The sequence below is a fragment of the Dipodomys merriami genome, unplaced genomic scaffold (genome assembly GCF_024711535.1).
Source record: "Dipodomys merriami isolate MVZ:Mamm:240054 unplaced genomic scaffold, mDipMer1.0.p SCAF_38, whole genome shotgun sequence".
Taxonomy (NCBI): Eukaryota; Metazoa; Chordata; class Mammalia; order Rodentia; family Heteromyidae; genus Dipodomys; species Dipodomys merriami.
The window spans coordinates 13,049,479-13,115,692 of NW_027205381.1; positions in this window are offsets into that span (position 1 = coordinate 13,049,479).

Genomic DNA, 66,214 nt, shown 5'->3' on the forward strand with positions numbered 1-66,214 from the left:
GAGAGGATTAGGGTTAGGGTGAGGGTTATGGTTAGGGTGATGTGTAGAATGAGGCTGAGGGTTAGGGTGAGAGTGAGTGTGAGGGTTAGGGTCTGGGTGAGGGTTAAGGTGAGGGTGAGGGTTACAGTAACAGTGGGGGTTAGGGTGAGGGTGAGGTTAAGTGTTAGGATTAGGGTGAAGGTTAGGGTTACGGTTATGGTGAGGGTTTGGGTTAGGGTTATGTTTAGGGTGAGGGTGAGTGTTAGAGTTAGGATGAGGGTTTTGGAAAGTATGAGGGTTAGGTTTTCCGTGAGGGTTAGGGTTAGGGTGAGTGTTAGGGTTAGGGTGAGGATAAGGTAAGGGTGAGGGTGAGGGTTAGGGTTACTCTTAGTGTGAGGTTTAGGGTTACGGTTATGGTGAGGGTTAGGGTTAGAGTTATGTTTAGGGTGAGGGTGAGTGTTAGAGTGAGGATGAGGTTTTTGGAGAGTGTGAGGGTTAGGGTTGCGGTGAGGGTTAGGGTTAGGGTGAGTGTTAGGGTGACGGTGAGGGTGAGGTTTAGGGTTGATGTTAGGGTTAGAGTGAGGGGTAGGGTGAGGGGTAGGGTTATGGTTAGGGTGAGGGTTAGGGTTACTGTGGGGGTTATGGTTAGGGTGAGCTTTAGGGTTACTGTGAGGGTTCAAGTTAGGGTTAGCCTTAGTGTTAGGGTGAGGGTAAGGGTTAGGTTGAGGGTTAGGGTTAGGTTGAGGGTTAGGGTTAATGTCAGGATTAAGGTTAGAGTTAATGTTAGGGTGAGGGTGAGGGTTAAGATTAGGTTTAGGGTTAGGGTTATTGTTAGGGTTAGAGTGAGGGTTACAGTTCAGTTTAGGGTGAGGGTGCAGGTGAGGGATATGGTTACGGTTAGGGTGAGGTTTAGGGTTAAGGTTAGGGTTAGTGTTAGGAGGAAGTTTAGGGTGAGGGGTAGGGTTAGGGATAGGGTAGGGGTAGGGTTTTGGTTAGGGTTAAGGTGAGGGTTCGGCTTAGGGTGAGGTTTAGGGTTAGGGTTAGTGTTAGAGTTATGGTTAGGTTTAGGGTGAGGCTTTCGGATTAGGGTTAGGGTTAGGGTTAGGTAGAAGGTTAAGGTGAGGGTGACGGTTAGGGTTAGTTTTAGGTTTATCGTGTGGGTAAGTGATAGTGTGAGAATTAGGGTGAGTGTTAGAGTTAGCATTAGGGTTAGAGTGAAGTTTAGGGTGAGGGATATGGGTAGGGTTAAGGTGAGCTTGAGGGTGAGGGTTAGGGTTAGGGTTAGGGTGGGTTTTAGGGTTAGGGTGAGGATTAGTGTTAGTGTTAGCGTGAGGGTAAGGGTAAGGGTGAGGGTGACGGTTAGGGTTAGAGTTAGGCTGAGGGTTAGGTTTAGTGTGAGGTTTAGGGTGAGGATGAGGTTAAGGCTTATTGTGAGGTAAGGGTGAGGGTTAGGGTTAGTGTTAGGGTGAGGGTTAGGGATAAGGTTAGGGTTAGGGATAGGGATAGGGTTAGGGTGAGGGTTAGGGTAATGGGTATGGTTATGTTAGGGTGAGGGTTAGGTTTAGTGTAAGTATTAGGGTTAGGGTTAGGTTTAGGATTAGTGTGAAGGTAAGAATTAGGGTGACGGTTAGGGTGAGGGTGAGGTTTAGGGTTAGGATTAGGGTTATGGTTAGTGTTATGCTGAGGGTGATGGTGAGGGTGAGGGTGAGTTTGAGTTTTAGGGTTAGGGTTAGGTTGAGGGTTATGGTTAGGGTTAATTTGAGGGTGGTATGAGGGTGAGGTTTAGGGTGAGGGAAAGGGTTATGGTGAGGGCCTGGGTGAGTGTGAGGTTTAGGGTTAGGGTGAGGGTTTGAGTTAGGTTTAGTGTGAGGGTTATGGTGAGTGGTAGGGTTAGGTTTAGGGTGAGGTTAGGTTTAGTGTGAGGGTTACGGTTAGGGTTAGGGTGAGGGTGAGGTAAGGGTTATGGTGAGGGTTAGGGTGAGGGCAAGGATTAGGGATAGGAATAGGGATAGTGTTAGGGTTAGGCTGAGGGTGAGGATGAGGGTGCGGGTGAATTTTAGGGTTAGGGTTACGGTTAGGGTGAGGGCTAGGGTGAGGGTGAGGGTTAGGGTGAAGGTGAGTGTAAGGGTGAGGGTCTTGGTTAAGTAATGTTAGGGTTAGGGTGAGGATTAGGTGAGGGTTAGGGTGAGGGTGCAGGTTCAGGTGATGGTGAGGGTTAGGATGAGGTTGAGGTTTAGTAACCCTAACCGGGTTAGGTGAGGGTTAGGGTTCAGATTAGGGTTAGGGTTAGGTGAGGGTTAGGGTTAGGCTTAAAGTTAGGGTAAGAGTTAGGGTTAGGGGTAGGGTTATGGTTAGGGTGAGTATTAGGTTTAATGTGAGGGTTAGGGTTAGGGTGAGGATAAAGTAAGGGTGAAAGTTAGGGTGAGGGTGAGGTTTAGGGTTACTATTAGAGTGAGGGTTAGGCTTAGGTTTAGTGTTAAGGGGAGGGTTAGGATGATGGTTAGGGTTAGGCTTAGGGTTAAGGAGAGGGTGAGTGTGAGCGTGAGGCTTAGGGTGAACGTTAGGGTTAGGGTGGAGGTTAGTATTAGGGTTAGGGTGAGGGTTTGGGTTAGGCTTAGGGTTACGGAGAGGGTGAGGGTGACCGTGAGGGTTAGGGGTAGGGTTAGGGTTAGGGTGAACGTTAGGGTTAGGGTGGAGGTTGGTATTAGGGTTAGTGTGAGGTTTAGGGTGAGGGTTAGGCTGAGGGTGAGGGTTAGGGTTAGGGTTAGCATTAGGGTTAGGGTCAGGTTTAGGGTGACTGTGAGGTTTAGGGTGAGGTATAGGGTTAGGGTTAAGGTGACAGTTAGGTTAAGGGGTAGGGTTACAGTTAGGGTGAGGGTTAGGTTTAGTGTGAGAATTAGGGTTAGGGATAGGGTTAGGTTTAGCGTGAGGGTTAGGGTAAGGGGTAGGGTTATGATTAGGGTGAGGGTTAGGTTTAGTGTGAGTGTTAGGGTTAGGGTTAGGGTTAGGATTAGTGTGAAGGTAAGAATTAGGGTGACGGTTAGTGTGAGGGTGAGCTTTAGGGTTAGGATTAGGGTTATGGTTAGTGTTATGCTGAGGGTGATGGTGAGGGTGAGGGTGAGTGTGAGTTTTAGGGTTAGGGTTAGGGTGAGGGTTAGGGTGAGGGTTAGGTTAAGGGTGAGGGAGAGGGTGAGGTTGAGGGTGAGTGTTAGGGTTAGGAGAAGGTTTAGGGTTAGGGTTAAGCTTAGGGTTAGGGTGAGGTTTTGGGTTAGGTTTAGGTGTAGGATGAGGGTTAGGCTGAGGGGTAGGTGTAGGGTTAGGTGAGGGTTAGGGTTAGTGTGAGGGTTAGGTTTAGGGTTAGGTTGAGGGTAAGGATTAGTGTGAGGGTTAGGGTGAGGGTGAGTGTTAGGGTTAGGCAGAGGGTAGGGGTTAGGGTGAGGGTTAGATTGATGGTGAGGTTTATGGTTAGCATTAGTGTTAGTGTTAGGGTGAGGGTTAGGGTTAGGGTTAGGGATAGGGTGAGTATTAGGGTTAGGATTAGTGTTAGTGTGAGCATTAGGCTGAGGGGTAGGGTTAGGGTTAGGCTTAGTCTTAGGGTTAGGCTTAGGGTGATTGTGGGGTTGAGGATTAGGGTTAGGGTGATGGTTAGGGTTAGGGTTAGGGTGAGGGTTCAGATGAGGGTTAGGGTGAGGGTAAGGGTTAAGGTGAGGGTTAGGGTGAGGGTGAGGGTTATGTTTACCATTAGGGTTAGGGTTAGAGTTAGCGTGAGGGTTAGGTTTAGTTTTAGGATCAGGGTGAGTGTGAGGGTGAGGGTTAGGTTTAGGGTTCGGGTGAGGTTTAGGTTTAGCGTTAGGGTTAGGCTGTGGGTTAGGGTTAGGGTTAGTGTGAGGGTGAGGGTGAGGGTTAGGGTGTGGGTGAGGTTGAGATGTAGGGTTAGGAATAGGGTGGGGTGAGTGTGAGTGTGAAGTTTAGTGTGAGGAATAGGGATAGGGTGAGGGTGAGTGTTAGGGTGAGGTTTAGTGGTAGGTTAGGGTGAGTGTTAGAGTTAGGGTGATTGTTAGTATGAGGGTTAGTTTAAGGTTAAGTGTGAGGGTTAGGGTGAGGGTTAGGGTTAGGATTAAGTTAGGGTGAGGGTGAGGGTGAGCGTTTGGGTTAGCGTTAGGGTTAGGGATAGGTTTAGGGTTAGGGTGAGTTTTAGGATGAGGGTTAGGATTAGGGTTAGGGTTAGGGTTTACGTGAGGGTTAGGGTAAGGGTGAGGGTAAGGGTTATGGTTAGATTTACGGTGAGAGTAATGGTTAGCATGAGGTTTACGGTGAGTGTGAGGGTTAACGTTAGCATTAGGGTTAGGGTGAAGTTTAGGGTGAGGGTTAGGGTTAGGTTTATGGTTAGGGTGAGGTGAGGGTGAGGGTGATTGTGAGGTTTATGGTTAGGGTTAGAGATAGGTTTAGGGTGAGGGTTAGGCTTTGGGTTAGGGTGCAGATGTGCGTGAGGGTGACAGTGAGGCTTAGGGTGAGGGTGAGTGTGAGTGTGGGGGTTATGCTTAGAGTTATGTTTAGGGTTAGGGTTAGTGTGAGGGTGAAGGTGAGGGTTAGGGTTAAGAGTAGGGTTAGGTTTAAATTTAGGCTGAGGGTGAGCGTGATGGAGAGGGTAACGGTTAGGCTTAGGGTAAGGGTTGGTGTGAGGGTTAGAGTGAGGGTAAGGTTAAAGGTTAGGGTGAGGGTGAGGGTTAGGGTTAGGGTTAGGTTGAGGATTAGGGTTAGGGTGAGGTTAGAGTTAGGGTGAGGTTTATTGTTAGTGTGAGGGTTAGTGTTAGTGTTAGTTTGAGGGTAAAGGTTAGGTTGAGGGTTAGGGATAGGGTTAGGTTTAGGGTGAGGTTTCGGGTTAGGGTGAAGGTTAGGGTCAGCGTGAGTGTTAGGGTTAGCATTATGGTTAGGGTGAGGGTTAGTGTGAGGGTTAGCGTAAGGTTAGTGTGAGGGTTAGGTTTAGGGTGAGGTTTAGGTTGAGGGTGAGAGTAATGTTAAGTGTGAGGGTTAGGGTTATGGTGAGGATGATGGTAAGCTTGTGGGTTAGGGTGAGGGTTAGGTTTAGGTTTACAGTAAGGGTGAGGGTTAGGGTGAGTGTTAGGTTTGGGGTTAGGGTTAGGTTGAGGGTGAGATTGAAGGTTGGGAATAGGGTGAGGGTTAGGTTTAGGGTGAGGGTTAGGATTAGGATTAAGTTTAGGGTGAGGCCTAGGGTGAGGGTGAGGGTGAGGGTTAGGGATAGGGTTAGGTTGAGGGTTAGGGTTAGGCTGAGGATTAGGGATAGTGTAATGGCTAGTTTTAGGGTTAGGGTTAGTGTTAGGGTGAGCGTAAGTTTTAGGGTTAGGTTTAGGGTTACGGTGAGGTTGAGGGTTAGGTTAAGGGTGAGGGTTAAGGTTAGGGTGAGGGTGATGGTGAGGGTTAGGATAAGGGTTAGGGTTAGGGTTATTTTTAGGTTTAGGGTTAGGTTTATGGTTATGTTGAGTGTGAGGGTGAGGGTGAGGGTTAGGGTTAGTGTGAGGTTTAGGGTTAGGGTTACGTTTAGGGTTAGGGTTAGGATGAGGTTTAGGGTGAGGGGTAGGGTTAAGGTTAGGGTGAGGGTTAGGGTTAGTGTGAAGGTTAGGGTTTGGGTTAGGATTAGGTTACGTTGAGGGTTAGGTTTTAGATTAGGGTTAGGGTGAGAGTGAGGGTTAGGGTGAGGTTAAGGGTTAGATTAGGTTTAGGGTTAGGGTGAGGGTAAGGGTTAGGATGAGGGTTAGGCTTAGGGTCAGGTTTAGGTTGAGGTTGAGGTTTAGGGTTAGTGTTAGGTTGAGGTGAAGTTTTAGGGTGAGGTTTAGGGTGAGGGTGAGTGTTAGGGTTAGCATTAGGGTTAGGGTGTGGTTTAGTGTGAGTGTTTTGGTTAGTTTAGGGTGAGGTTTTGGGTTAGTGTGAGGGTTAGGGTGAGAGTAAGGTAAGGGTATGGGTGAGGTGTTTGGTGAGGGTGAGGGTTACGGAAAGTGAAAGGGTTAGCGTTAGGGTGAGGGTTAGAGTTAGGGTTAGGAAAAGGGTTAGTGTGAGGGATAAGGTGAGGGTGAGGATTAGGGTTAGGGTTAGGTTTAGGTTGAGGGTTAGGTTTAGGCTGAAGGTTAGGGTTAGTTTGAGTGTTGGTGTTAGGTTTAGGCTTAGTATTAGGGTGAGGGTAAGGTTTAGGGTGAGGGTTAGGTTTAGGGTGAGGGTTAGGGTTAGGGTGAGGGTGAGGGTTAGGTTTAGGGTGAGGGTAAGTTTTAAGGTAAGGTCTAGGTTTAGGGTTATTGAAGGTTTTGTTGAGGTTTAGTATTAAGGTTAGTGTAAGGGTTAGGGTTAGGGTTAGTGTGAGGATTAGGTTGAGGGTTAGCTTGATGTTTAGGGTTAGTGTGAGGATTAGGGTTAGGCTGAGGGTGAGGGTGAAGGTGAGAGTTAGGGTTAGGATTAGCGTTAGGGAGAGGTTTTGGGTTTGGTTTAGGGTTAGGATGATGGTTAGGGTGAGGGGTAAGTTTAGGTTTAGGGTGAGGTTAGATTTATTGTGAGGGTTAGCATTAGGTTTAGGGTTAGGGTGAGGGTGAGGATATGGTTTAGGGTGCGGGTTAGGGTGAGGGTTAGGGTTAGGGATAGGGTTAGGTTTAGGGTGACTGTTAGCTTGAGGGTTTGGTTTAGGTTTAGGGTTGAGGTTTCGGATGAGGGTTCGGGCTCAGTTTAGGGTTAGGTTAAGGGTTTCGTGTTTGGGTTACTGTTAGGGTTAGGGTGAGGTTTATGGTGAGGGTGAGGGTTATGGTTATGTTTAGGTTTATGGTGTGTTTAAGTGATAGCGTGAGGGTTAGAGTGAGTGTTAGAGTTATTAGTAGGGTTTGGGTGAGGGTGAGGGAGAGGGTTAGGGTTTGGGTTAGCGTGAGGGTGAGGGTGAGGGTGACGGTTAGGGTTAGAGTTAGGGTGAGGGTTAGGTTTAGTGTGAGGTTTAGAGTGAGGATGAGGTTAAGGGTTAGGGTGAGGGTTAAGGTAAAGGTGAGGGTTAGGGTTAGGTTTAGTGTTAGGGTGAGGGTTAGGGTGAGGGTTAGGGTTAGGTTTAGGGTTAGGGTGACTGGGAGGTTTAGGGTTAGGTTTAGGGTGAGTGATAGGGTGCGGGTTAGGGTTAGGGTGAGGGTTAGGGTTAGGGTGAGGGTTAGGGTTAGGGTTAGTTTGTGGGTGGTGTAAGGGTGAGGTTTAGGATGATGGTTAGGATTAGGATGAGGGCTAGGGTGAGGGTTAGGGTTAGCGTTAGGGTGAGGGTTAGGGTTAGGTTTAGGTTGATGTTTGGGGTGAGGGGTAGGGTTAGATTTAGGGTGAGGGTTAGGTTTAGTGAGAGCGTTATGGTTAGGCTTAGGGTGAGGGTGGCGGTAAGGTTTATGGTGAGGGTTATGATGGGGTTGATGGTTAGGTTTAGGATTAGGGGTAGGGTTAGGGTAAGGCTGAGCATGAAGGTGAGAGTGCGGGTGAGGTTTACGGGTAGGGTTACGTTTAGGGTGAGGGCTGGGGTGAGGGTGAGGGTTAGGGTGAATGATAGGGTGAGGGTGAGGGTGAGGGCCTTTGTTAGATAATGGTTAGGGTTAGCGTGAGGATTAGGTGAGGGTGAGGGTGAGGGTGAGCTTTAGGGATAGGGTGTGGGTGCGTGTTAGGTTTAGGGTGGGGGTTCAGGTGATGTTGAGTGTTAGGGTAAGGTTGAGATTTAGGGTTAGGTGAGGGTTAGGTTTAAGGTTAGGGTTAGAGTTAGGATGAGGGTTTGGGTGAGGGATACTGTTAAGGTTAGGGTGAGCATTAGGGTTAATGTGAGGGTTAGGGTTAGGGTGAGGTTAATGTTAGAGTGACGGTTCGGGTGAGAGTTAGGGTTAGGTTTACTGTTAGTGTGAGGGTTAGGGTTAGCTTTAGTGTTAAGTTGAGGGTGAGGGTGAGGGTTAGGGTTAGGCTTAGGGTTAAGGTGAGGTTGAGGGTGAGGATGAGGGTTAGCTTGAGTGTTAGGGTTAAGGTGAGGGTTAGGTTTACGATTAGGGTTATTGTTAGGATTAGGTTTAGGGTGAGGGTGAGGATGAGGGTGAGGGTGAGGGTGTGGGATAGGGTTAGGGTTAGGTTTAGGGTGAGCATGAGGGTTAGGGTTAGGGTGAGGGGTAGGGTTAAGTTTAGGGTGAGGGTTAGGGTTAGTGTGAAGGTTAAGGTTATGGTTAGGGTGAGGTTTAGGCTGAGGGTTAGGGTTTGGATTAGGGTTAGGATGAGGGTGAGGGTTAGGGTGAGGTTTATGGTTAGTTTAGGGTTGGGTTTATGGTGAGGGTTAGGGTGAGGGTAAGGATTAGGTTGAGGGTTAGGGTTAGCGTGAGGTTTAGGGTGAGATTGTGGGTTAGGGTTAGGGTTAGAGTGAGGTTCAGGTTTAGGGTGAGGGTTAGGGTGAGGGTGAGTGTTAGGGTTAGCATTAGGGTTAGGGTGAAGTTTAGTGTGAGTGTTTTGGTTAGGTTAAGTTGAGGTTTTGGCTTAGTGTGAGGGTTAGTGTGAGGGTAAGGTAAGGGTAAGGGTGAGATTTTTGGTGACGGTGAGGGTTACGGAAAGGGTGAGGGTTAGGGTTAGGGTTAGGGTTAGGGATAGGAAAAGGGTTAGTGTGAGGGATAAGATGAGGGTGAGGATTTGGGTTAGGGTTAGGTTTAGGTTGAGGGTTAGGTTTAGGCTGAGGTTTAGGGTTAGTGTGAGTGTTTGTGTTAGGGTTAGGCTTAGTGTTAGGGTGAAGGTTAGGGTTAGGGTGAGGGTGAGGGTTAGGGTGAGTTTTAGTGTTAGCTTAGGGTTAGGTTTAGGGAGAGGGTTAGGGTGAGGGTAAGGATTAGGGTGAGGGTTAGGGTTAGGGTGAGGTTTAGGGTGAGGTTGTGGGTTAGGGTTAGGGTTAGAGTGAGGTTCACGTTTAGGGTGAGGGTTAGGGTGAGGGTGAGTGTTAGGGTTAGCATTAGGTTTAAGGTGAGGTTTAGTGTGAGTGTTTTGAATAGGTTAGGTTGAGGTTTTGGGTTAGTGTGAGGGTTAGGGTGAGGGTAAGGTAAGGGTAAGGGAGAGGTTTTTGGTGAGGATTAGGGTTACTTAAAGGGTGAGGGTTAGGGGTAGTGTTAGGAAAAGGGTTAGTGTGAGGGATAAGTTGAGGGTGAGGATTTGGGTTAGGGTTAGGTTTAGGTTGAGGGTTAGGTTTAGGCTGAGGGTTAGGTTTAGTGTGAGGGTTTGTGTTAGGGTTAGGCTTAGTATTAGGGTGAGTGTTAGGGTTAGGGTGAGGGTAAGGGTTAGGGTTAGGACTAGATTTAGGGTTATTGAGGATTTTGGTGATGTTTAGGGTTAGGGTTAGTGTAAGGGTTATGGTTAGGTTTAGTGTTAAGGATTAGGTTGAGGGTTAGCGTGATGGTTAGGGTTAGTGTGAGGGTAAGGGTTAGGCTGAGGGTGAGGGTGAGGTTGAGAGTGTTAGGGTTAGGGTGAGTTATGATGAGGGTGAGGGTTAGGGTTAGGATTAGTGTTAGGGATAGGTTTTGAGCTAGATTTAGGGAGGATGAGGGTTAGGGTGAGGGGTAAGGTTAGGTTTAGGGTGAGGGTTAGAGTTATTGTAAGCGTCAGCGTTAGGGTTAGGGTTAGGGTGAGGGTGAGTATAAGGTTTAGGGTGAGGGTTAGGGTGAGGGTTAGGGTTTAGGATAGGGTTAGGGATAGGGTGACACTTAGCTTGAGGGTTAGGTTTAGGGTTAGGGTTAAGGTTTCGGGTGAGGGTTAGGGTTCAGGTTAGGGTTAGGGTTTCGTGTTTGGGTTAGGGTTAAGTTTAGGGTGAGATTTAGGGTGAGTGTGAGGGTGAGGGTTAGGTTTAGGTTTATGGTGTGGGTAAGTGATAGCATGAGGGTTAGGGTGAGTGTTAGAGTTACCAGCAGGGTTAGAGTGAAGGTTAGGGTAAGGGTTAGGGTTAGGGATAAGGTGAGCTTGAGGGTGATTGTTAGGGTTAGGGTTAGGGTGAGTTTTAGGGTTAGGGTGAGGGTTAGGGTTAGGGTTAGCATGAGGGTGAGGGTGAGGGTGACGGTTAGGGTTAGAGTTTGGGTGAGGTTTAGGTTTAGTGTGAGGTTTAGGGTGAGGATGAGGTTAAGGGTTAGGGTGAGGGTTAAGGTAAGGGTGAGGGTTAGGGTTAAGGTTAGTGTTAGGGTGAGGGTTAGGGTGAGGGTTAGGGTTAGGGTTAAGGTTAGGATTTGGGTGAGGGGGAGGGTTAGGGTTCGGTTTAAGGTGAGGGCTAGTGTGGGGGTTAGGGTTAGGGTTAGGGTGAGTGTTAGGGTTACGGTTAGTTTGAGGGTGGTGTGAGGGTGAAGTTTAAGATGAGGGTTAGGATTAGGGTGAGGGCTAGGGTGAGGCTGAGGGTTAGCGTTAGGGTGAGGGTTAGGTTTAGGTTAGGTTGAGGTTTGGGGTGAGGGGTAGGGTTAGGTTTAGGGTGAGGGTAAGGTTTAGTGTGAGGGTTAAGGTTAGGGATATTGTGAGGGTGAGGGTAAGGGTTATGGTGAGTGTTATGATCAGGTTGAGGGTTAGGGTTAGGATTAGGGGTAGGGTAAGGTAAGGCTGAGCATGAGGGTGAGGGTGCGGGTGAGGATTAGATTAAGGGTTAGGTTTAGGGTGAGGGCTAGTGTGAGGGTGAGGGTTAGGGTGAAGTTTAGGGTGAGGGTGAGGGTGAGGGTCTTTGTTAGATAATGGTTAAGGTTAGTGTGAGGATTAGGTGAGGGTTAGGGTTAGGGTGAGCTTGAGGATTAGGGTGTGGGTGAGTGTTAGGGTTAGTGTGAGGGTTCGGGTGATGGTAAAGGTTAGGGTAACGTTGAAAATTAGGGTTAGGTTTAGATGAGGGTTAGGTTTAGGGTTAGGATTAGAGTTAGGGTGAGGGTTCGGGTGAGGTGTACTGTTAAGGTTAGGGTAAACATTAGGGTTAATTTGAGGGGTAGGGATAGGGTGAGGATAAAGTTCGGGTGACGGTTAGGGTGAGGGTGAGGGTTAGGGTTACTGTTAGGGTGAGGGTTAGAGTTAGCTTTAGTGTTAAGGTGAGGGTGAGGGTTTGGGTTAGTGTTAGGCTTAGGGTTAAGGTGAGGGTGATGGTGAGGATGAGGGTTAGAGTGAGGGTTAGCATTAGGGTGAGTGTTAGGTTTAGGTTTAGGGTTAGGGTTATTGTTAGGGTTAGATTTAGGGTGAGGGTGAGGATGAGGGTGAGGGTGAGGGTGTGGGTTAGGGTTAGGGTTAGGTTTAGGGTGAGGGTGAGGGTTAGGGTTAGGGTTAATGTTAGGCTTAGGGTGATTGTTACGGTTAGTGTGAGGCTTAGTGTTAGGGTTAGGGTTGGTGTTAGGGTGAGGGAAAGTGTTAGGGTGAGGATTAGGGTTAAGGTGAGGGTTAGGAATAGGTTGAGGGTTAGGATTAGGGTTCTGGTTAAGGTGAGGGTGAGGGTGATGCTTAGGGTTAGGGTTAGGTTGAGGGATAGGGTGAGGTTTAGGTTTAGGGTGAGGGTTAGGGTTAGGGTGAGAGTTAGCCTTAGTGTTAATTTGAGGGTGGGGTGAGGGTTAGGTTTAGGGTGAGGGATACGGTGAGGTTTAGGTTTAGGATTAGAGTGAGGGTTAGGTTTAGTGTGAGGGTTACTGTTAGGGTTAGGGTGAGGGTGAGGGTTAGGGTTAAGGGTGAGGGTTAGGGTAATGCTGAGGGTTATGTTTAGGATTAGCTTTAGAGTTAGGTTTAGGCTGAGGATGAGAGTGAGGGTGAGTGTGAGGTTTAGGATTAGGGTTAGGTTTAGGGTGAGGGGTAGTGTGAGGGTGAGTGTTAGGGTAAAGATGAGGGCGAGGTTGAGGGTGAGGGTCTCGGTTAGGTAGAGGTTAGGGTTAGGGTGAGGATTAGGTGAGAGTTAGGGTGAGGGTGAGGGTTAGGGTTAGGGTTAGAGAGAGGGTTATGTTAGGGGTTAAGGTTAGAATTAGGATTAGGGTTAGGGTGAGGGTGAGTGTTAGGATTAGGGTTAGAGAGAGGGTTAGGTTAGGGGATAAGTTTAGAATTAGGGTGAGGGTTAGGGTAAAGGGTAGGGTTAGAGTTAGGGTGAGCATAAAGGTTAATGTGAGGGTTAGGGTTAGGGTGAGGATAAAGTAAGGGTGAGGGTTAGGGTTACTGTTAGGGTGAGGGTTAGGGTTAGAATTAGTGTTAAGGTGAGTGTAAGGGTGAGGGTTAGGGTTAGGCTTAGGGTTAAAATGAGGGTGAGGGTGAGGGCGAGGGTTAGTGTGAGGTTTAGGGTTAGGGTGATTGTTAGGTTTAGGGTTAGGGTTTGGGTTATTTTTAGGGTTAAGGTTAGGGTGAGGGTGAGGATAAGGTTTATTGTGATGTTTAGGGTGAGTGTGATGGTTAGGGTGAGGGTGAGGGTGAGGTTTTGGTTGAGTGTTTGGGTTAGGTTTAGGGTGAGAGTGAGTGTGAGGGTTAGGGTCAGGGTTAATATTAGGCTTAGGATTAGGCTGAGGGTGAGGGTGAGTGTGAGAGTTAGGGTTAGGGTTAGTGTGAGGCTTAGGCTTAGGGTGAAGGTGAGGGTTAGGGATAGGGTCATGGTTAGGGTGGGGGTGAGGGTGAGGCTTAGGGTGAGTGTTAGGGTGCGGGTAAGTTTTAGGGTTAGATTTAGGGTTAGGGTGAGGGTTAGGATGATGGTTAGGATGAGGGGCAGGGTTAGGGTTATGGTGAGGTTCAGGGTTAGTTTTAGGGTGTCCGTTACAGTTGGGTTTAGGGAGAAGGTTAAGGTGAGGGTTAGGGATAGGTTTAGGTTTAGGCTGAGGGTAAGTTTTAGGGTGAGGGTTAGGGTGAGTGTGAGGGTTAGGTTTAGGGAGAGATTTAGGTTTATGGAGAAGATTAGGGTTCCGTTTAGGGTGAAGTTGAGGGTGATGGTGTGGGTTAGGGTAAGGATTAGGTTTAGGGTTAGGGTTAGGGTTATTGTTAGGGTTAGGGTTAGGGTTACGGTTAAAGTGAGGTTGCGGGTGAGGTGAGGTTTAGCGTTAGGGTTAGCGTTAGGGTGAGGGTTATGGTGAAGGTAAGTGTTGGGGTGAGGGTTAGGGTTAGGGTGAGGTTGAGGGTGAGGTTGAGAGTTAGTGTTAGGGTTAGGATTAGGGTGAGGTTTAGGGTGAGGTTGAGGTTTAGTGTTAGGGTTAGTGTTAGGATGAGATTAAGGGTTAGGTTGAGGGTTAGGGTGAGTGTTAGGGTTAAGTTAGGGTGAGGGTTAGGGTTAAGGTGAGGTTTAGGGTTAGTGAAGGTTAGTGTTAGGGTTAGGCTTAGTGTTAGGTTGAGGGTAATGTTTAGATTGAGGTTTAGGTTGCGGGTGAGGGTTAGGGTTTGTGTGAGGGTTAGGGATAGGGTGAGGATTAGGCTTAGGGTTAGGGTGAGGGTGAGTGTGAGGGTTAGGGTTAGGGTTAGGCTTAGGCTTTGGGTTAGGCTGAGGGTGGGGTTGAGTGTGAGTGTTAGGGTTAGGGTGAGGGTTAGGGTTAGGGTTAGGGATAGGGTGATGTTTAGGGTGAGGGTTGTTGTAAGAGTAGGTGTTAGGGTTACACTTAGTGTTAGGGTGAGTTTAAGGGTTAGGTTGAGGATTAGCATTAGGGTGAGGGTTAGGGTTAATGTGAGGGTTAGAGTTTCGGTAAGGGTGAGGTTGAGGGTGATGGTGAGGCTTAGGGTTAGGGTGAGTGTGAGGGTGAGTGTGAGTGTTAGGGTGAGGTTTAGGCTTAGGCTGAGGGTTAGGCTGAGTGTGATGGTGAGGGTGTGGGTGAGGATTAGAGTTAGGGTGAGTTTTAGGGTTAAGGTTAGCGTGAGGGTTTGGGTTAGGCTTAAGTTTAGGATGAGGGTTAGGTTGAGGGGTACGGTTATGGTTAGTGTGAGCGTTAGGGTTAGCGTTAGGGTTAGGGATAGGTTTAGGGTTAGGGTGAGGTTTAGGATGAGGTTTAGGGTTACGGTAAGGGTTAGGGTTAGGTTTAGGATGAGGGTTAGGGAGAAGGTTAGGATGAGGGTTTGGGTGAGGGTTCGGTTTAGGGTTCGGTTTAGGGTTATGGTGAGGGTGGAGGTGAGGGTGAGAGTGAAGTTTAGGGTTAGAGTTAGGATGAGGGTGAGGATTAGGGTTAGGGTTAGGGTTAGGTTTAGGCTGAGGATAAGGCTGAGGGTGTGGGTGAGGATTAGGGTTAGGTTGAGTGTTAGGGTTAGTGTTAACATAAGGGTTTGGGTTAGGGTTAAGTTTAGGATGAGAGTTAGTTTGAGGGGTATGGTTACAGTTAGATTGAGCATTAGGGTTAGCGTTAGGGTTAGGGATAGGGTTAGGGTTAGGGTGAGGTTTAGGATGAGGGTTAGGGTTAGGGTGAGGGTTAGGGTGAAGGTTATGGTTATGGTTAGGGTTAGGGTAAGGGATAGGGTCTGTGCGAGGGTTAGGGTTAGGGTTAGATTTATGCTGAGAGTAAGGGTTAGCGTGAGGTTTAGCGTGAGTGTGATGGTTAGAGTTACATTAGGGTTAGGGTAGGTTTAGCTTGAGGGTTAGGGTTAGGTTTAGGATTAGGGTGAGGTGAGCGGGAGGGTGATTGTGAGGTTTATTGTTAGGGTGAGGGATAGGTTTAGGGTGAGGTTTAGGTTTAGGGTGAGGGTAAGCGTGAGGGTGACAGTGAGGTTTAGGGTGAGAGAGAGGGTGAGTGTGAGGGTTAGGATTAGGTTTAGGTTTAGGGTTAGGGTTAGTGTGAGGGTGAAGGTGAAGGTTAGTGTTAGGAGTAGGGTTAGGTTTAAAGTTAGGCTGAGGGTGAGCGTGAGGGTGAGGGTGATGGTTAGGGTTAGGGTTAGGTTGAGGGTTAGAGTTAGTGTGAGGGTTAGGGTGAGGGTAAGATGAAAGGTTAGGGTGAGGGTTAGGGTTAGGGTTAGGGTGAGGTTTAGGGTTAGGGTGAGGGCAAGGGTTAGGGTTAGATTAAGGGTGAGTGTTAGGGTGAGGGTTAGGGTTAGGGTGATGTTTAGGGTTAGGATTAGGGTTATGGTGAATACTAGCTTGTCAGTGAGGGTTAGGGTTAGGGTGAAGGTGAGGGTTAGGTTTAGGGTTAAGTTGAGGGTTTGGGTGAGGTATAGGTTTAGGAGTAGTGTTAGCTTTAGAGTTAGACTGAGGTTGAGGGTGAGGGTGAGGGTGACTGATAGGGTTAGGGTTAGGGTGAGGGTTAGGGTGAAGATGAGGGTGAGTGTTAGAGTGAGGGTGAGGGTTCGGGAGAGTATGAGGGTTAGGGTTTGGGTGAGGGTTAGGGTTGGGTGAGTGTTAGGATGATGGTGAGGGTGAGGGTTAGTTTTGGGTTTAGGGTCAGAGTGAGGGTTAGGGTGAGGGGTATGGTTAGGGTTAGGGTGAAGGTTAGGGTTAGTGTGAAGATTAGGGTTGGGGTGAGGTTTACGGTTACTGTGAAGGTTCATGTTAGGTTTAGACTTAGTGTTAGGGTGAGAGTAAGGTTTAGGTTGACGGTGAGGTTTATGGTGAGGTTTAGGGTTAGTATGAGGGTTAGGGCTAGGGTGAGGGTAATGGTGAGGGTTAGGGTTAGGGTGATGTTTATGGTGAGGGTGAGGGTTAGGATGAGGGTGAGGGTGAGGGTTCACTTGTGGGTTTGGGTTAGGGTTAGGGTGAGGTTGAGGGTGAGGGTGAGACTTAGGGTTAGGTTTAGGGTGACGGTGAATGCGAGGATTAGGGATAGGGTTAGGCTTAGGTTTAGTGTTAGGCTGAGGGTGACTGTGAGCGTGAGGGTTAGGGTTAGGGTGAGGGTTAGGTTTAGGGTGAGGGTTAGGTTGAGGGTGAGGGTGAGGGTTAGGTTTAGGATTGCGTTTAGGGTGAACCTGTGGGTGAGGCTGAGGGTGAGGGTTATAGTTAGGGTGAGGGTTAGGCTAAGGTTTAGGGTGAGGGTTAGGTTTAGGGTGATGTTTAGGTTGAGGGTTTGGGTTAGGGTTAGGGTGAGTGTGAGGGTCAGTGAGAGGGTTAGGATTAGGTTTAGGGTTAGGTTTAGGGTGAGGGTGAGTGTGAGGTTTAGGGTTAGGGTGATTGTTAGGCTTAGGTTTAATCTAAGGGTGAGGGTGAGTGTGAGGGTTAGGGTTATGTTGAGTGTGAGCATTAGGGTTAGGTTTAGGGTGAGGGTGAGGTTGAGGGTTAGGGTGAGGGTTAGGGTTTGATTTAGGGTGAGGGTTAAATGAGGGTGAGGGTTAGGGTGAGGGTGAGGGTTAGGGTTAGGTTGAGGGTGAGGAATAGCGTTAGGGTGAGGGTTAGGGTTAGGGTGATGTTTAGGGTGAGTGTGAGGGTTGGTTTGAGGGTTTGCGTTAGGTTTAGGGTGAGGTTGAGGGTGAGGTTGAGGCTTAGAGTTAGGGTTAGGGTGAGGTTGACTGTGAGGGTTAGGTTTAGGGTTAGGCTTTAGGCTGAGGGTTAGGCTCTGGGTGAGAGTGAGGGTGATGGTTAGGGTTAGGGTGAGGTTTAGGGTTAGGGTTCAGGTGAGGGTTAGGGATAGTTTGTGGGTTAGGGTTCGGGTGAGGGTTAGGGTTACTGTGAGGGTTCATGTTAAGTTTAGGCTTAGTTTTAGCTTGAGGGTAAGGGTTAGGTTGATGGTCAGGTTTAGGGTGAGGTTTAGGGTTAGTATGAGGGTTAGGGCTTGGGTGAGGTTAAGGGTGATGGTTAGGGTTAGGGTGATGTTTAGGGTGAGGGTGAGGGTTAGGGTGAGGGTGAGGGTGAGGGTTCAGTTGAGGGTTTGGTTAGGTTTACGGTGAGGTTGACACTTAGGGTTAGGTTTAGGGTGAGGGTGAGGGTGAGGTTTAGGGATAGGGTTAGGGTTAGGTTTAGGGTTAGGCTGAGGGTGACTATGAGCTTGAGGTTTAGTGTTATGGTGAGCATTAGGGTTGGGGTTAGGGTGAGGTTATTGTTCGTGAGAGTGTTAGGGTTTGAGTGAGGGTTAGCGTTAAGTTTAGGGTTAAGGTTAGGTTGGAGGTTAGGGTTAGGGTGAGGGTTAGCGTTAGTGGTAGGGTTAGGTTGAGCGTGAGGGTGAGGGTTAGGGTTAGGATTAGGTTTAAGGTGAGCCTGAGAGTGAGAGTGAGGGTTAGGATTAGGGTGCGGGTTAGTCTAAGGGTTAGGGTGAGGGTTATGTTTAGGGTGATGTTTAAGTTGAGGGTTTGGGTTAGGGTTAGGGTGAGTGTGAGAGTGAGTGAGAGGGTTAGGATTAGTGTTAGGGTTAGGTTTAGGGTGAGGGAGAGTGTGAGGGTTAGGGTTCGGGTTATTGTTAGGCTTAGGTTTAAGCTGAGTGTGAGGGTGAGAGTGAGGGTTAGGGTTATGTTTAGGGTGAGGGTGAGGTTTAGGGTTAGGGTGAGATTTAGGGTTTGGGTTAGGGTTAGGGTTAGATGAGGGTGAGAGATAGGGTTAGGGTGAGGGTTAGGGTAAGGGTGAGGGTGAGGATTAGCGTTATGGTGAGGGTTAGGGTTCTGGTGCGGAATAGGGTGAGGGTTAGGGTGAGGGTGATGTTTAGGGTGAGTTTGAGGGATGGTTTGTGGTTTTGCGTTAGGTTTAGGGTGAGGTTGAGGGTGAGGGTGAGGCTTAGACTTAGGGTTAGGGTGAGGGTGAGTGTGAGGATTAGGCTTAGGGTTAGTCTTAGGCTTTGGGTTAGGCTGAGGGTGGGGGTGAGTGTGAGGGTTAGGGTTAGGGTGAGGGTTAGGGTTAGGGTTAGGGATAGGGTGATGTTTATGGTGACGGTTATTGTGAGATTAAGTTTTAGGGTTAAACTTAGTGTTAGGGTGAGTGTAATGGTTAGGTTGAGGCTTAGCATTAGGGTGAGTGTTAGAGTTAATGTGAGGGTTAGGTTTTCAGTAAGGGTGAGGTTGAGGGTGATGGTGAGGCTTAGGTTTAGGGTGAGTGTGAGGGTGAGTGTGATTGTTAGGGTTAGGTTTAGGCTTAGGCTGAGGGTTAGGCTGAGTGTGATGGTGAGTGTGTGGGTGAGGATTAGAGTTAGGGTGAGTTTTAGGGTTAAGGTTAGCGTGAGCTTTTGGGTTACGCTTAAGTTTAGGATGAGGGTTAGATGGGGGTACGGTTATGGTTAGTGTGAGCGTTAGGGTTAGCGTTAGGGTTAGGGATAGGTTAAGGGTTAGGGTGAGGTTTAGGATGAGGTTTAGGTTTACGGTAAGGGTTAGGGTTAGGGTTAGGATGAGAGTTAGGGAGAAGGTTAGGATGAGGGTTAGGGTGAGGTTTCAGTTTAGGGTTCGGGTTAGGGTTATGGTGAGGGTGGGGGTGAGGGTGAGAGTGAAGTTTAGGGTTAGAGTTAGGATGAGGGTGAGGATTAGGGTTAGGGTTAGGGTTAGAGTTAGGTTTAGGCTGAGGATAAGGCTGAGGGTGTGGGTGAGGATTAGGGTTAGGTTGAGTGTTAGGGTTAGTGTTAATGTAAGGGTTTGGGTTAGGGTTAAGTTTAGGATGAGAGTTAGTTTGAGGCGTACGGTTACAGTTAGATTGAGCATTAGGGTTAGCGTTAGGGTTAGGGATAGGGTTAGGGTTAGGGTGAGGTTTAGGATGAGGGTTAGGGTTAGGGTGAGGGTTAGGCTGAGGGTTAGGGTGAAGGTTATGGTTAGTGTTAGGGTTAGGGTAAGGGATAGGGTCAGTGCGAGGGTTAGGGTTAGGGTTAGATTTATGCTGAGAGTAAGGGTTAGCGTGAGGTTTAGCGTGAGTGTGAGGGTTAGAGTTACATTAGGGTTAGGGTAGGTTTAGCTTGAGGGTTAGGGTTAGGTTTAGGATTAGGGTGAGGTGAGCGTGAGGGTGATTGTGAGGTTTATTGTTAGGGTGAGAGATAGGTTTAGGGTGAGGGTTAGGTTTAGTGTGAGGGTGAGCGTGAGGGTGACAGTGAGGCTTAGGGTGAGGGTGAGGGTGAGGGTGAGGGTTAGGGTTAGGATTAAGTTGAGGGTTAGAGTTAGTGTGAGGGTTAGGGTGAGGGTAAAGTTAAAGGTTAGGGTGAGGGTTAGGGTTAGGGTGAGGGTAAGGGTTAGGGTGAGGGTAAGGGTGAGTGTTAGGGTGAGCATTAGGGTTAGGGTTAGGATTAGGGTTATGGTGAATACTAGCTTGTCAGTGAGGGTTAGGGTTAGGGTGAAGGTGAGGGTTAGGTTTAGGGTTAAGTTGAGGGTTTGGGTGAGGTATAGGTTTAGGAGAAGTGTTAGGTTTAGAGTTAGGCTGAGGGTGAGGGTGAGGGTGAGGGTGACTGATAGGGTTAGCATTAGGGTGAGGGTTAGGGTGAGGATGAGGGTGAGAGTTAGAGTGAGGGTGAGGGTGAGGGAGAGTATGAGGGTTAGGGTTTGGGTGAGGGTTAGGGTTGGGTGAGTGTTAGGATGATGCTGAGGGTGAGGGTTAGGGTTGGGTTTAGGGTCAGAGTGAGGGTTAGGGTGAGGGGTATGGTTAGGGTTAGGGTGAGGGTTAGGGTTAGTGTGAGGGTTAGGGTTAGGGTGAGGTTAACGGTTACTGTGAGGGTTCATGTTAGGTTTAGTCTTAGTGTTATGGTGAGAGTAAGCGTTAGGTTGAGGGTTAGGATTATGGTGAGGTTTAGGGTTAGTATGAGGGTTAGGGCTAGGGTGAGGGTAATTGTGAGGGTTAGGGTTAGGGTGATGTTTATGGTGTGGGTGAGGGTTAGGGTGAGGGTGAGGGTGAGGGTTTAGTTGTGGGTTTGGGTTAGGGTTAGGGTGAGGTTGAGGGTGAGGGTGAGACTTAGGGTTAGGTTTAGGGTGACAGTGAATGTGAGGATTATGGATAGGGTTATGCTTAGGTTTAGGGTTAGGCTGAGGGTGACTGTGAGCGTGAGGGTTAGGGTTAGGGTGAGGGTTACGGTTAGGGTGAGCGTTAGGTTGAGGGTGAGGGTGAGGGTTAGGGTTAAGATTGCGTTTAGGGTGAGCCTGTGGGTGAGGCTGAGGGTGAGGGTTAGGGTTAGGGTCAGGGTTAGGCTAATGGTTAGGGTGAGGGTTAGGTTTAGGGTGATGTTTAGGTTGAGGGTTTGGGTTAGGGTTAGGGTGAGTGTGAGGGTCAGTGAGAGGGTTAGGATTAGGGTTAGGTTTAGGTTTAGGGTGAGGGTGAGTGTGAGGTTTAGGGTTAGGGTGATTGTTAGGCTTAGGTTTAAGCTGAGGGTGAGGGTGAGTGTGAGGGTTAGGGTTATGTTGAGTGTGAGCATTAGGGTTAGGTTTAGGGTGAGGGTGAGGTTGAGGGTTAGGGTGAGGGTTAGGGTTTGATTTAGGGTGAGGGTTAAATGAGGGTGAGGGTTAGGGTGAGGGTGAGGGTTAGGGTGAGGGTGAGGGTGAGGAATAGCGTTAGGGTGAGGGTTAGGTTTAGGGTGATGTTTAGGGTGAGTGTGAGGGTTGGTTTGAGGGTTTGCGTTAGGTTTAGGGTGAGGTTGAGGCTTAGAGTTAGGGTTAGGGTGAGGTTGACTGTGAGGGTTAGGGTTAGGGTTAGGCTTTAGGCTGAGTGTTAGGCTCAGGGTGAGAGTGAGGGTGATGGTTAGGGTTAGGGTGAGGTTTAGGGTTAGGGTTAGGGTGAGGGTTAGAGATAGTGTGAGGGTTAGGGTTCAGGTGAGGGTTAGGGTAACTGTGAGGGTTCATGTTATGTTTAGGCTCTGTGTTAGTGTGAGGGTAAGCGTTAGGTTGAGGGTCAGGTTTAGGGTGATGTTTAGGGTTAGTATGAGGGTTAGGGCTTGGGTGAGGTTAAGGGTGATGGTTAGGGTTAGGGTGATGTTTAGGGTGAGGGTGAGGGTTAGGGTTAGGGTGAGGGTGAGGGTTCAGTTGAGGGTTTGGGTTAGGTTTAGGGTGAGGTTGAGACTTAGGGTTAGGTTTAGGGTGAGGGTGAGGGTGAGGTTTAGGGATAGGGTTAGGGTTAGGTTTAGGGTTAGGCTGAGGGTGACTATGAGATTGAGGTTTAGGGTTATGGTGAGCATTAGGGTTGGGGTTAGTGTGAGGGTAAGTGTTGGGGTGAGTGTTAGGGTTAGGGTGAGGGTTAGCGTTAGGGGTAGGGTTAGGTTGAGCGTGAGGGTGAGGGTTAGGGTTAGGATTAGGTTTAAGGTGAGCCTGAGGGTGAGAGTGAGGGTGAGGGTTAGGGTTAGGATGAGGGTTAGGCTAAGGGTTAGGGTGAGGGTTAGGTTTAGGGTGATGTTTAGGTTGAGAGTTAGGGTTAGGTTGAGGGTGAGGTTGAGTGAGAAGGTTAGGTTTAGGGTTAGGATTAGGTTTAGGTTGATGGTGAGTGTGAGGGTTTGGGTTAGGGTTATTGTTAGGCTTAGGTTCAAACTGAGGGTGAGGGCTGAGTGTGAGGGTTAGGATTATGTTGAATGTGAGCATTAGGGTTAGGTTTAAATGAGGTTGTGTTTGAGGGTTAGGGTGAGGGTTAGGGTTTGGGTTAGGGTGAGAGTTAGATGAGGGTGAGGGTTAGGGTTAGGGTGAGGGTGAGGGTTAGCATTAGGGTGAGGGTTAGGGATAGTGTCAGGGTTAGGGTTAGGGTGAGGTTTAGGGTTACTGTGTGGGTTCATCTTAGGTTTAGCCTTAGTGTTAGGGTGAGGGTAAGGGTTAGGTTGAGGGTCAGGTTTAGGGTTAGGTTTAGGGTTAGTATTAGGGTTAGGGCTAGGGTGATGGTGAGGGTGAGGGTTAGGGTGAGGGTGAGGGTGAGGGTTCAGTTGAGGGTTTGGGTTGGGGTTAGGGTTAGGTTTAGGGTGAGGTTGAGTGTGAGGTTTAGGGATACGGTTAGGCTTAGGTTTAGGGTTAGGCTGAGGGTGACTATGAGTTTGAGGGTTAGGGTTATGGTGAGCATTAGGGTTGGGGTTAGGGTGAGGGTAAGTGTTGGGGTGAGTGTTAGAGTTTGGGTGAGGGTTAGCATTAGGTTTAGGGTTAGGTTTAGTTTGGAGGTTAGGGTTATGTTGAGCGTTAGCGTTAGGCGTAGGGCTAGGTTGAGGGTGAGGGTGAGAGTTAGGGTTAGGATTAGGTTTAAGGTGAGCCTGAGGGTGAGGGTGAGGGTTAGGGTTAGGGTGAGGGTTAGGCTAAGGATTAGGGTGAGTGTTAGGTTTACGGTGATGTTTAGGTTGAGGGTTAGGGTTAGGGTTAGGGTGCGTGTGAAGGTGAGTGAGAGGGTTAGGATTAGTGTTAGGGTTAGGTTTAGGGTGAGGGTGAGTGTGAGTGTTAGGTTTCAGGTTATTGTTAGGCTTAGGTTTAAGCTGAGGGTTAGGGTGAGTGTGAGGGTTTGGGTTATGTTGAGTGTGAGCATTAGGTTTAGGTTTAGGATGAGGGTGACGTTGAGGGTTAGGGTGAGGGTTAGGGTTTGGGTTAGGTGAGGGTTAAATGAGGGTGAGGGTTAAGGTTAGGGTGAGGGTTAGGGTTAGGGTGAGGGTGAGGATTAGCGTTCAGGTGAGGGTTAAGATTCTCGTGCGGATTAGGGTGAGGGTTAGGGTGAGGGTGATATTTAGGTTGAGGGTGAGGGTTGGTTTGAGGATTTGCATTTGGTTTAGTGTGAGGTTGAGCGTGAGGGTGAGGCTTAGAGTTAGGGTTAGGGTGAGGGTGACTGTGAGGGTTAGGGTTAGGGTTAGGCTTTAGGCTGAGGGTTAGGCTGAGGTTGAGGGTGAGGGTGATGGTTAGGGTTAGGGTGAGGGTTAGGGTTAGGGTTAATTTGAGGGTTAGGTATAGTGTGAGGGTTAGGGTTAGGGTGAGTTTTAGGATTACTGTGAGGGTTCATGTTAGGTTTAGGCTTAGTGTTAGGGTGAGGGTAAGGATTAGGTTGAGGGTCAGGTTTAGGGTGAGGTTTAGGGTTAGTATGAGGGTTAGGGATAAGGTGAGGGTAAGGGTGAGGGTTAGTTTAAGGCAGATGTTTAGAGTGAGGGTGAGGGTTAGGGTGAGGGTGAGGGTGAGGGTTCAGTTGAGGGTTTGGGTTAGGGTGAGGGTGAGTGTGAGGTTTAGGGATAGGGTTAGGCTTAATTTTAGGGTTAGGCTGAGGGTGACTGTGAGCGTGAGGATTAGGGTTAGAGTGAGGGTTAGGTTTAGGGTGAGGGTTAGCATTAGGTTTAGGGTTATTGTTAGGTTGCAGGTTACGTTTAGGGTGAGGGTTAGCGTTAGGGGAAGGGTTAGGTTGAGGGTGAGGGTGACGGCTAGGGTTAGGATTAAGTTTAGGTTGAGCCTGTGGGTGAGGGTGAGGGTGAGGGTTAAGGTTATGATGAGGGTTAGGCTAAGGGTTAGGGTGAGGGTTAGGTTTAGGGTGATGTTTTGGTTGAGGGTTTGGGTTAGTGTTAGGGTGAGTGTGAGGGTGAGTAAGAGGGTTAGGATTAGTGTTAGGGATAGGTTTATGGTGAGGGTGAGTGTGAGGGTTAGGGTTCGCGTTATTGTTAGGCTTAGGTTTAAGCTGAGTGTGAGGGTGAGTGTGAGGGTTAGTGTTATGTTGAGTGTGAGCATTAGGGTTAGTTTTAGGGTGAGGGAGTGTTTGAGGGTTAGGGTGAGGGTTAGGATTTGGTTTAGGGTAAGAGTTAGATGAGGGTGAGGGTTAGGGTTAGGGTGAGGGTTAGATGAGGGTGAGGGTTAGGGTTAGGGTGAGGGTTAGATGAGGGTGATGGTTAGGTTGAGGGTGAGGATTCGCGTTAGGATGAGGGTTAGGGTTTTGGTGCGGATTAGGGTGAGGGTTAATGTTAGGGTGATGTTTAGGGTGAGGGTGATCATTGATTTGACGGTTTGCGTTAGGTTTAGGGTGAGGTTGAGAGTGAGGGTGAGGCTTAGATTTAGGGTTAGGTTTAAGGTGACTCTGAGGGTTAGTGTTAGGTTTAGGCTTTAGGCTGAGGGTTAGGCTGAGGGTGAGGGTGAGGGTTAGGGTTAGGGTTAGGGCTAATGTAAGGGTGATATTTAGGGTGAGAGTTAGTGTGAGAGTTAATGGTAGGGTTAGGCTTAGTGGTAGAGTGAGTGTAAGTGTTAGGTTGAGGGTTAGGGTTAGGGATAGGGTGAGGGTTGGGATGAGGATTAGGGTGAGGGTAAGGTTTAGGGTGAGGGTTATGGTGAGTGTGAGGGTTAGGGTTAGGGTGAGTGTGAGAGTGAGGGTGATGGTTCAGTTGAGGGTTTGGGTTAGGGTTGGGGTGAGGTTGAGGGTGAGGGTGAGACTTAGGGTTAGGTTTAGAGTGATGGTGAGTGTGAGGTTTAGGGATAGGGTTAGGCTTAGGTTTACGGTTAGGCTGAGTGTGACTGTGAGCATGAGGGTTAGGGTTAGGGTGAGGGTTAGGTTTAGGGTGAGGGTTAGCGTTAGGGTTAGTGTTAGCGTTAGGTTGGAGGTTAGGTTTAGGGTGAGGGTTAGCGTTAGGGGTAGGGTAAGGTTGAGCGTGAGGTTGAGGGCTAGGGTTAGGATTAGGTTTAGGTTGAGCCTGTCGGTGAGGGTGAGGGTGAGGGTTAATGTTTTGGTGAGGGTTAGGTTAAGGGATAGGGTAAGGGTTAAGTTTAGGGTGATGTTTAGGTTGAGAATTGGGGTTAGGGTTAGGGTGAGTGTGAGGGTGAGTGAGAGGGTTAGGATTAGTGTTAGGGTTAGGTTTAGGGTGAGGGTGAGTGTGAGTGTTAGGATTCCGGTTATTGTTAGGCTTAAATTTTAAGCGGAGGGTGAGAGAATGAGTGTGAGGTTTAGTGTTATGTTGAGTGTGAGCATTCGGGTTAGGTTTAGGGTGAAGGTGAGGTTGAGGGTTAGGGTTTGAGTTAGGGTGAGGGTTAGATGAGGGTGAGGGTTAGGGTTAGGGTGAGGGTTAGGGTTAGGGTGAGGATGAGGATTAGCGTTAGGGTGAGGGTTAGGTTTTTGGTGCGGAGTAGGGTGAGGGTTAATGTTAGGGTGATGTTTAGGGTGAGGGTGAGGGTTGGTTTGAGGGTTTGCGTCAGGTTTAGGTTGAGGTTGAGGGTGAGGGTGAGGCTTAGATTTAGGGTTAAGGTGAGGGTGACTCTGAAGGTTAGGGTTAGGGTTAGGCTTTAGGCTGAGGGTTAGGCTGAGGGTGAGGGTGAGGGTGATGGTTAGGGTTAGGGTGAGGGTTAGGGTTAGGGTTCGGGTGAGGGTTAGGGATAGTTTGTGGGTTAGGGTTCGGGTGAGGGTTAGGGTTACTGTGAGGGTTCATGTTAGGGTTAGGCTGAGTGTTAGGGTGAGGGTAAGTGTTAGGATGAGGGTGAGGTTTATGGTGAGGTTTAGGGTTAGTATGAGGGTTAGGGCTAAGTTGAGGGTAAGGGTGAGGTTTAGTGTTAGGGTGATGTTTAGGGTGAGGGTGACGGTTAGGGTGAGGGTGAGGGTTCAGTTGAGGGTTTGAGTTAGGTTTAGGGTGAGGTTGAGACTTAGGGTTAGGTTTAGGGTGAGGGTGAGTGTGAGGTTTAGGGATAGGGTTAGGCTTAGTTTTAGGGTTAGGCTGAGGGTGACTGTGAGCTTGAGGGTTAATATTATGGTGAGCATTAGGGTTGGGGTTAGGGTTAGGGTAAGTGTTGGGGTGAGTGTTAAGGTTTGGGTGAGGGTTAGCGTTAGGTTTAGGGTTAGGGTTAGGTTGGAGTTTAGGTTAGGGTGAGGGTTAGCATTAGACGTAGGGTAAGGTTGAGCGTGAAAGTGAGGGTTAGGGTTAGGATTTGGTTTAAGGTGAGCCTGAGGGTGAGGGTGAGGGTGAGGGTTAGGGTTAGGGTGAGGGTTAGGCTAAGGGTTAGGGTGAGGGTTAAGTTTAGGGTGATGTTTAGGTTGAGGGTTAGGGTTAGGTTGAGGGTGAGGGTGAGTGAGAGAGTTAGGTTTATGGTTAGGATTAGGTTTAGGGTGAGGGTGAATGTGAGGGTTAGGGTTAGGTTTATTGTTAGGCTTAGGTTTAAGCTGAGGGTGGGTGAGGGTGTGTGTGAGGGTGAGGGTTATGTTGAGTGTGAGCATTAGGGTTAGGTTGAGGTTGAGGGTGTGTTTGAGGGTTAGGGTTTGGGTTAGGGTGAGGGTTAGATGAGGGTGAGGGTTAGGGTTAGGGTGAGGGTTCGGGTTAGGGTGACGGTGAGGGTTAGCGTTAGGGTGAGGGTTAGGGTTATGGTGCAGATTTGGGTGAGTGTTGTTACCCTGATATTTATGGTGAGGGTGAGGGTTGGTTTGAGGGTTTGCGTTAGTTTTAGGTTGAGGTTGGGTGTGAGGGTGAGGCTTAGGGTTAGTTTTAGGGTGAGGGTGACTCTGAGGGTTAGTGTTAGGGTTAGGCTTTAGGCTGTTGGTTAGGCTGAGGTTGAGGGGTGAGAGTTAGTGTTAGGGTTAGGGTTAATTATAGAGTGATATTTAGGGTGAGGGTTAGTGTGAGAGTTAGTGTTAGGATTAGGCTTAGTGTTAGAGTGAGTGTAAGGGTTAGGTTGAGGGTTAGGTTTAGGGATAGGGTGAGGGTGGGGATGAGGGTTAGGGTGAGGGTAAGGTTTAGGGTGAGGGTTATGGTGAGTGTGAGGGTTAGGTTTAGGGTTAGGGTGAGGGTGAGGGTGAGGGTTCAGTTGAGGGTTTCTGTTAGGGTTAGGATGAGGTTGAGGGTGAGGGTGAGACTCAGGGTTAGGTTTAGGGTGATGGTGTGAGGATTAGGGATAGGGTTAGGCTTAGGTTTAGGGTTAGGCTGAAGGTGACTGTGAGCGTGAGGGTTAGGGTTAGGGTGAGGGTTAGCGATAGGGTTAGGGTTAGGTTTAGGTTGGAGGTTAGGTTTAGGGTGAGGGTTAGCGTTAGGGGTAGGGTTAGGTTGAGGGGGAGGGGGAGGGCTAGGGTTAGGATTAGGTTTAGGGTGAGCCTGTGGGTGAGGGTGAGGGTGAGGTTTAGGGTTAGGCTAAGGTTTAGGGTGAGGGTTAGGTTTAAGGTGATGTTTAGGTTGAGAGTTTGGGTTAGGGTTAGGGTGAGTGTAAGGGTGAGTGAGAGGGTTAGGATTAGTGTTAGGGTTAGGTTTAGGTTGAGGGTGAGTGTGAGGGTTAGGGTTCGTGTTATTGTTAGGCTTAGGTTTAAGCTGAGGGTGACGGTGAGTGTGAGGTTTAGGGTTATGTTGAGTGTGAGCATTAGGGTTAGGTTTAGGGTGAGGGTGAGGTTGAGGGTTAGGGTGAGGGTTAGGGTTTGGGTTAGGTTGAGGGTTAGATGAGGGTGAGGGTAGGGTTAGGTTGAGGGTTAGGGTTAGGGTGAGTGTGACGGTTAGTGTTACGGTGAGGGTTAGGTTTATGGTGCGGATTAGGGTGAGTGTTAGGGTTACGGTGATGTTTATGGTGAGGGTGAGGGTTGGTTTGAAGGTTTGCGTTAGGTTTAGGGTGAGGTTGGGGGTGAGGGTGAGGTTTAGGGTTAGGGTTAGGGTGAGGGTGACTCTGAAGGTTAGGGTTAGGGTTAGGCTTTAGGCTGAGGGTTAGGCTGAGGGTGAGGTTGAGGGATAGGGTTAGGGTTAGGGTTAATGATAGGGTGCTATTTAGGGTGAGGGTTAGTGTGAGAGTTAGTGTTAGGGTTAGGCTTAGTGTTAGAGTGAGTGTAAGTGTTAGGTTGAGGGTTATGGTTAGGGATAGGGTGAGGGTTGGGTTAGGGTTAGGGTGAGGGTAAGGTTTAATTTGAGGGTTATGGTGAGTGTGAGGGTTAGGGTTAGGGTGAGTGTGAGAGTGAGGGTGATGGTTCAGTTGAGGGTTTGGGTTAGGGTTAGGGAGAGTTTGAGGGTGAGGGTGAGACTTAGGGTTAGGTTTAGGGTGATGGTGAGTGTGAGGATTAGGGATAGGGTTAGGCTTAGGTTTAGGGTTAGGCTGAGGGTGACTGTGAGGGTGAGGGTTAGGGTTAGGATGAGGGTTAGGTTTAGGGTGAGGGTTAGCGTTAGGGTTAGTGTTAGCGTTAGGTTGGAGATTAGATTTAGGGTGAGGGTTAGCGTTAGGGGTAGGGTTAGGTTGAGGGTGAGGGTGAGGGCTAGGGTTAGGATTAGGTTTCAGGTGAGGGTTATGGTCAGAGTGAGTGTTAGGGTTAGGTTTAGATTTACGGTGAGAGAAAGGGTTAGCGTGAAGTTTAGGGTGAGTGTGAGTGTTAGAGTTCGCATTAGGATTAGGGTGACGTTTAGGGTGAGGGTTAGGTTTAGCTTTAGGGTTAGGTTGAGGTGAGGGTGAGGGTGATTGTGAGGTTTATGGTTAGGGTGAGAGATAGTTTCAGCTTGAGGGTTAGGGTTAGGGTTAGGGTTATTGTGAGGGTGAGCATGAGGGTGACAGTGAGGCTTAGGTTGTGGGTGAGGGTGAGTGTGAGGGTTAGGCTTAGGGTTAGGGTTAGGGTTAGTGTGAGGGTGAAGTTGAGGGTTAGTGTTAGGAGTAGCGTTAGGTTTAAAGTTAGGCTGAGGGTGAGCGTGAGGGTGAGAGTGACAGTTAGGGTTAGGGTTAGGCTGAGGGTTGGGTTTAGTGTGAGTGTTAGGGTGAGGGTAAGGCTAAAGTTTAGCGAGAGGGTGAGGGTTAGGTTTAGGGTTAGGGTGAGGGTTAGGGTGAGGTTTAGGGTTAGGTTGAGGGTTAGTGTGAGGGTGAGGGTTAGGGTTAGCATTAGGGCTAGTGTGAGGTTTAGGGTGAGTGTTAGGGTTAGGTTAGGGTGAGGGTTAGGGTTAGGCTGAGGGTTAGGCTGAGGGTTAGGGTTGGGTTAGGGTGAGGGTTAGATGAGTGTGAGGGTTAGGGTTAGGTTGAGGGTTAGGTTTAGGGTGAGGGTTATGGTTAGGATTAGGGTTAGCATTAGGGTTAGTGTGAGGGTTAGGGTGAGTGTTAGGGTTAGGTTAGTGTGAGACTTAGGGTTAAGGTGAGGGTTAGGGTGAGGGTTAGATGAGGGTGAGGGTTAGGGTTAGGTTGAGGTTTAGGTTTATGGTTAGGATTAGGGTTAGGGTGAGGGCTATGGTGAGGGTGAGAGTTAGGGTGAGGGTGAGGGTTAGGGTTAGTGTGAGGGTTAGGGTGAGGGTAAGGTTAAAGGTTAGAGTGAGGGTGAGTGTTAGGGTTAGGGTTAGGGTGAGGTTTAGGGTTAGAGTTATGGTTAGGGTTAGGGTGAGCGTGAGCGTGAGTGTGACAGTGAGGCTTAGGGTCAGGGTGAGGGTGAGGGTGAGTGTGAGGCTTAGACTTAGGGTTGGTTTAGGATTAGGGTTAGTGTGAGGGTGAAGGTGAAGGTTAGTGTTAGGAATAGGGTTAGGTTTACAGTTAGGCTGAGGGTGAGGGTGACGGTTAGAGTTAGGGTTAGGTTGAGGGTGAGGATTTGTGTGAGGGTTAGGGTGAGCATAATGTTAAAGGGTAGGGTGAAAGTGAGGGTTAGGCTTAGGGTTAGGGTGAGGGTTAGGGTGAGGTTTAGGGTTAGGGTTACAGTTAGGTTTAGGTTGAGGGTGAGGGTTAGGTTGAGGGTAAGGGTGAGGTTAGGGTGAGGGTTAGGGTTAGGGTGAGGTTTAGGGTGAGGATGACTGTGAGTGATAGAGTGAGGGTTAGGGTTCGGGAAAGTATGAGGTTTAGGGTTTGGTTGAGTGTTAGGGTTGGGTGAGTGTTAGGGTGACGGTGAGGGTGAGGGTTCAGGTTGGGTTAAGGGTTAGAGTGAGGGGTAGGGTGAAGGGTAGGTTTAGTATTAGGGTTAGGGTGAGGGTTAGGGTTAGTGTAAGAGTTAGGGTTAGGGTGAGGTTTAGGGTTACTTTGAGGGTTTAGGCTTAGTGTTAGGGTTAGGGTTACGGTTAGGTTGAGGGTTAGGTTTAGGGTGAGGTTTAGGGTTAGTATGAGGGTGAGGGTAAGGGTGATGTTTAGGGTTAGGGTGATGTTTAGGGTGAGGGTGAGGGTTAGGGTTAGGGTGAGTGTGAGGGTTAAGTTGAGTGTTTGGGTTAGCGTTAGGGTGAGGTTGAGGGTGAGGGTGAGTCGTAGGGTTAGGTTTAGTGTGAGGGTGTGTGTGAGGGTTTGGTATGGGGTTAGCCTTAAGTTTAGGGTTAGGCTGAGGGTGACTGTGAGCGTGAGGGTTAGGGTTAGGGTGAGGTTTAGGGTTAGGTTGAAGGTAAGGGCTGGGGTGAGTGTTAGGGTTAGGCTGAGGGTTAGCATTAGGGTTAGGGTGAGGGTTAAGGTTAGGTTGGAGTTTAGGGTTAGGGTGAGTGTTAATGTTAGGGTTAGGGATAGGATTAGGTTGGAGTTTAGGGTTAGGATGTGTGTTAGCGTTAGGGGTAGGGTTAGGTTGAGGGTTAGGGTGAGTGTTAGGGTTAGGTTGAGGGTGAGGTTGAGGGTGAGGTTGAGGGTGAGGGTTCGGTTAAGGGTTTCGGTTAGGGTTAGAGTGAGGTTGAGGGTGAGTGAGAGGGTTAAGTTTATGGTTAGGGTTTGGTTTAGGGTGAGGGTGAGTGTGAGGGTTAGGGTTAGGGTTATTTTTAGGCTTAGGTTTAAGCTGAGGGTGAGTGTGAGTGTGACCTTTATGGTTATGTTGAGTGTGAGAATTAGGGTTAGGTTTAGGGTGAGGGTGAGGTTGAGGGTTAGGGTGAGGTTTAGGATGAGGGGTAGTGTGAGAGTTAGTTTTAGTGTTAGTGTTAGGGTTAGGGTTGGGGTTAGGGATAGGCTTAGTGTTAGGCAGAGGGTGAAGGTGAGGGTGAGGGTTAGGGTTTGGGTGAGGATGCGGTTTAGGTTTAGAGTTAGCATTAGGGTGAGGGTTAGTGTTAGTGTTAGGGTTAGTGTTACAATTAGGTTTAGGTTGAGGGTGAGTGTGAGGGTTAGGGTTAGGATTAGACTTAGGGTGAGGGTGAAAGTGAGGGTAAGGGTGAGGGTTAGGCTTAGGCTTAGGCTTAGGCCGAGCATGAGTGTGAGGGAGAGGGTTAGGGTTAGGATGAGGGTTAGGGTTTTAGGGTTAGGGTGAGGGTTAGGATGAGGTTTAGGGTTAGAATTAGGGTTAAGTGAGGGCTAGAGTGAGGGTGAGGGTTCGGGTTAGCGTTAGGGTGAGGTTTAGGTTTAGGGTTAAGTTGAGGGTGAGGGTTAGGGTTAGGGTGAGGGTTAGGGTTAGGTTTAGGGTGAGGGTGAGGTTTAGGATTAGGTTTAGGGTTAGGGTTAGGTTTAGGATAAGGGTTACAGTGAGGTTGAGTGTGTGGATTAGGGTTAGGCTTAGGATTAGGCTGAGGGTGATAATGGGGATGAGAATTCGCTTATGAGTGATGGTTAGGGTTATGGTTAGGTTGAGGGTTAGGATGAGGGTTAGGGTTAGGATTAGGGTTAGGGTGAGGGCTAGGATGAGGGTGATGTTAAGGGTTAGGGTTAGGCTTAGGCTTAGGGATAGGCTGAGGCTGAAGGTGAGGGTGAGGGTTACGGTTAGGGTGATGGTTAGGGGTACAGTTAGGGTGAGTGTTAGGATGAGGATTACGGTTAGGGTGAGGGTTAGGGTAAGGGTGACAGTAAGGGTAAAAGTGAGGAATAGTCTGAGGGTGAGTGTTATGGTAATGGTGAAGGTTCAGGGTTAGGGTGAGGGTTAGGGTGAGGGTTAGGGTTAGCGTTAGTGTTAGCGTTAGGGTGAAGGTTAGTGTGATGGTTTGGGTTAGGGTTAGGGTTACGATTAGGGTTAGGGTGAGGGTGAGTGTGAGAGTTAGGGTTAGTCTTAGGCTTAGTCTTAGGCTTAGGCCCAGCTTGAGGTTGAGGGTGGGGGTTACGGTTAAGGGTGAGTGTTAGGGTTAGGGTAATGGTTAGGGTTAGGGCAAGGTTGAGGGTTACGGTTAGGGTTAGGGTGAGTTTTAAGTTTAGGGTGATGGTTAGGGTTAGTGTGAGGGTTAGTGTTCGGGTTAAGGTGAGTTTTAGTGTGAAGGTAAGTGTTAGGGTGAGGTTTAGGGTTAGGGTGATGTTTAGGTTTAGATTTAGTGTAGGGTGAGGGTTAGGGTAATGGTTAGTGTTAGTGTTAGGGTTAGGTTTGGATTAGGGTTAAGGTGAGGGTGAGTGTGAGGGCTAGGGTTAGGGTTAGGGTTAGGATTAGAGTTATGGTGAGGGTGAGATTAGGGTTAGGGTTAGGGTGAGGGTTGGGGTTAGGGTTAGAGTGAGGTTTAGGGTGAGGGTTAGGTTTAGGCTTAGGGTTAGGGTATGGGCTTAGGTGAGGGTGAGGGTTACGTTCAGGGTTAGAGTGAGTGTTAGGGTGAGGGTCACGTTTAGGGTTAGTTTTAGGGTTAGGGTTGGGGTTAGGGATAGTCTTAGTGTTAGGCGGAGGGTGAGGGTGAGGGTGAGGGTTAGGGTTGGGTTTTGGGTGAGGTATATGGTTAGTGTTAGTGTTACGGTGAGGGTTAGTGTGAGGGTTAGGGTTAGGGTGACTGTTACTTTTAGGGTTAGGGTGAGGGTGAGTTTGAGTTTAAGGGTTAGTCTTAGTCTTAGGCTTAGGCTTAGTCCGAGCCTAAGGGAGAGGGTGAGGGTTAGGGTTAGGGTTAGGGTGAGGTTTATGGACAGGGTGAGGGTTAGGGTCAGGGTTAGGGTTATTGTTAGGATTAGGGTTAGGTTTTAAGTTAATGTGAGGTTGAGGGTTTGGGTTACAGTTAGGGTTAGAGTGAGGGTTAGGATGAGGGATAGGGTTAGGGTTAGGGTGAGGGTTAGGGTTAATGTGAGGGTTAGGGTTAGGGTGAGGTTTAAGGATACTGTGAGGTTTCATGTTAGGTTTAGGCTTAGTGTTAGGGTAAGTGTAAGGGTTAGGTTGAGGGTGAGGTTTAGGGTGAGGTTTAGGGTTAGTATGAGGGTTAGGGCTAGGGTGAGGGTAAGGGTGAGGGTTAGGGTTAGTGTTAGTGTTATCGTTAGGGTTAGGGTTAGAATAACGGTGAGGGTGAGGATTAGGGTTAGGGTTAGGGTGAGTTTTAGGCTTAATGTTATTGATTGTGTTTGGGTTAGGTTTAGGGTGAGAGTTAGGAGGAGGGTTAGCGTTAGGGTTAGGCTTAGGATTAGGGTTAGGGTGAGGGTGATTGTGAGGTTTAGGGATAGGGTTAGGCTTAGGTTTAGGTTTAGGCTGAGGGTGACTGTGAGCTTGAGGGTTAGGGTTATGGTGAGCATTAGGTTTGGGGTTAGGGTGAGGGTAACGGTTGGGGTGAGTTTTAGGGTTTGGGTGAGGGTTAGCGTTAGGTTTAGGGTTAGGGTTAGGTTGGAGGTTAGTGTTAGGGTGAGGGTTAGCATTAGGGGTAGGTTTAAGTTGAGGGTGAGGATGAAGGTTAGGGTTAGGATTAGGTTTAAGGTGAGCCTGAGGATGAGGGTGAGGGTGAGGGTTAGGGTTAGGGTGAGGGTTAGGCTAAGGTTTAGTGTGAGGGTTAGGTTTAGGGTGATGTTTAGGTTGAGCGTGAGGGTTAGGGTTAGGGTGAGGGTGAAGTTTCAGTTGAGGGTTTGTGTTAGGGTTAGGTTGAGTGTGAGGTTGTGTGAGTGGGTTAGGTTTAGGGTTAGGATTCGGTTTAGGGTGAGGTTGAGTGTGAGTGTTAGGGTTAGGTTTATTGTTAGGCTTAGGTTTAAGCTGATGGTGAGGGTGAGTGTGAGGTTTAGGGTTATGTTGAGTGTGAGAATTAGGGTTAGGATTAGGGTGAGGGTGTGGTTGAGGGTTAGGGTGAGGGTTAGGGTTTGGGTTAGGGTGAGGGTTAGATGAGGGTGAGGGTTAGGGTTAGGGTCAGGGTTAGGGTTAGGGTGAGGGTGAGGGTTAGCGTTAGGGTGAGGGTTCGGGTTATGGTTTGGATTAGGGTGAGTGTTAGGGTTACGGTGATGTTTATGTTGAGGGTGAGGGTTGGTTTGAGGGTTTGCGTTAGGTTTAGGGTGAGGTTGAGGGTGTGGGTGACGCTTAGCGTTTGGCTTAGGGTGAGGGTGACTCTGAGGGTTAGGGGTAGGCTTAGGCTTTAGGCTGAGGGTTACCCTGAGGGTGAGCGTGAGGGTTAGGGTTAGGGTGAGGTTTAGGATGAGGGTTAGGGTTAGGTTTAGGGTTAGGGTCAGGGTTCGGGTGAAGGTTATGGTTAGGGTAAGGGTTAGGGTGAGAGTTAGGGTCAGGGTGAGGGTTAGGGTTAGGGTTAGATTTATGGTGAGAGTTAGGATTAATGTGAGGTTTAGGATGAGTGTGAGGGTTACAGTTAGCATTAGGGTTAGGGTGAGGTTTAGGGTGAGGGTTAGGATTAGGTTTAGGTTTTGGGTGAGGTGAGGGTGAGGGTGATTGTGAGGTTTATGGTTAGGGTGAGAGATAGGTTTAGTGTGAGGGTGAGGGTTAGGGTTAGGGTGAGGGTGAGCGTGATGGTGACAGTGAGGCTTAGGGTGTGGGTGAGGGTGAGTGTGAGGGTTAGGGTTAGGGTTTGGGTTAGTGTTAGGGTGAGGGTGAAGTTGAGGGTTAGTTTTAGGAGTAGCGTTAGGTTTCAATTTAGACTGAGGTTGAGCGTGAGGGTGAGGGTGATGGTTAGGGTTAGGGTTAGGTTGAGGGTTAGGGTTATTGTGAGGGTTATGGTGAGGGTAAGGCTAAAGGTTAAGGTTAGGGTTACAGTGAGGGTTAGGGTTAGGGTTAGGGTTATTGTTAGTGTTAGGTTAGTGTTAATTTTGCGGTGAGGGTGAGGCTGAGGGTGAGGTTTATGGTTAGGTTTAGGGTTAGGGTTAGGGTTAGGGTTAGGGTTAGGATTAGGCTTATGGTTAAGGTATGGGCTAGGGTGAGGGTGAGGGTTAGGGTGAGGGTTAGTTTTAAGTTTAGGGTTGGGGTTAGGGATAGGCTTAGTGTTAGGCAGAGGGTGAGGGTTAGGGTTAGGGAGAGTGTTACTGTTAGAGTTAGGGTGAGGGTGAGTGTGAGGGTAAGGTTTGTCTTAGGCTTAGGCTTAGGTTTAGGCTGAGCCTAAGGGTGAGGGTGAGGGTTAGGGTTAGGTTGAGGGTTATGGACAGGGTGAGGGTTAGCGTTAGGGTTAGGGTTATTGGTAGGATTAGGCTAGGTTGTAAGGTACTGTGAGGGTGAGTGTAAGGGTTAGGGTTAGGGTGAAGTTCAGGGTTAGGGATAGGGTTAGAGTTAGGGTTAGGGTAAGGGTGAGGTTTAGGGTTAGAGTTAGGTTTAGTGTTAGGGTTAGGTTTAGGGTGAGGATGAGTGTGAGAGTGACAGTGAGGCTTAGGGTGTGGGTGAGGGTGAGTGTGAGTGTTAGGCTTAGGGTTAGGGTTAGGTTTAGTGTGAGGGTGAAGTTGAGGGTTAGTGTTAGGAGCAGCGTTAGTTTTAAAGTTAGGCTGAGGGTGAGCGTGAGGGTGAGAGTGAGGGTTAGGGTTAGGTTTAGGTTGAGGGTTAGGGTTATTGTGAGGGTTATGGTGAGGGTAAGGCTAAAGGTTAAGGTTAGGGTTACAGTGAGGGTTAGGGTTAGGGTTAGGGTTATTGTTAGTGTTAGGTTAGTGTTAAGTTTACAGTGAGGGTGAGGCTGAGGGTGAGGTTTATGCTTAGGTTTAGGGTTAGGTTTAGTGTTAGGGTTAGGGTTAGGCATAGGGTTAGGGTATCGGATAGGGTGAGGTTGAGGGTTAGGATGCGGGTTAGGTTTAGCGTTAGTGTTAAGTTTAGGGTTGGGGTTAGGGATAGGATTAGTGTTAGGCGGAGGGTGAGGGTGAGGGTGAGGGTTAGGGTTAGGGTGCGGGTGAGGGTTAGGGTTAGGGTGCGGGTGAGGTTTAGGGTTAGTGTTAGCATTAGGGTGAGGGTTAGTGTGAGGGTTAGGGTTAGGGTGAGTGTTACTGTTAGGGTTAGGATGAGGGTGAGTGTGAGGGTAAGGGTTAGTCTTAGGCTTAGGGGTAGGTTTAGGCTGAGCCTAAGGGTGAGGTTTAGGGTTAGGTTTAGGGTTAGGGTTATGGACAGGGTGAGGGTTAGCGTTAGAGTTAGGGTTATTGGTAAGATTAGGGTTAGGTTGAATGTTACTCTGAGGATGAGGGTTAGCGTTAGGGATAGGGTGAGGTTTAGGTTGAGGAATAGGGTTAGAGTTAGGTTTAGGTTAAGGGTGAGGTTTAGGGTTAGAGTTTGGGTTAGTTTTAGGGTTAGTGTGAGGGTTAGGGTTAGGGTTAGTCTTATGGTTAGGGTTAGGGTGAAGGTGAGTGTGAGGTTTAGGGTTAGTCTTAGGCTTAGGCTTAGGCTTAGGCAGAGCTTAAGGGTGAGGTTGAGGGTTAGGGTTAGGGTGAGGGTTAGGGTGTTAGGATTTGGGTGAGGATTAGGATGAGGTTTAGGGTTAGGATTAGGGTTACAGTGAGGGTTAGAGTGAGGGTGAGGGTTAGGGTTAGCATTAGGGTGAAGTTAGGGTTAGGGTCAGGGTTATATTGAGGGTGAGGTTTAGGGTTAGGGTGAGGGTTAGGTTTAGGGTTAGGGTGATGGTGAGGGTTAGGATTAGGGATATGGTTAGGGTTATTGTTAGTGTTATGATTAGGGTTAATCTTATGTTGAGGGTGAGGCTGAGGGTGAGGGTTAGGCTTATTGTTAGGGTGACGTTTAGGGTTAGAGTTAGGGTTAGGGTTAGGAGGAGGGTTTGGGTTATGGTGAAGGTGAGGGTTAGGGTTAGGGTTAGGGTTAGTGTTATGGTTAGGGTTAGGGTTAGAATAACGATGAGGGTGAGGTTTAGGTTTAGGGTTAGGATGAGGTTAAGGGTTAGTGTTAGTGTTAGTGTTAGGGTTAGGGTTTGGGTGAGAGTTAGGAGGAGGGTTAGGGTTAGGGTTAGGGTTAGGATTAGCGTTAGGGTGAGTGTGAGGGTGTGGTTTAGGGTTATGGTTGAGGTTCGGCTTAGGGTTAGGCTGAGGGTGAGGTTGAGGGTGAATGTGAGGGTTAGGGTTAGGTTTAGGGTTAGGTTTAGGGATAGGATGAGGGTGAGGGTGAGTGTGAGGGTGAGGGTTAGGGTTAGTGTTATCATTAGGGTTAGGGTTAGAATAACGGTGAGGGTGAGGATTAGGGTTAGGGTTAGGATGAGGTTAAGGTTTAGTGTTCGTATTAGTTTTAGGGTTAGTGTTATGGTGAGAGTTAGGAGGAGGGTTAGGTTTAGGGTTAGGGTTAGGATTAGGGTTAGGGTGAAGGTGAGGGTGTGGTTTAGGGTTAGGTTTGGAGTTAGGCTTAGAGTTAGGCTGAGGGTGAGTTTGAGGGTGAGGGTTAGGGTTAGGCTTAGTGTTAGAGTTAGGGTTAGGGTGAGGGTGAGTGTTAAGTTTAGGGTTAGGATTAGGGTAAGGGTGAGTGTGATGTTTAGGTTAGGGTTAGGCTTAGGTTAAGGCTGAGGGTGAGGGTGAGGGTGAGGGTTAGGGTTAGGGTGAGGGTTGGGGTTAGGGTTAGAGAGGGTCAGGGTGAGGGTTATGATTAGGCTTAGGGTTAAGGTATGGGCTAGGGTGAGGGTGAGGTTTAGGGTCAGGGTTAGGGTGAGGGTTAGTGTGAGGGTTAGGCTTAGGGTTAGTGTTAGGGTTAGGTTTGGGGTTAGGGATAGTCTTAGTGTTAGGCGGAGGGTGAGGGTGAGGGTGAGGGTTATGGTTAGGGTGAGGATGAGGTTTAGGGTTAGAGTTAGCATTAGGGTAAGCGTTAGTTTTAGGGTTAGGGTTAGTGTTACAGTTAGGTTTAGGGTGAGGGTGAGTGTGAGGGTTAGGTTTAGGATTAGACTTAGGGTGAGGGTGAGGGTTAGGGTGAGGGTTAGGCTTAGGCGTAGGGATAGAGTATGGGCTAGGGTGAGGGTGAGGGTTAGTGTTAGGTTTAGGGTGAGGGTTAGGGTGAGTGTGAGGTTTACAGTTAGTCTTAGTCTTAGGCTTAGGCTTAGGCTGAGCATGAGTGTGAGGGAGAGAGTTAGGGTTAGGATGAGGGTTAGGGTTTTAGGGTTAGTGTGTGGGTTAGGATGAGGGTGAGTGTTAGGGTTAGCGTTAGGTTGAGGTTCAGGGTTAGTGTTAGGGTTACGTTGAAGGTGAGGGTTACAGTTAGGGTGAGGGTTAGGGTTAGGATTACGCTGAGGGTGATGGTTAGGATTAGGTTTAGGGTTAGGGTTATTGTTAGTTTTATGGTTAGGGTTAAGTTTACAGTGAGGGTGAAGCTGAGGGTGAGGGTTACGATTAGGGTTAGGGTTAGGGTGTGGGTTAGGCTGAGGGTTAGAGTTAGGCTGAGGGTGAGTGTGGGGATGAGGGTTAGCTTTTGAGTGATGGTTAGGGTTATGGTTAGGTTGAGGGTTAGGATGAGGGTTAGGGTTAGGATTAGGGTTAGGGTGAGGGCTAGGATGAGGGTGAGTGTTAAGGTTAGGGTGAGGGTTAGGGTTAGGGTTATGGTGAGGGTTAGGGATAGTGTGAGGGTTATGGTTAGGGTGAGGTTTAGGGTTACTGTGAGGGTTCGTGTTAGGTTTAGGCTTAGTGTTATGGTTAGGGTAAGGGTTAGGTTGAGGGTTAGGTTAGGGTGAGGTTAGGGTTGCTTTGAGGGTTAGGGCTAGCCTGAGGGTAAGGGTGAGTGTTAGGGTTTGGGTGATTTTTAGGGTGAGGGTGAGGGTTATGGTGAGGGTGAGGGTGAGGGTTGAGTTGAGGGTTTGGGTTAGGTTTAGTGTGAGGTTGAGGGTTAGTGTTATGTTGGGGGTTAGGATGAGGGTTAGGGTTAGGATTAGGGTTAGGGTGAGGGCTAGGATGAGGGTGAGGGTTAGGGTTAAGGTTAGGCTTAGGCTTAGGGTTAGGCTGAGGCTGAAGGTGAGTGTGAGGGTTAGGGTTAGGGTGATGGTTAGGGTTACGGTTAGGGTGAGGGTTAGGATGAGTATTAGGGTTAGAGTGAGGGTTAGGGTGAGGGGGACAGTAAGGGTTAAGGTGAGGGTTAGGCTGAGGGTGAGTGTTATGGTAATGTTGAAGGTTAGGGTTAGGGTGAGGGTTAGGGTGAGGGTTAGGTTTAGGGTTAGGGTTAGGGTTAGCATTAGGGTGAGGGTTAGTGTGAGGGTTAGGGTTAGGGTTACGGTTACGGTTAGGGTTAGGGTGAGGTTGATTGTGAGGGTTAGGGTTAGTCTTAGGCTTATGCTTAGGCTAAGGCCCAGCTTCAGGGTGAGGGTGGGGGTTACGGTTAGGGTGAGTGTTAGGGTTAGGGTAATGGTTAGGGTTAGGGCGAGGTTAAGGGTTAGGGTTAGGGTTAGGGTGAGTTTTAAGTTTAGGGTGATGATTAGGGTTAGTGTGAGGGTTAGGGTTCGGGTTAAGTTTAGTTTTAGTGTGAAGGTAAGTGTTAGGATGAGGTTTAGGGTTAGGGAGACGTTTAGGTTTAGAGTTAGTGTTAGGGTGCGGGTTAGGGTTAGGGTTAGGTTTAGGGTTAGAGTGAGGGTTAGGGTGAGGTTTAGTGTTACTGTTAGGTTTAGGTTTAGGTCTTCGGTTAGGGTGAGGGTAAGGGTTAGAGTGAGGTTTAGGGTTAGGGTTAGGGTTAGGGTGAGTGTTAGGGTTAGGGTGATGTTGAGGGAAAGTTTTAGGATGAGAACTAAGGTTAGGGTTAGGGTTAGGGTTAGGGTAAGGTTTAGGTTTAGGGTAAGTGTGAGTGTGAGAGTTAGGTTTAGGATTAGGCTTAGCTGTAGGGTTAGGCTTAGGGTGAGCGTGAGGGTGAGTGCCAGAGTTAGGTATAGGGTGAGGGTGAGCCTTAGGGTGAGGGTGAGTGTGAAGTTGAAGGTGAGGTTGAGGGTTAGGGTTTGGTTGAGTGTTAGGTTTAGGGTTAAGGTTAGGGTGAGGGTTAGGGTTAGGGTTAGGGTAAGGATGAGGGTTAGGCTTGGGTTAGGTTTAGGGTTAGGGTGAGGGTAAGTTTTAGGGTAAGTGTGAGGGTTAGGTTTAGGATTAGGTTTAGGGTTAGGGTGAGGGTTAAGGATAGGGTTAGTTTTAGGGTGAACGTTTTGGTTATGGTTAGGCTTAGGATTATGTTGAGGGTGAGGGTGAGGGTTAGGGTTAATGTGACGGTTAGGGTTAGTGTTAGGGTTAGGATGAGGGTTAGACTGAGAGTTAGGGTTAGGTTTGGTTGATGGTAAGAGTTAGGGTGAGGGTTAGGGTGAGGGTGAGGTTTAGGTTTAGGCTTGGGTTAGGGTGTGGCTTAGTGTTAGGGTTAGGGTTGGGGTTAGGGTGTGGTTTAGGGTGTGGGTAAAGGTTAGGGTGTGGGTAAGGGTTAGGGTGTGGGGAAGGTTTAGAGTGAGGGTTAGGGTGAGGGTGAGTGTTAGGGATAGCATTCGGGTTAAGGTTAGGTTTAGGGTGAGTGTTAGGGTTAGGGTTACAGTGAGAGTGAGGGTTAAGGTTAGCATTAGGGTTAGGTTTAGCGTAAGGGTGAGGTTTAGGGTTAGTGTGAGGGTGAGGGTGAGGCTTAGGGTTACGTTTAGGGTGAGGGTTAGGCTTAGGGTGAGGGTTATGGTTAACTTTAGGGTGAGGGTTAGCTTTAGGATTAGGCTTAGATGTTGGGTTAGGCTTAGGGTGATGGTGAGGGTGAGGTTCAGAGTTAGGCTTAGGATTAGGGTTATGGTATGGTTAGGGATAGGTAGAGGATGAGGGTGAGGGTTAGGGTGAGGGTGATGGTGACGTGAGGGTGAGGGTAAGGGTTAGGTTCAGGGTGAGGAATAGGGTTATGGTTAGGGTAAGAGTGAGGGTGAGTGTGAGGGTGAGGTTGAGGGTGAGAGTGAGTGTTAAGGTTTAGGTGAGGGTCAGGTTTAGGGTTAGGGTGAGGGTTAGAGTTAGGGTTCGGGTTAGGATGAGGGTTAGGCTGAGAGTTAAGTTTGGGGTTAGGATAAGGATGAGGGTTTTGGTTAGGGTTAGGTTTAGAGTTAGGGTGAGGGTTAGGGTTAGTGTTTGGATGAGGGTTAGGGTTAGGCTGAGGGTGAGGTTGAGGGTGAGGGTGAGGTTAGGGTTAAAGTGAGGGCTAGGGTTAGGGTTAGCGTTAAGGTTAGGGTGAGGGTTAGGTTTAGGTTTAGGGTTAGGATGAGGGTTAGTCTGAGGGTTGGGGTTAGGATTTGGGCGAGGGTAAGGGTTAGGGTGAGGTTTAGGGTGAGAGGTTTAGGCTTAGGGTTAAAGTGAGAGTTATGGTTAGGGTGAGAGTGAGGGTTAGGGTTAGGGTTAGTGTGAGTGTTAGGGTTAGGTGAGTGTTAGGGATAGGGTGGGGGTTTGGGTTAGGGTCAGGGTTAGGGTAAGGGTTAGAGTTACGGTGAGGGTGAATGTGAGGGTTAGGGTTAGGTTTAGGGATAGGATGAGGATGAGGGTGAGTGTGAGGGTGAGTTTTAGGGTTAGGGTGAGGGTTAAGGTTAGGTTTAGGGTTATGGTTGGGTTAAGGTTTAGGGTTAGCGTAAGGAAGAGAGTTTGGCTGAGGGTTAGTTTTATGGTTAGGGTGAGGTTTAGCGTTATTGTGAGGGTTAGGATGAGGGTTAGGCTGAGGGTTAGGGTTAGGGTTAGGGTGAGGTTAAGGGTTAGGGTGAGGGTGAGGAATAGTTTTAGGATTAGGGTTAGGGTTAGGGTGTAGTTTAGGGATAGGTTTAGGATTAGGGTGAGGGTTAGGGTTAGGGTGAGGATTAGGGTGAGGGTGAGGTTTAAGGTGATGGTTAGGGTTAGGTGAGGCTGAGGGTTAGAGTTAGGTTGAGGTTTAGGATTAGGGTGATGTTTAGGGTGAGGGTGAGGTTTAGGGTGAGGATGAGTGTGAGGGTTAGGGTTAGGGTTTAGGTGAGGTTTAGGGTTAGGGTGAGGGCTAGGGTTAGGTTTAGGGTTAGGGTGAGGTTTAGGTTTAGTGTGAGGGACAGGGTGAGTGTTAGCTTTAGGTTTAGGCTTAAGTGTAAGGTTAGGCTTAGGGTGAGGGTGAGGGTGAGGGTCAGAATTAGGTTTAGGGTGAGGGTTAGGTTTATGGATAGGGTTAGGGTGAGGGTGAGGGTTACGGTGAGGGTGATGTTGAGGGTGACGGTAAGTGTTAGGTTTAGAGTGAGTGATAGGGTTATGGTTAGTGTTAGGGTGAGGGTGAGGGTGTGGGTTTCGGTGAAGGTGATTGTGAAGCTGAGGGTGAGCATGAGGGTTAGGGTTTTGGTGAAGGTTAATTTTAGGGTTTGGGTTAAGGTTAGGTTGAGGGTTAGGGTTAGGGTTAGGATGATTGTTAGGGTGAGGGTTAGGTTTAGGGTTAGGGTGAGGGTAAGGTTTCGGGTGAGGGTGAGCATTAGGATTAGGATTAGGGTTAGTTTTAGGGTGAGGGTAAGGGATAAGATTAGGTTGAGGGTGAGGGTTTTGATTAGGGTTAGGTTTAGAGTTAGGGTGAGGGTGAGGTTTAGGGTTAGGTTTTGGATTAGGGTTAGGGTTAGGCTGAGTGTGAGGTTGAGGCTGAGGGTGACGGTTAGGGTGAGGGTTAGGGTTTGGGTTAGTCTTAGGATGAGGGTTAGGCTGAGGGTTAGGGTTAGGGTTCGGGTAAGGATAAGGGTTCGGGTGAGAGTGAGGGTTAGGGTTAGGCTTAGGGTTAGGGTGAAGGATAAGGTGAGGTTTAGTGTTAGGTTTAGGGTTAGGGTTGGGATTAGATTGAGCGTTACGGTGTGGGTAAGGGTTAGGGTGAGGTTGAGGATGATGGTGATGGATAGGTTTAAGGAGAGGGTAAGGGTTACGGCGAGGCTTAGGGTGAGGCTGAGGGTTAATGTAGCATTAGGGTTACCGTGAGGGTGAGGGTTAGGGTGAAGGATAGGGTTAGGGGTAGGGATAGGGTGAGGATTAGGTTTAGGGTTAGGTTTAGGGTGATGGTTAGGCTGAGGGGTAGGGTTAGTGTTAGTGTTAGGGTGTGGGTTAATGTTAGGGTAAGGGTTAGGGTGAGGTTGAGGGTGAGGGTAAGGGTTAGGGTGAGGGTGATGGTGAAGTTGAGGTTTAGTGTTAGCATTAGGGTTAGGTTTAGGGTTAGGGTTAGGATTAGGGTTAGGGTGAGGGTGAGGGTTAGGATGAGGGTGAGTTTTAGGGTGTATGTGACGGTTGGGGTTAGGGTGAGGATTAAGGTGATGGTGAGGGTTAGGGTGAGGGTTAGGTTTAGGGTGATATTTAGGGTGAGGGTGAGGTTTAGGGTGAGGATTAGTGTAAGGGGGAGGATTACAGTTAGGGTTAGGATGAGGGTTAAGTTTAGGTTTATGTTTAGGGTGAGGGTGAGGGTTAGGATGAGCGTGAGGCTGAGGGTGAATATTTAGGTGAGGTTTAGGGTTAGGGTTAATGTTAGGGTGAGGGTGAGGGTTAGAGTTAGGGTTATGGACATTGTTAGGGTTACCGTGAGGTTTAGGGTTAGGTTTAGGGTGAGGGTGAGGGTGAGGGTTACGGTTACGGTGAGTTTTAGGGTGAGGGTTAGGGTGAGTTTATGTGTGAGGATTAGTGTTAGGGTTAGGGTTATGTTGAGGGTAAAGGTTAGGGTGAGGTTTAGGGTGAGAGTGAGGGTTAGGGTTAGCGTTAGGGTTAGGGTGAGGGTTAGGGTTAAGGTTAGGTTGAGGGTTAGGGTTAGGGTATATTTAGGCTGACAGTGAGGTTTCGGCTGAGTATTAGGGTTAGGGTGAGGATTACGGTTAGGGTGAGGGTGAGGGTGAGGATTAGGTTTATGTTTAGGGTGAGGGTAAGGGTTAGGGTGATGGTGAGGATGAACGTAAGTGTGAAGGTGTAGGTGAGGGTTAGGGTTACGGTGAGGGTAACGGTGATGGTGAGGTTTAGGGTGAAGGTGATGGTTAGGGTTAGGTTTAGGGTGAGGGTTAGGGTTAGGTTTAGGCTGAGGGTTAGGGTGAGGGGTAGGGTTAGGGTTAGGGTGAGGGTTATGTTTAATGTGACAGTTAGGGTTAGGGTTAGGGTTAGGGTTAGTGTGAGGTTAGGTGGGGCTTAGGGTGAGCATGGGGATTAGGGTTAGCTTTAGTGTTAGGGTGAGGGTTAGGGTGAGGGTTAGGATGAGGGTGAGGCTTAGGTTGAGGGTGAGGGTTAGAGTTAGGTTTAAGTGAGGGTTAGGGTTATGGTGAGGTTTAGGATTAGGTTTAGGGTGAGGGTTAGAGTTCAGGTGAGCTTGAGTGTTAGGGTGTGGGTGATGGTTAGGATTAGGTTGAGGGTTAAGGTGACGGTTAAGGTTAGGGTGAGGGTGACAGTTACGGTTAAGGTGAGCATTAGGGTGAGGGTTAGGATTAGGGTATGTGTGAGGATTAGGGTTAGGGTTAGCGTTATGGTGATGGTAATGGTTAGGGTGAGGTTTAGGGTGAGGTTGAGGGTGAGGGTTAGGGTTAGTTTTATGGTTAGGGTGATGTTACGGTGAGGTTTAGGTTTATGGTGAGGGTGAGGATTAGGGTTAGGGTTAGGGTGAGGGTTGGAGTTAGTGTGAGAGTTCGGGATAGGGTTGGGTTTAGGGTGAGGGTCAGGGTTATGGTGAGGTTTAGAGTTAGGTTGAGCGTGAGGGTGAGGTTTAGGGTTAGGATTAGGGTTAGGGTTAGGGTTAGGCTGAGGGTGAGTCTGAGGGTGAAGGATAGGGATAGGTTGAGGATTAGGGTTAGTGTAAGGGTCAGGTTGAGGCTTCGGGTTAGAATTAGGAAGAGGGTTTGGTTGAGGGTTAGGGTTAGGGTGAGGGTGAGGGTTAGGGTTAGTGTGGGGGTTAGGGTGAGGGTTAGTTTGAGAGGTAGGTTTAGGGATAGGGTTAGGGTGAGGTTTAGGTTTAGGGTCAGGGTTAAGGTTAGGGTTAGGGTGAGGGTTAAGTTGAGCATTAGAGTGAGGGTTAGGGTTAGGTTTAGGGTTAGGGTGAGGGTTAGGGTGAGGTTTAGTGTTAGTGTTAGGGTTAGGGTTAGTGTGAGCGTTAGGGGGAGGTTTAGGGTTAGAGTGAGGGTTAGGGAGAGGTTGAAGGTTAGGGATAGTGTAAGGGTTAGGATTAGGTTTACAGTTAAGGTTAGGGTTAGGTTTGGGATTAGGTTGTGGGTGAGGGTTATGGTTATCCTTACGGTTAGGGTTAGGTTTAGGATGAGGGTTAGGGATAGGGTTAGGTTTAGGATGAGGGTGAGGGTGAGGGTTAGGGTTAGGTTTAGGGTGAGGGTTAGGATTAAGGTGAGGGTTAAGGTTAGGGTGACGGTGAGGGTAAGGGTTAGGGTGAGGGCTAGGTTTAGGGTTAGGTTTAGGTTGAGGTTAAGGTTTAGGGTGAGTGTGAGGTTGAGGGTTTGGTTTAGGATGAGGCTTAGGTTTAGGGTTAGGCTTTGGGTGAGGGTGAGGTTGAGGGTAAGAGTTAGGTTTAGCGTGAGGGTTAGTGTTATGGTTAGGGTTACGGTGAGGGTGAGGGTTTGGGTGATGGTAAGGGTGAGGGTGAGGTTGAGGGTTAGTATAGGGTGAGGGTTAGGGTTATGGTTAAAGTGAGGGTGAGGTTTAGGGTGAGTGTTAGGGTGAGTTTGAGGTTTAGGGTTTGCATTAGGATAAGGGTTAGGGTTAGGCTGAGTTTTAGCGTTAGGATTAGGGTGAGGGTGAGGTTGAGGATGAGTGTGAGGTTTACGCTGAAGTGTAGGGTTAGGGTTAGGGATAGGGTAAGGATTAGGGTTAGGGTTAAGTTTGGGGTGAGTGTTATGCTGAAGGTTAGGTTTCGGGTTAGGGTGAGGGTTAGGGTTAGGGTGAGGGTTAGGGTTAGCGTTAGGGTGAGGTTGAGGGTGAGGGTAAGGTTTAGGGTGATGGTTAGCGTGAGGTTGAGGTTTAGGATTAGCATTAGGTTTAGAGTTAGCCTTAGGCTAAGTTTTAGGGTTAGGATTAGGGTTTGGGTGTGGGTGAGGGCTAGTGTTAGCAATAGGGTTAGGTTTAGGATTAGGGTTAGTGTGAGGGTTAGGGATAGGCTTATGGTAAGGATGAAGTTAAGGGTTAGGGTTATGGTGAGGGTGAGGGTGAGGGTTAGGGTTAGGGTTAGTTTTAGCCTGAGGGCTAGGGTGAGGGTGAGGGTTTGGTTGAGGGATATTGTGAGGGTATTGGTTTCGGTTAGGAAAGGCTTAGAGTTAGGGTTAGGGTGAGGATTTGGGTGAGGCTGAGGTTTAAGTTGAGGATTAGGGTTAGGGTGAGGATTAGGGTTAGGGTTAGGTTAAGGGTGAGAATTAGGGTGATGTTTAGGGTGAGGGTAATGTTTAGGGTGTGGGTGAGGGTGAGGGTGAGGGTTAGGTTGTAGGTGAGGGTTAGGGTTAGGGTGAGGGCTAGGGTTAGGGTTATGGTTAGGGTGAGGTTTAGGTTTAGCGTGAGGGTGAGGGTGAAGGTTAGGTATAGGATTATGCTTAGGTGTAGGGTTAGGCTTAGTGTGAGGGTCAGAGTTAGGGTTTAGGGTGAGGTTTAGGGTTATGGTTCGGGTTAGGGTGAAGGTGAGGGTTAGGGTTAAGGTTTGGGTTAGGGTGAGGTTTAGGGTGAGGGTGAGGGTTAGGATTGGGATTACGGTTAGTTTTAGGGTGAGGGTAAGTGATAGGGTTAGGGTTAGTCTGAGGGTGAGGGTTAGGGTTAGGTTTAGAGTTAGGGTGAGGGTGAGGGTTAGGGTTAGGTTTTGTATTAGGTTTAGGGTTAGTGTAAGGCTGAGGGTGAGGTTGAGGATGAGGGTGACGGTTAGGGTGAGGGTTAGGTTTAGGGTTAGGTTTAGGATGAGGGTTAGGCTGAGCGTTAGGGTTATTGTTCATGAAAGGATAAGTGTTAGGGTGGGAGTGAGGTTTAGGGTTAGGCTTAGGGTAAGGGTGACGGTTAGTGTGAGGTTTAGTGTTAGGTTTAGGTTTAGGGTTAGTGTTAGTGTTAGCGTTAGGGTAAGGGTTAGGATGAGTGTTAGGGTGATGGTGAGGGATAGGGTTAAGGTGAGGGTAAGGGTTAGGGCGAGTTTTAGGGTGAGGCTGAGGGTTAATGTAGCATTAGGTGTACGGTGAGGGTGAGGGTTATGGTGAGGCTTAGCATAAGTGTTAGGGATTGGGTGACTATTAGGGTTAGGGTTAGGTTTGGGGTGACGGTTATGCTAAGGGGTAGGGTTAGGGTTAGTGTTAGGGTGAGGGTTAGGGTGTGGGTTAACGTTAGGGTTAGGGTTAGGGTGAGGTTGTGGGTGAGGGTAAGGGTTAGGGTGAGGGTTATGGTGAGGTTGAGGTTAAGGGTTAGCATTAGGGTTAGGGTTAGGATTAAGATTAGGGTTAGGGTGAGGGTGAGGGCTAGTGTTACCATTAGGGTTAGGATTAGGGTTAAGGTGAGGGTGAGGTTTAGGGTGAGGGAGAGGCTTAGTTTGAGGGTTAGGGTGAGGGTGAGGTATTTGGTTAGGAAAGGCTTAGGGTTAGGGTTAGGGTGAGGATTAGGGAGAGGGTGAGGTTTAAGTTGAGGATTAGGGTTAGGGTGAGGATTGGGGTTAAGGTTAGGGTTTGGGTTAGGGTTAGGGTGATGTTTAGGGTGAGGGTGATGGTTAGGGTGAGGGTGAGGCTGAGAGTGCGGGTGAGGGTGTAGGTGAGGGTTAGGGTGATGTTGATGGTTGGGGTGATGGTGAGGGTTAGGGTAAAGGTGAGGGTGAGGGTTCGGTTAGTGTTAGGGTGATGGTTAGGGTTAGGGTTAGGGTTAGTGTGAGGATACGGGTTAGGGCAAGGGTTAGGGTGAGAGTGAGGGTTAGGGTTAGCGTTAGGGTTAGGGTTAGGTTTAGGATGAGGGTTAAGGTGAGGTTTAGGGTTAGTATGAGGTTGAGGGTTAGAGTTAGGTTTAGGGTGAGGGTTAGGGTTAGGGTTAGGGTGAGTGTGAGGGTTAGTGTGAGGGTTAGGGTTAGGATGAGTGTTAGGCTGAGAGTTAAGTTTTGGGTTAGGGTGAGGGTGAGGGTTAGGTTTTGGATTAGGGTTAGGGTTAGGGATAGGGTTATGATTAGTGTGAGGGTTTTGGTTAGGTTTAGGTTTAGAGTTAGGGTGAGGGTTAGGGTTAGTGTTTGGATTAGTGTTAGGATTAGGGTTAGGCTGAGGGTGAGGTTGAGGGTGAGGGTGAGGGTTAGGGTTAATGTGAGGTTTAGGGTTAGGATTAGCTTTAAGGTTAGGGTGAGGGTTAGGTTTAGGTTTAGGGTTAGAATGAGGGTTAGGCTGAGGGTTAGGGTTAGGTTTAGGTTTCAGGTGAGGGTAAGGGTTAGGGTGAGTTTTAGGGTGAAGGTGAGGGTTAGGTTAAGGCTTAGGGTTAGGGTGAGGGTTAGGGTTAGGGTAAGGGTGAGGGTGAGGTTTAGGGTGACGGTGAGGGTGAGGGTTAGGTTTAGGTGAGGGTTAGGGATAGGGTTGGGGTTAGGTTGAAGTTTAGGGTTAGGGTTAGGGTTAGAGTTAGTGTGAGGGTGAGTGTGAGGTTTAGGGTTAGGTTTAGGGTTAGGTTAGGATTAGGCTGAGGGTGAGGGTGAGGGTGAGGGTGAGGTTTAGGGTTAGGATGAGGGTTAGATTTTGGGTTAGGGTTAGGGTTGGGTTGAGGGTTTGGTTTAGGGTTAGGAAGTGGGTTTGGCTGAGGGTTATGTTTATGGTTAGGGTGAGGTTTAGGGTTAGTGTGAGGGTTAGGATGAAGGTTAGGCTGAGTGTTAGTGTTAGGGTTGGGGTGAGGGTAAGGGTTAGGGTGAGAGTGAAGTTTAGTTTTAGGATTAGGTTTATGATTAGGGTGAGGGTAAGGGATAGGGTTAGGATTAGGGTGAGGGTTAGGGTTAGGGTTAGGATTAGGGTGAGGGTGAGGTTTAAGGTGAGGGTTAAGGTTAGGATGATGACTAGGATTAGGTTTAGGGTGAGGTTTATGATTAGGGTGATACTTAGGGTGAGGGTGAGGTTTAGTGTGAGGGTGAGGGTGAAGGTGTAGTTGAGGGTTAGGGTTAGGGTGAGGGTTAATGTGACGGTGACGGTGAGGGTTAGGGTGAAGTTGAGGGTTTGGGATAGGGTTAGTGTGTGGGTTAGGATTAGGGTTAGGATTAGGGTGAGGGGTAGGGTGAGGGGTAGGGTTCGGGTTAGGTTGAGGGATAGGGTTAATGTGAGGATTACGGTTAGGGTTAGGGTTAGTGTGAGGATAAGGATAATATTGAGGTTTAGGGTGAGAGTGAGGTTTAGGGTTAGCATTAAGGTTAAGGTGAGGGTTATTGTGAAGGTTAAGGTGAGGGTTAGGTTTAGTATGAGGGTGAGGGTTAGAGTTAGGTTTAGATTGAGGGTTAGGGTTAGGGTGAGGTTTAGGTTCCGGTTAGGGTGAGGGTTCGGGTTCGGGTACGGGTGAGTTTTAGGGTGTGGGTGACGGTTAGGGTTAGGGTGAGGGTTAGGGTTACGGTGAGGATTAGGGTTAGGGGTAGGGTTAGGGTTATAGTGAGGGTAAGGGTTAGGATGAGGTTTAGGGTGAGGGTGAGTTTTAGGGATAGCGTTAGTGTTAGGGTGAGGGTTAGGGTGAGGGTTAGGATCCAGGTTAGGTTAGGTGAGGGTAAGGGTTATCGTTAGGTTTAGGGTTAGGTTTAGGGTGAGGGTAAGGTTTAGGGTGAGCTTTAGGGTGAGGGTGAGGGTTAGGGTTAAGTTGAGGGCTAGGGTGAGCGTTAGGGTGAGATTTCAGTTGAGGGTTAGGGTTAGGGTTAGGGTGAGGTTGAGGTTGAGGGTGAGACTTAGGGTTAGGTTTAGGGTGAGGATGAGGTTTAGATTGAGGTTTAGTGTTACTGTTAGGGTTAGGGTTAGGGTGAGGGTAAGGGTTAGAGTGAGGTTTTAGGTGAGGTTGAGGGTTAGGGATAGCATTAGCTTTAAGGATAGGTTTAGGATGAGGGTTAGGGTTAGTGATAGGGTTACGGTGAGGGTGAGGGTTAGGGTTAGGGTTAGGGTGAGGGTTAGGGTTAGGGTTAGGGTGACGGTGAGGGTAAGGGATAGGGTGAGGACTAGGGTTAGGGTTAGGTTTAGGGTAAGGTTTAGGTTTAGGGTGAGGGTGAGAGTGAGAGTTAGGTTTAGGATTAGGCTTAGGTGTAGGGTTCGGCTTAGGGTGAGGGTGAGCGTGAGTGTCAGAGTTAGGTTTAGGGTAAGGGTTAGGGTTAGTGTTAGGGTTACGGTGAGGGTGAGAGTTAGGGTTAGGGTGACGGTGAGGGCAAAGGTCAGGGTGAGGGCTAGGTTTAGGGTTAGGGTTAGGTTGAGGTTTAGGTTTAGGGTGAGTGTGAGGTTGAGGGTTTGGTTTAGGATGAGGCTTAGGTGTAGGGTTCGGCTTAGGGTGAGGGTGAGGGTGAGTGTCAGAGTTAGGTTAAGGGTAAGGGTTAGGGTTATGGTTATTTTTAGGGTGAGGGTGAGGGTGAGGGTTAGGGTGAGGTGAGGGTCAGGTTGAGGGTGAGGGTGAGGGTTAGGGTTTGGGTGAGGGTTAGGGTTAGGGTTAAGTTTAGGGTGAGGGTTTGGGTTAGTGTTAGTGTTAGGATTATTATTAGGCTGAGGGTTAGGTTTAGGTTTAGGGTGAGGGTAAGTGTTAGGGTGAGGGTGAGGGTTAGGTTTAGGATTAGGGTTAGGGTTAGGGCGAGGGTTAGGGATAGGGTTAGGATTAGGGTGTGCGTTTTATTTAGGGTTAGGTTTAGAGTTAGGGTGAAGGTGAGGGTGAGGGTTAGCGTTTGGATTAGGGTTAGGGTTAGGCTGAGGTTGATGTTGAGCGTGAGGGTTAGGGTTAATGTTAGGGTTAGAGTTAGGGTTAGCTTTAAGGTTAGGGTGAGGGTTAGGGTTAGGGTTAGGATGAGGGTAAGGGTTAGGGTGAGTGTTAGGGTGAGGGTGAGGGTTAGGGTTAGGCTTAGGGTGAGGGTGAGGGTTAGTGTTAGGGTTAGAATTAGGGTTAGGGTGAGGGTAAGGGTTAGGGTGAAGTTTTGGGTGAGAGTGAGGGATAGGCTTAAGGTCAAGGGAAGGGTTAGGGGCGAGGTTTCGGGTGAGGTTGAGGGCTATTGTTAGCATTAGGGTTATGGTGAGTGTGAGGGTTAGGGTTAGAGTTAGGGTTATGTTTTGGGATATGGTGAGGATTAGGGTTAGGATTAGTTTTCCGGTGAGGGGTAGGTTGAGGGGTAGGGTTAGGGTTACAGTTATGGTAAGGGTTAGAGTTAGGGTGACAGTAAGGGTAAAGGAGAGGTTTAGGATGAGGATTAGGGTTAGGGTTAAGGTGAGGGTGAGGATTAGATTGAGGATTAATGTTAAGTTTAGAGTGAGGTTTAGGGTGAGGATGAGGGTTAGGGTTAGGGTGAGGGCTAGGGTGAGGGTGAGGTTAGGGATAGGGTTAGGTTTAGGTTTAGGGTTAAGGTGAAGGTTAGGGTTAGTGTGAGGGTTAGTGTTAGGACTAGGTTTAGACTTAGGGTGAGGGTAAATGTTAGGGTGAGGGTTAGCGTTAGGGTGAGGGTTATAGATAGGGTTAGTGTTAGGGTTAGGTTCAGTGTTATTGTTAGGGTTAGGGTTAGGGTTACAGTTACGGTGAGGGTGAGGGTGAGGGTTAGGGTTTATGTGAGGGTTAGGGTTAGGGTGAGGGCTAAGGTTAGGTTTAGGGTTATGGTGTGGTTTAGATTTAGTGTGAGAGTGAGGGTGAGGGTCAGAGTTAGCTTAGGGTGAGGGTTAGGTTTATGGATAGCGTTAGGGTGAGGATGAGGGTTAGGGTGAGGGTGATGGTGAGGGTGAGGGTGAGGGTTAGGTTTAGGGGGAGGGATAGGCTTATGGTTACGGTTAGGGTGAGTGTGAGGGTGTGGGTTACGGTGAGCTTGATGGTGAGGTTGAGGGTGAGGGTGAGGTTTAGGATTTGGGTGAAGGTTAAGTTTAGGGTTTGGGTTAATGTTAGGTTGAGGGTTAGGGTTAGGGTTAGGATGAGGGTTAGGCTGAGGGTTAGGTTTAGGGTTAGGGTGTGGGTAAGGGTTAGGGTGAGGGTGAGGGTTAGGATTAGGGTTAGGGTTAATTTTAGGGTGAGGGTTTTGGTTAGGGTTAGGTTTAGAGTTAGGGTGAGGTTGAAAATTAGGTTTAGGTTTTGGATTATGGTTAGGGTTAGGCTGAGTGTGAGGTTGAGGGTTAGGGTGAGGGTGACGTTTAGGGTGAAGGTTAGGGTTAGGGTTAGTGTTACGATGAGGGTTAGGCTGAGGGTTAGGGTTAGGTTTCGGGTAAGGGTAAGGGTTCGGGTGAGAGTGAGTGTTAGGGTTAGGCTTAGGGTTAGGGTGACGTTTAGGGTGAGGTTTAGTTTTAGGGTTAGCGTTAGGGTTAGATTGAGCGTTAGGGTGTGGGTAAGGGTAAGGGTGAGGTTTAGGATGATGGTGAGGGATAGGGTTAAGGTGAGGGTAAGGGTTACAGCGAGGCTTGGGGTGAGGCTGAGTGTTAATGTAGCATTAGGGGTACGGTGAGGGTGAGGGTTAGGGTGAAGGTTAGGGTTAGGGTTAGGGATAGGGTGAGGATTAGGGTTAGGGTTAGGGTTAGGGTGACAGTGAAGCTGAGGGGTAAGGGTTAGGGTTAGTGTTAGGGTGAGGGTTAGGGTGTGGGTTAATGTTAGGGTTAGGGTTAGGGTGAGCTTGAGGGTGAGGGTAAGGATTAGGGTGAGGGTTATGGTGAGGTTGAGGTTTAGTGTTAGCATTAGGTTTAGGTTTAGTGTTAGGGTTAGTGTTAGGATTAGGGTTAGGGTGAGGGTGAGGGTTAGGATGAGGGTGAGTTTTAGGGTATATTTGATGGTTATCGTTAGGGTGAGGGTTAAGGTGACGGTGAGGGTTAGGGTGAGGTTGAGGGTTAGGGTTAGGGTTAGGGTGATGTTTAGGGTGAGGGTTAGGTTTAGGGTGAGGATTAGTGTAAGGGGAAGGATTAGGGTTAGGGTTAGGGTGAGGGTTAGGTTTATGTTTAGGGTGAGGGTGAGGGTTAGGATGAGGGCGAAGGTGAGGGTGAAGGTTTAGGTGAGGATTAGTGTTAGGGTTAATGTTAGGGTGAGGGTGAGGGTTAGAGTTAGGGTTAGGGACAGGGTTAGGGTTAGGGTGAGGGTGAGGGTGAGGGTTACGGTTACGGTGAGCTTTAAGGTTATGGTTAGGGTGAGTTTATGTGTGAGGATTTGTGTTAGAGTCAGGGTTATGTTGAGGGTAAGGGTTAGGGTGAGGTTTAGGGTGAGAGTGAGGGCTAGGGTTAGGGTGAGGGTTAAGATTAGGGTAAGGGTTAGGATGATGGTTAGGCTGAGGGTTAGGGTTAGGGTTAGGGTGAGGTTTAGGGCTAGGTTTAGGGTTAGAATAAGTGTTAGGCTGAGGGTTAGGGTTAGGCTTAGTGTGAGGGTTAGGTTTAGGGTTAGGGTGAGGGTAAAGTTTAGGGTGACGGTTAGGGTGAGTGTGAGGGTTATGGTTAGGGTGACGGTTAGGGTGAAGGTTAGGTTTAGGGTTCGGCTTAGCGTGAAGGTTAGGGTGTGGGTAAGTGTTTGGGTGAGGGTTAGGGTGAGGGTGAGGGTTAGGGTTAGCATTAAAGTTAGGGTGAGGGTGAGGGTTAGGGTGAGGGTTTGGGTTAAGGTTAAAGATAGGGTGAGGATTAGGTTTAGGTTTAGGTTTAGGGTGAGTGTTAGGCAGAATGGTAGCCTTAGGGTTAGGGTGAGGGTTAGGTTTAGTGTTAGGGTTAGGGTTAGGGTTAGAGTTACGGTAAGGGTTAGGGTGAGGTTTAGGGTGAGTGTGAGGATTAGGGTTAGCATCATGTTTAGCCTTAGGGTTAGGATGAGTGTTAGGGTTAGGGTGAAGGAGAGGGTGAAGGTTAGTATTAGGGTGAGGTTTAGGGTTAGGGTTAGGGTGAGGGTGAGGTTTAGGGTGAAGGTAAGTGTTACGGTGAGGGTTAGGGTGAGGCTGAGGTTTAGGGTTAGCATTAGGGTGAGGGTGAGGGTGGGGGTTAGTGTGAAGTTTTGGGTTAAGTTTATGGATAGGGTGAGGAATAGGGTTAGGGTTAGGTCGAGGGTGAGGGTTAGGTTGAGGGGTAACATTAGAATTTGGGTGAGGGTTAGGTTTAGTGTGAGGGTTAGGGTTAGGTTTAGGGTGACGGTAAGGGTTAGGGTGATGGTTAGGGTGAGTGTGAAGTAGGGTGAGGGTTAGGGTTAGGGTGAGAATTAGGGATAGGTGTAGGGTTAGGTTGAGGGTTAGGGTTATGGTTAGGATTAGAGTTAGTGTGAGGGTAAGGCTTAGGGTGAGGGTTAGGGTGAGGTTGAGGTTTAGGGTTAGGGTGAGGGTGAGGGTAAGTGTTATTGTGAGGACTAGGGTTAGGGTTAGGGTTAGGGTGAGTGTTAGGGTAATGGTGAGGGAGAGGGTGACGGTTAGGTTCAGTATTAGGGTTAGGGTTAATGTGAGGGTTAGTGATAGGGTTATGGTTATTGTGAGGGTTAGAGTTAGGGTTAAGGTGAGGGTTAGTCTGAGAGGTATGGTTAGGGTTAGGGTGAGCGTTAGGCTTAGTGTGAGGATTATGGTTAGGGTGAGCGTTAGGGTTAGGTTCAGGGTTAGGGTGAGGGTGAGTGTGAGGGGGAGGGCTAGGTTGAGGGTTTGGGTAAGGGTGAGGGTGAGGTTTTCCGTTAGGTAAGGTTTAGGGTTAGGTTTAGGGTGAGGATTATGGTGAGTTTGTGGGTTAGGGTTAGGGTGAGGGTGAGGGTGAGGGTTAGTGTTAGGATGAGGGTTAGGGTTAGGGTTAGGGTGAGGGTGAGGGTGAGGGTTAGGCATAGGGTTAGTGTGAGGGTTAGGGTTATGGTGAGGGTTATGGTTAGGGTGAGGGTTAGGGTTAGGGGTAGTGTGAGGGTTAGGTTTAGGGTGATGTTTAGTGTGAGGGTGAGGGTTAGGTTGAGGGTGAGTGTTCGGGTGAGAGTTAGGGTTAGGGTTAGCTTTAGGGATAGGGTTAGGGTGAGGGTAAGGTTTAGAGTGAGAGTTTGGGTGAGGGTGAGAGTTAGGTTGAGGGTGAGGTTTAGGGTTAGCGAGAGAGTTAGGGTTAGGTTTAGGTTTAGGGTAATGTGAGGGTTCAGGTTAGGTTGAGGGTTAGGGTTAGGTTTAGGGTTAGTATAAAGGATAGGGTGATGATTAGGGTTACGGTTAGTGTGATTGTTAGGTTTATGGTTAGGATTTGGGTTAGGTTGAGGGTAAATGTTAGGGTGAGGGTTAGGGTGATGCTGAGGGTTAGGGTTAGGGTGAGGGTTAGGTTCAGGGTTAGGATTAGGGTTACAGTTAGGGTAAGGCTGAGGGGGAAGGTGAGGTTGAGGGTGAAGGTTAGGGTTAAAGTTAGGGATAGGGTGAGGATTTGGGTTACAGTTAGATTTAGATTTAGGGTTAGGCTGAGGGGTAGGGTTAGGGTTAGGGTTGAGTGTTCGGTTTAGTGTGAGGTTTAGGGTTAGGGTTAGGGTGAGGGTTAGGTTTAGTGTGTTGGTTAGGGCTAGGGTTAGGGTGAGGGTAAGGGTTAGGGAGAGGGTGAGGTTTAGGGTTAGCATTAGGTATAAGGTTAGGATTAGGATGAGGTTTAGGGTTATGGAGAGTGTGAGGGTGAGGTTTAGGGTTAGGATGAGGGTTAGGGTTAGTGTGAGGGTGAGGTTTAGGTTTAGGGTGAGGGTTAGGGTGAGGGTGAGGGTTAGGGTGAGGGTTAGGCTTAGGGTGAGAGTCAAGGTGAAGGTTAGGTTTATGTTGAGGCTTAGGGTTAGGGTGAGCGTTAGGGTTAGCGTTAGGCGAGAGTTATGGTTAGGGTGATATTTATTGTGAGGGTTAGTGTTCGTGTGAGGGTGGGTGTTCGTGTGAGGGTGAGGGTTCTGGTTAGGGTGAGGATTAGGGTGTGGTGAGGGTTAGGTTTAGGATGAGAGTCAGGGTGAGGTGTAGGGATAGGGTTAGGGTTAGGGTTAGTGTGAAGATTAGGGTTAGGGTTAGGGTTAGGGCTAGTGTGAGGATAAGAGTTAGGGTGTGGTTTAGTGTGAGGGTGAGCGTTAGGGTTAGCTTTAGGGTTAGGGTGAGTTTTAGGATGAGATTTAGGGTAAGGGTGAGTGTTATGTTTAGGGTTAGTGTGAGGGTTAGGGTTAGGGTGATGTTTAGGGTGAGGTTGAGGATTAATGTGAGGGTGAGGGTGAGGGTGCGGGTGCGTGTGAGGCTGAGGGTGAGGGTGAGAGTTAGGGTTAGGTTTAGGGCGAGTGTGAGGGTTAGTGTTAGGATTAGGGTTAGAGTTAGGCTGAGGGTGAGGATGAAATTGAGGGTGAGGTTTAGGGTTAGAGTTATGGTGAGGTATCAGGTTAGTGTGAGGGTTAGGGTGAGGCTGAGTGTGAGGTTGAGGGTTAGGATTATGGTTAGGGTGAGGGTGAGGGTTTGGTTTAGGTTTAAGGTGAGGGTTAGGGTTAGTGTGAGGGTTAGGCTGAGGGGGAGGGTTAATGTTACGGTTAGGGTGAGTGTTAGTGTGAGGGTTAGGGTTAGGGTTAGGTTGTGGATAAGTGTTAGAGTGATGGTTAGGATGAGGGGTAGGGTTAGTTTGAGGGTTAGAGTTAGGTTTAGGGTTAGGGTGAGGGTTAGGGTTAGTGTGAGCGTTAGAGTTAGGGTTAGGGCTAGGATGAGGGTAAGGCTTAGGGTTAGGTTTAGGGTGAAGTTGAGGGTTAGTGTGAGGGTTATTGTTAAGTTTAGGGTAAGGTTTATGGTGAGGTCTAATGTGAGGTTGAGGGTTAGGGTGAAGGTGAGGGTGAGGGTGAGCTTTTCGGTTAGATAAGGGTTAAGATTAGGGTTAGGGTGAGGATTAGGGTGAGTGTCAGGGATAGGATGAAGTTTAGGGTTAGAGTGATGGTTAGGGTTAGTGTGAGGTTTAGGGTTAGGGTTAGGGTTAGGGTGAGTTTTAGGGTTCGGGTTTGCATTAGGGTTAGGGTGAGGGTTAGGGTGTTTTTGAGGGTTAGGGTTAGGGTTAGGATTAGTGTTAGGGTGAGGGTGAGGGTTAGGGTTAGGGTTAGGATGAGGGTTAGGATAAGGGGTAGGGTTAGGATTAGGGTGAATGTTAGGATTAGGGTGATGGTTAGGGTAATGGTAAGGGATAGGGTTAGGGTGAGGTTAAGGATTAGAGTGAGGGTTAGGGTTAATGTTAGGTTTAGGGTGATGGTGAGGGTTAAGGGTGAGGGTGAGGCTGAGGGTGAGGGTTAGTGATAGGGTAATGTTTAGTGTTAGGGTTAGTTTGAGGATTAGGCTGAGGGTGATGGTGAGGGTGAGGGTGGGGTTGAGGTTAAGTGTGAAGGTTAGGGTTAAGGTTAGTTTTAGGGTGAGGGTAGGGTGAGGATGAGGGTTAGGGTGAGGTTTAGGGTAGGGTTATGGTGAGGGTGAGGGTTCGGTTAGTGTGAGTTTTAGGGTGTGGGTGACAGGGTTAGGATGAGGGTTAAGGTGATGTTGAGGGTTAGGGTGAGGGTGAGGGTTACGGTTACGGTGAGGATTAGTGTTCGGGTTGGTTTTAGGGTTATTGTGAGGTAAGGGTTAGTATGAGGTTTAGGGTGAGGCTGAGGTTTAGGGATAGCGTTAGAGTTAGGGTGTGGGTTAGGGTGAGGGTTAGATTAGGGTGAAGGTGAGGGTTAGAGTTAGGGTTAGTGTTATGGTTAGGTGAGGGTTAGGTGAACTTTAGGGTGAGGGTTAGGTTTAGGTTTAGGTTTAGGGTGAGGGTTAAGGTGAGGTTTAGTGTTAGTGTTAGGATGAGGGTTAGGCTGAGGGTTAAGTTTAGGATTAGTGTGAGGGTAAGGGTTAGGGTGAGGGTGAGGGTTAGGTTTAGGATTAGGGTTAGGCTAAGGATGAGGGTGGGGAATTGGATTAGGTTTAGGGTGAGGGTTTTGGTTACGGTTAGGTTTAGAGTTAGGGTAAGGTTGAGGGGCTGTGTTTGGATTAGTGTTAGGGTTAGGGTTAGGCTCAGGGTGAGGTTGAGGGTGAGGGCGAGGGTTAGGGTTAAGGTGAGGGTTAGGGTTAGGGTTAGAGTTAAGGTTAGGGTGAGGGTTAGGGTCAGGTTTAGGTTTAGGATGAGGGTTTGTCTGAGGGTGAGAGTTAGGGTTCGTGTGATGGTAAGGGTTAGGGTGAGGTTTAGGGTGAGGGTGAGGGTTAGGGTGAGGGTGCAGTTGAGTGTTAGTGTTAGGGTGAGGGTTAGGGTGAAGGTTAGGGTTAAGGTTAGAGTGAGGGTTAGGGTGAGGGGAAGCGTTAGGGTAAGGGTTAGTGTGTGGGTAAGCGATAGGATTAAGGTGAGTGTAAGGGTTAGGGCGAGGTTTAGTGTGAGGTTGAGGATTAATGTTAGCATTTGGGTTACGGTGAGGGAGAGGTTTAGGGTGAGTGTTAGGGTTATGGTTAGGGATACCTTGAGGATTAGGGTTAGGGTTAGGTTTAGGGTGAGGGTTAAGCTGAGGGTTAGGGTTAGGGTTAGGTTGAGGGTTAGGGTGAGGTTTAGGGTTAGGGTTAAAGTTATGGTGAGGCTGAGGTTGAGGGTGAGTGTAAGGGTTAGGATGAGGGTTAGGGTGAGTTTGAGGTTTAGTGTTAGCATTAGGGTTAGGTTAAGGGTTAGGGTGAGGGTTAGGGTTATGATTAGGGTTAGGGTGAGGGTGAGGGATTGTGTTAGCATTAGGGTTAGGGTTATGGTTAGGGTTAGAGTGGGGTTCAGGGTGAGGGTTAGGGTTAGGGTTAGGATTAGGTTTAGGGTTAAACTGGGGTTGGTAAGGTTGAGGGTGAGGATTAGGTTTAGGGTTATTTTTAGCATGAGGGCTAGGGTGAGGGTGAGGTTTAGTGTGAGGGTTAGGTTGAGGGTTTGGGTTAGGAAAGGCTTAGGGTTAGGGTTAGTGTGAGGGTGAGGATTAGGGTGAGCTTTTAGGTGAGCATTAGTGTTAGGGTGAGGATTACGGTTAGGTTTAGGGTGAGGGTTAGGATTAGGGTAACGTTTAGGGTGAGGGTATGGGTTAGGGTGAGGGTGAGGGTGAGGGTGAGGGTGATATTGAGGGTAGTGCGAAGGGGAGGGTTAGGGATAGGGCTAGTCTGAGGGTTAGGTTTACAGTTAGGGTGAGGGGTAGGATGAGGGGTAGGGTTAGGGTTAGGGTGAGGATTAGGGTGAATTTGAGGCTTAGGGTTAGGGTAAGTGAGAGGATAAGGTTTAGTGTGAGGGTTAGGGTGAGAGTGAGAGTTAGGTTAGCCTTAGGGTTAAGGGTGAGGGTTAGGGTGAGGTTTATGGTGAGGTTTTGGGTTAGTATGAGGGTGAGGTTTAGAGTTAGGTTTAGGGTGAGGGTTAGGGTTAGGGTGAGGTTTAAGGTAGGGTTAGGGTGAGGGTCGGGTTCTGGAGAGGGTGAGTTTTAGGGTGAGAGTGACGGTTAGGGATAGGGTGAGGGTTAAGGTGACGGTGAGGATTAGAGTGAGGTTCAGGGTTAGGGTTTCGGTGAGGATTAAGGTTAAGGTTAGTGTTAGGGTTAGGGTGAGGGTAAGTTTTAGGGTGAGGGTTAGGGTGCGGCTGTAGTATAGGTTTAGGTGAGGGTTAGGGTGAGCGTTAGGGTGAGGGTTAGGTTTAGGTTTAGTGATAGTGTGAGGGTTAGGGTGAGGTTTAGTGTTAGTGTTCAGGTTAGGTTTAGGGTGAGGGTTAGGGTTAGGGTAAGGGTTAGAGTGAGGATTAGGGTGAGGGTGAGTGTTACGGATAGTATTAGGGTTAAGGTTAGGTTTAGGGTGAGGGTTAGGGTTAGGGTTATGGTGAGGGTGAGTGTTAGGGTTAGCATTCGGGTTAGGGTTAGAGTTAGGGTGAGGGTTAGGGTTAGGGTTAGGTTTAGGGTGAGGGCTAGGGTAAGGTTTACGTTTAGGGTGAGAGTGAGGGTGAGGGTTAGGTGTAGGATTAGGCTTAGGTGTAGGTTTAGGCTTATGGTGAGGATGAGGGTGAGTGTCAGAGTTAGGTTTAGTGTGAGGGTTAGGGTTATGGTTAGGGTTAGGGTAAGGTTGAGGGTGAGGGTTAAGGTGAGGGTGAAGCTGAGGTTGAGGGTAAGTTGAGTGTAAGTTAGGGTTTGTGTGAGGGTTAGGGTTAGGGTTAAATTTAGGGTGAGGGTTAGGGTTAGGGTTAACATTAGGGTGAGTGCTAGGGGGAGGGTATGGTTTAGGTTTAGCTTAAGGGTTAGGGTGAGCTTTAGGGTGAGGGTTAGGTTTAGGTTTAGGGATAGGGTGAGGGTTAGGGTGAGGTTTAGTGTTAGTGTTAGGGTTAGGGTTAGAGTGAGGGTTAGGGTTAGGGTAAGGGTTAGAGTGAGGTTTAAGGTGAAGGTTAGGGTTATGGATAGTATTAGAGTAAAGGTTACGTTTAGGGTGAGAGTTAGTGTTAGGGTTACGGTGAGGGTGAGTGTTAGGGTTAGCATTAGGGTTAGGGTGTGGGTGAGGGTTAGCGTTAGGGTTAGGGTTAGGGTGAGGGTGAGGTTGAGGGTTAGGGTTAGGGTTAGGGTGAGGTTTAGAGTTAAGATTTGGGTTCGAGTTAGGGTTAGGGTGAGGGTGAGGGTGAGGTTTAGTGTTAGAGTTAGTCTTAGGGTGAGGGTTAGTTTGAGGGTTAGGGTTAGGGTTAATGTTAGGGTTAGTGTGAGGGTTAGAGTGAGGGTTAGGGTTAGAGTTAGGGTTAGGGTTAGGGTTAGGGTGAGGGTGTGTCTGTGGGTTAGGGTTAGGTTAAGATTAGGCTTAGATTTACACTAAGGGTGAGGTTGAGGGTGAGGGTTAGGTTTAGAGTGAGGGATAGGCTTAGGGTTAGGTTGAGGGTTAGGATGAGGGTTAGGTTTAGGATTATGTTTAGGGTGAGCGCTGGGGTGACGTTTCGTGTGAGGGTTAGGTTTAGGGATAGTGCTAGGTTTAGGATTAGGGTTAGGTTGAGGGTGAGTCTGAGGGTTAGGGTTAGGGTTAGGATTAGGCTTAGGCTTAGGGTTAGGGTTAGGGTTTGGTTTAGGGTGAGGGTGAGGTTGAGGATTAGGGTTAGTGTTAGTGTTAGTGTGAGGGTTAGGGTTAGGGTTAGTGTGACGGTTAGGGTTAGTGTTAGGGTTAGGTTTAGGCTTAGGCTTAGGGTTAGGCTTATGGTGAGGGTGGGGATGAGGTTAAGGTTTAGAATGATGGATAGGGTTATGGTTACATTGAGTGTTAAGGTGAGGGTTTGTGTTAGGATTAGGGTTATGGTGACTGCTAAGGTGAGGGTGAGGTTTAGGGTGAGGGTTAGGTTTAGGATTAGGGTTATGCTGAGGCTGAGGCTGAGGGTGAGGGTTAGGTTTAGAGTGATGCTTAGGGTTACCTTTAGGGTGAGGACTAGGATTAAGGTTAGGGTTAGGGTGAGGGTTTGGGTGAGTGTTAAGCTTAGGGTTAGGGTGAGGGTTAGGGTGAGTGTTAGGGTTAGGGTTAGGGTGAGATTGAGGGTTAGATTGAGGGTTAGGGTTATGTTGAGGGTTATGTTTAGGGTAAGGGTTAGGTTTAGGTTTAGGGTTATTGTTAGCATTAGGGTTAGGGTTACGGTTAAGGTGAGGGTGAGGGTGAGGGTCAGGGTGAGGGTTAGGGTGAGGTTTAGGTTTAGGGTTAGGGTTAGAGTTAGGGTTAGGGTGAGGGTGAGGTTTAGGGTTAGAGTTAGGGTTAGTGTTAGGGTTAGGTTTACGGTGAGGGTTAGGGTGAGGGTTAGAGTTCAGGTTAGGCTTAGGCTTAGGCTGAGCATGAGGGTGAGGGTTAGGGTTAGGTTTAGGGTTACGTTTAGGTTGAGGGTTAGGATGAGGTTTAGGGTTAGGGTTAGGGTTAGTGTTAGGGTTAGGTTTAGGGTTAGGGTTAGGTTTAGGATTAGGGTTAGGGATAGGGTGAGGGTTAGGGTTAGGGTTTGGGTTAGGGTGAGGGTGAGGATCATGGTTAGGGTTAGTGTTAGGGTTAGGGTTAGGGTTAGGGTTACAGTGAAGGTTACGGTTACGTTTAGGGTTATTTTAGTGTTATGTTTAGGGTTAAGTTTGGGGTGAGGGTGAGGCTCAGGGTGAGGGTTATGGTTAGTGTTAGGGTTAGGGTTAGGTTTAGCATTATTGTTGGGTTAGGATTAGAGTTACGGTCAGGGTGAGAGTGAGGGTGAGGTTTAGGGTTAGGGTGAGGTTTAGCGTGAGGTTTAGGGTTAGGGTTAGGGTTAGGGTGCTGGTGAGGTTTAAGTTTAGAGTTAGGGATAGGGGGAGGGTTAGGGAAAGAGTTAGATTTAGGTTTAGTGTTAGCATTAGGGTGAGGGTGAGGGTTAGGTTGAGGTTTAGGGATAGGGTTAGGGTTAGGATTAAGGTTAGCGTGAGATTGAGGGTGAGGGTTAGGGTTAGGATTAGGCTTAGGGTTACCGTTAGGCTGAGGGTGAGTGTGGGGGTGAGGATTAGGGTTAGGTTGATGGATAGGTTTAGGGTTAGTGTTAATGTTAGGGTATGGGTTAGAATTACGGTGAGGGTGAGGTTGCAGGTGAGGGTTAGGGTTAGGGTTAGGGTGAGGTTTAGGGTTAGGGTTAGAGATAGGGTTAGGCTGAGTGTGAGGGTGGGGGTGAGGATTAGGGTTAGAGTTTGCTTCAGGGTTAGAGTTATTGTTAGTGTTATGGTTAGGGTTAATTTTGCAGTGAGGGTGAGTTTGAGGTTGAGGTTTATGGTTAGGGTTAGGTTTAGGGTTAGGGTTAGGGTTACTGTTATTGATAGGGTTAGGGTTATAGTTATGTTGAGGGTGAGGGTGAGGTTTAGGGTTAGGGTTAGGTTGAGGGTGAGGTTTAGGGTTAGAGTGAGGGTTAGTGGGACAGTTAGTGTGAGGGTTAGGTTTAGAGTTAGTGTTAGTCTTAGGGTGAGGGTGAGTGTTAGGTTGAGGTTTAGGGATAGTGTTCGGGTTAGGATTAGGGTTAGGTGGAGTGTGAGTGTGAGGGTTAGGGATAGGCTTAGGCTTAGTCTTAGGGTTAGGCTGAGGGTGAGGGTGGGGGTGAGGGTTAGTGTTATGGTGAGGGTGAGGATTAGTGTTAGGGTGAGGGTTAGGATGAAGGTAGTGTTAGGGTTAGGATTTGGTTTAGGGTGAGGGTGAAGGTGAGGATTAGGGGTAGGGTTATGGTTAGGGTTAGGGTTACAGTGAGGGTTAGGTTTAGGTTTAGGGGTATGGTTAGGCTTAGGTTAGGCTGATGGTGAGTGTAGGGATGAGGATTAGGTTTAGAGTGATGGTTAAGGTTATGGTTACGTTGAGCGTTAGGGTGAGGGTTAGGGTTAGGATTAGGGTTATGGTGAGGGCTAAGGTATGGGTGAGGGTTAGGGTTAAGGGTAGGCTTAGGATTAGGGTTAGGCTGAGACTGAGGTTGAGAGTAAGTGTTAGGGTTAGGGTGATGTTTAGGGTTACGGTTAGGGTGAGGGTTAGGATGAGAGTTAGGGTTAGGGGGTGGGTTAGGGTGAGGGTGACAGTAAGGGTAAAGATGAGGGTTAGGATTAGGGTGAGGGTTAAGGTGAGGATGAGGGTTAGGGTTAGGCTTGAGGGTTAGGGTGAGGTTCAGGGTTACGGTTAGGGTGAGGGTGAGGTTTAGATTGAGGTTTAGGGTTATGTTGAGGGTTATGTTTAGGGTGAGGGTTAGGTTTAGTTTTAGGGTTATTGTTAGGGTTAGGGTTAGGGTTACAGTTAAGGTGAGGTTGATGGTGAAGTTTGGGTTAGGGTTAGGGTGAGGTTTAGGTTTAGTGTTAGGGTTAGAGTTAGGGTTAGGGTGATGGTGAGGTTTGGGGCTAGGGTTAGAGTTAGGGTTAGGGTGATGGTGAGGTTTAGGGTTAGAGTTAGGGTTAGGTTTAGGGTGAGGTTTAGGGTGAGGGTTAGAGTTCAGGTTAGGCTTAGGCTTAGGCTTAGGCTTAGGCCGAGCATGATAGTGAGGGTTAGGTTTAGGGTTAGGTTGAGGGTTAGCGTTAGGTTCAGGGTGAGTGTTAGGATGAGGTTTATGGTTAGGGTTAGGGTTAGGTTTAGGTTTAGGATTAGGGTTAGGTTTGGGTTTAGGGTTAGGGTTAGGGTTTGGGTGAGGGTGAGGGTTAGGGTTAGGGTTAGGGTTAGGGTTATTGTTAGTGCTATGGTTAGTTTTAAGTTTGCAGTGAGGGTGATGCTCAGGGTGAGGTTTATGTTTAGTGTTAGTGTTAGGGTTAGGGTTGGGTTTAGGGTTACGCTTATTGTTAGGTGGAGGGTGAGGGTTAGGGTGAGGGTTAGGGTTAGGGTGAGTGTTAGGGTTCGGGTTACGGTGAAGGTGTGGGTTAGTTTTGAGCTGAGGGTTAGGGTGAGGACTAAAGTGAGGGTGAGGGTTAGGGTTAGGGTGAGGGTTAGGTTGGGGTTTAGGTTTAGGTTTAGGGTTAGGGTTAGGGTTAGGGTTAGGATTAGGGTTAGGCTGAGGGTGAGTGTGAGGGTTAGTTTAAGGGTTAGGCTTAGGCTTAGGGTTAGGCTGATGGTGAGGGTGGGGATGAGGATTAGGTTTAGGGTGATGGTTCTGATTATGGTTAGGTTGAGGGTTAGGATGAGGGTTAGGGTTAGGATTAGTGTTAGGGTGAGGGCTAGGGTGAATGTGAGGTTTAGGGTTAGTTTTAGGCTTAGGCTTAGGGTTAGGCTGAGGCTGAAGGTCAGGGTGAGGGTTAGGGTTAGGGTGATGGTTAGGGTTACGGTTAGGGTGATGGTTAGGATGAGGGTGACAGTAATAGTAAAGATGAGGGTTAGGGTGAGGATGAGGGTTATTGTTAGCACGAGGGTTAGGGTTAGGGTGAGGGTGAGGGTTAGATTGAGGATTAGTGTTAGCATTAGTGTGAGGTTTAGGATGAGGATGAGTGTTAGGTTTAGGTGGGGCTAGGGTGAAGTTGAGGGATAGGTTAGGATTAGGGTTAGGTTTAGGTTTAGCGTGATGGTTAGCATTAGTGTGAGCGTTAGTGTTAGGTTCAGTGTTAGTGTTAGGGTGAGGGTAAGTGTTAGGGTAAAGTTTAGGTTTAGGGTGAGGTTTAGGATTAGGGTTAGTGTTAGGGTTAGGGTGAGGGTGAGGTTTAGGGTTAGAGTTAGGGTTAGGGTGTGGTTTCAGGTTAGGCTTAGGGTTAGGTTTATTGTTAGCGTTAAGGTTAGGGTGAGGTTTAGTGTAGGGGTGAGGGTTAGTGTTAGGATTAGGATAAGGGTTAGGGTTAAGGTGAGGGTGAGTATGAGGGTTACAGTTAGGGTTAGGGTTAGGATTACAGTTAGGGTGAGCGTGAGTGTGAGGGTTATGGTTAGGGTGAGTGTTGGGGTTAGGGTTAGAGTGAGGGTTAAGGTGAGGGTTAGGCTTAGGCTTAGGGTTTGGGTATGGGCTAGGCTGATGGTGAGGGTTAGGGTTAGGGTTAGAGTGAGGGTTAGGGTTAGTGTTAGTGTTAATGTTGGGGTTAGGATAAGGCTTAATGTTAGGCGGAGGTTGAGGCTGAGTGTGAGGGTTAGGGTTAGGGTGAGAGTGAGGTTTGGGGTTAGATTTAGCATTAGGGTGAGGGTTAGTCTGAGGGTTAGGGTTAGGGTTAGTGTTATGGTTAGGGTTAAGGTGAGGGTGAGTGTGAGGGTTAGGGTTAATCTTAGGCTTAGGCTAAGGCTTAGGATGAGTGTGACGGTGAGGGTGGGGGTTAAGTTTAGGGTTTTAGGGATAGGGTGAGTGTTAGGATAAGGTTTAGGGTTAGCATTAGTGTGAGGGTGAGGGTTAGAGTTAGGGTGAGGGTTAGGGTTAGCGTTACGGTGAGGTTTATGGTTCGGATTTGGGTTAGGGTTACAGTGAGGGTGAGGGTTAGGGTGAGGGTGAGGGTTAGGATTAGGGTTAGGGTGAGGGTTTGGGTTAGCGTTAGAGTTACGGTGAGGGTCAGGGTTTGGGATAGGGTTAGGGTTAGTGTTACAGTTAGGGTTAGGGTTAGAGTAACAGTGAGGGTGAGGGTGAGGGTGAGGTTTAGGATCAGGGTTAGGGTGAGGTTTAGGATTAGGGTTATGGTTAGGGTGAGGGTGAGGTTTAGGGTTAGAGTTAGGGTTAGGGGGAGGGTCTGGCGGATGGTTAGGGTTAGGGTTAGAGTTAGAATTAGGGTGAGGTTTAGGTTGAGGTTTAATATTAGAGTTAGGGTTAGGTTTAGGATTAGTTTTGCAGTGAAGGTGAATGTGAGGGTTAGGGTTAGGGTTTGGCTTAGGCTTAGGGTTAGGCTTAGGGTGTGGGTGGGGATGAGGATTAGGTTTAGAATGATGGTTAGGTTTAGGGTTAGGTTGAGGGCTAGGTTGAGGGTGAGGGTTAGGGTTAGGGTGAGGTTTAGGGTTAGGATGATGGTTAGGGTTATTGTGAGGGTGGGTGTTAGGGTGAGGGTTAGGTTTAGGGTGAAGGTTATGGTTAGGATGAGGGTTGTTAGGGTTAGGGTTAGGGTTAGGGTTATGGTGAGGGTGAGGGTGAGGGTTAGGTTTAGGCTTAGGTTTAGGTTTCGGGTTAGGGTTATAGTTAGTGTTATGGTGAGTGTGAGGTTTAGGGTTAGAGTTAGGGTTAGTGTTAGTATTAGGGTTAGGGTGAGGGTTAGGGTTAGGGTTAGGCTTATGCTTATGCTTAGGCTTAGGCTAAACATG